Genomic DNA, 71,920 nt, shown 5'->3' with positions numbered 1-71,920 from the left:
AATTTTTTTTGAAAAAATTTTGAGATAAATTTGAGAAAATTGAATATAATCCTTTTTTGTTAAATTTAACTTCAGTTCATTGCTTTAATGAACATTGTATCATTCGTAACCTTTAATGTTTTCAGAGCTTGGTGATTGCCAATGACTGCCTACCGGAATGGCTGGTCGACTCAACACTTATTCTGATTTTTTGTGAATCATTGGTTGGTGAGTGTTTCAATTATTTTTTAGTTAGCTAAAGTAGTAAAATACACAAATAATCAACGAGATCTGAAAGTCCCAATGCTGGTCATTCACATTTAAGGCAAACTTCAGTCTAAAAGACAAATAACGTATTAGCTAATAATCATAATTTTTAAAATCTTGAAAAATAAATATGTATTGTCAAAAAAAATTGGGACATTATTTTCTCGCGACAAAATGCAGACTCAGTGAAAAATTACTACTGTGTCTGCATTCTGACTTGAAAAAAAATGTAAATAGCTTCAATAGCTTCAAAATTCCTTTTTATCTTGAAAATATTCCCCTTGTTTCGAAACATTTCATTGTCATTTACATTTCGAATAACCTCAACACCCCCTTTCCTTCCCTTTATCCTTAATTTTCTGTTTTTTTTAGAAAATGAACGCCGATTCTCACTTCATAGATCTCTCCGAACTCACTTCTGGATCCAACCAGATCTCAAGTCGTCCGGGTCAAGTACCCCCTCCTTATTTAAAAAAGAACATACGTGATGACAAAGTGAAAAAAGCGTGAGTTTTTATTTGATTACATTTTATATTACAAGAATTTAATTCAGAGTGTTTGATACGTTAAGAACGGTGCATTGGCAAGAGGAAAACGTATTTAAAATGATTGGGTACCATCCGGATACCGAAAGAAACCTTATTGATTTCCGGATGGAAGAAAAAAATGAAAACATGTGAATTTACTCTAGACGAATCATGCCGACGCTTCGTAGAAGAGAATGAGCTTGGAGCCGATCCAAAGTTTCTGGAGGCTTTGTGAGTATTTGTAAATTATCATTCTGAATTGAAAAAACCTTTTGAGGTTCATTCACATCCTGACAAACGACCCAGACGCGATCATATGGTTTACGGAATATGGATTGGACAATGTGGCCTTTTTCTACATGGCTCTCGGTCTACCATGTTCTTACCAATTCTTGAAGAGGTAAGATTCAAACCATTCACAGGGTCATGAAAAGTCCACATGAATCATCCGGTGAAATTAGCGCGAAATTCAAAAAATGTATCTGAAATTTTTTGAGTGCTGAAAGTTTAATTGAAAACAGCCAGAATAACGAAACTCCCCCTCGTTATGAAATGCGATTTGGCTGAGCGGCGATTCCAATTGGCACGCTCCCGAGTGGTGTTCAAACGCGCTGTATTAGACTTCCGGTTTCGCGGGAAAATAATTTGAATTCATATGGACCAAAGATGATCCTGTGGCTATTTACACGCCAAAAAAACTTTTTTTCAGATGCGATGAGCAACGCATATTGTATGCGCTTCAAGATAGCCTCCTGGTCTGTTATCATTCCGAGCAAAGAAATCTTATTGGAGAATGTCGGGTAGATGCTCATATAAAGTAAGTCGTTTTTCACACTTTTTGGAAATGACACACCTCTAGACACCGAGAAAGTGACTCAAAAGAAAACTTTTTCCAGTAGTCGGACCAATTCTGCTGGAAGTTCTGGATCAGCTGCCGTGAATGGAGCACCAACAGCAAGTCCAAGAGTTCCTAGTACTACAAACAACCGACAGAATGGATCTGCTCAAAATCGAGTAGTGTCAAATGGTGCAGAGGCACGGTCCGGACCATCAAGAGAAAAGTAAGTCATTTCTATTCCGTTTCGGAAATTGAAAACAAAAATTTGGATTTTTGAGAAAGCCCGACAAAAAATATACCCAAAAATGAAAACGAGAAACCAATTTTTTTTGAAAAATGGTAGCGCAATTTTTCAGGGGCGCTAGGAGCTTAGATGGACCTTCTGGACCAGTTGTCGCAACACATCAACGATCATCAGTTTCCGTAAATGAGACGCCTCCGATTCCAGTTGCAACAAACAGTCCAAGACCGGTCAGAAGCCAGCAAAAAGGTACTTCCTCCTCGAATGTAGTCGGACCATCAACTTCAGCCGCAGTTCCAGACGTCCCACAATCTTCCAGAGCACCAGAAGTCAGGTAATTTTTTTTCGGAGATTTCGAAAACCAGTTTGAAGTCCAAAAATAACTCATGGACTGGAAATTTTTGGTTGAAAATTTAGCCAAACCAGAAAAACGAGACAAAAATTGTTTTCAGTTGTTTTCAATTGTTTTCATGTTCTCGACTCGCTCTATCAGACTTTCGGTTTCGCGGGTGAACAATCTGAATTCATATCTACCAAATATCATCCTGCGGCCATTTACACGCCAAAAAACTTTTTTCAGATGCGATGAGAAAACAAATTGTATGCACTTCAAGATAACCTCCTGGTCTGTTATTACCCCGAGCAAAGAAATCGTATTGGGGAATGTCGGGTGGATGCCCATAACCATATCAAAAAAACTACACAGGAACCTCAAGATATAACTTCAGATCCTCGTGATTTTTTTCATAATTTCTATTTATATTCGCTTTTCTAAAATGTATGGTTTCGTTTCGGAAATAAAAAATCTTTCTGTGAGGCAAGATATGTATGAGTCCTGAACAAGCATTCTTCTTATGAAATCCTTATTCATCAAAGATTCCTGAAAAGAGCTTCAACAAGGATCAAACACTGTCATCGAATTTGGTGTGTGGTGTCTTCCCTTGGTAAACGTGAAATAATAAATTGTAATGTTACGACAATAATTTTTTAATTCAAAGTTTATATGTAAACCAATGCACTCACAATCAGTGCACTTTGGATATACTAAAAAAACGCACAACGAAATCGAAAAACAAAAAAGATAATTGAAAAGTAAGAAATACTTTCCCAAGAAATGCATCTTATTTTAATTGTTCGAATTTACATGTACTACTTGCCATAATTTCAAAATGTTTATTTGTTATTGACTGCCCATAGTGCTCATTTACGTCTAACTTTTTCTAAAAAAGAAAATCAAACCTGATCAGTATATTTTCTAGCCTCGCTAAACCAAGAAAAAAGATAAATAACTATATATTATTGTTAATGGCAGTAAGAAGCAAGATTACTTGCTTGAACAGTGCTTTTAATTCAATAACTGACATGGGAATGACCCAGGGTGTAACGCTGGGATTTCTTAGATATTTTGGGAAATGATAGCTCTTACCCCAACTAAAACAAAACAAAAATATTACGTGCCCCTTTTAAGTTTCCAAAGAATGGCAGGCACAATTCCATTTTTTTTCAACTTTTTGAGTTGAACCACTTCGAGACATCGTAACTCGGTCAATTCAAGAGCAATCTTCTCAAACTAAAGTGTAATCGCAAGATATAGACCACGGCTTCATAAAAGATAATAGACTCATGTTTCCAGCTGTGACTCCCGAATTACTATAAATGAAAATGTGAAAATTTGCACTTCTCATGAAATCAGAAAGTGGTCATTTTCGAAAAAACGTATTTGGGAGACTATGTCTATCCGATTGCCAGTGACAAATAAGGTATATATACGTATTCAAATATTTGGCTCACCTTTCACTCCAGAGACTTATTTTCATTTTTTCAGTTTTTCAGTTCAACTTCATGTACATGAAGGAGTCAGTTGGCTAACCTTAAAACTAACAAGTTACAATGAGCTTTGTTCCCAATATCCTGCAATAACCTATTTAGATTCACCCCATATGACCTAAAAACCTCGCACTAGTTTCCTTACCCAAACTCACTTTTTTTTCAATAATTGCAGAGTTTAGCCCCCACATAATGACCTATATTGATATAAAGTGTACTCTAGCGACAGGATGTTTAAACCAGATGCCCTCAAAAGCAAAACCCTACAACTTACTCATTCCAATAGCGTTTTCCATCGTCCGTGAATCCTCCAATCTAACCGAACAGCATTCAAAATAAACAAATAAGAATATTAGAATTTAAAGAAAATATTGTAGCCGGGCGACCTCTTCACATAGTGATCTGAATTGAAATAAAGTTTATCTCTCACGACGGGGTTTATATACATTTTTCATAAAAGGGCGGAGTCTTCTATACTCTCCATGCTCAAATTCCATCCGCCCACTCACTTTCGTATTTCATAAGATTGTCGTAAATTCGTCAATCACGCCTTCTAAATTCTAATTATATCCTTTCATGTTTGGCGCAACAATTAAATATCACCCTTTCACTGGATAACGCCCACTTTTATATCTCATAAGATCACCGGAAAAATATTGTGGAGGAAAAAGGAGACGCAGAGCACAAACTCCTCATAATAGTAATTGGAGGGAGGAGGTATAATAAAGCCAGCATAAGGGGGAAATGAAAGAGAAAGGATTAAATATTTGGAAGGAAAATTAACATAAGAGTTAATGTAATTGGAAATAGAAATATCAGAAAAGCCAAAGCCTTTAAGAAATTTTCAATAAACATTCGAAGGAAATTTTTGATTTTTGGAAATCTATTTGGAAATCTAGAAAATTATGATTTATGGCCATAAAAGAAGGGGGACAACTCTTTTTCTCGAGTTTTTCACTTTTCTCTTGATATCTCGAGTTGTAGTGAACCGAGAGCTTTGAAATTTGGTACAGTTATGTAACTTGGCATGAAAAAGATAAGATAGCTAAAAAAACAAATTTCAAAATGAAGTTGATGCATTTGAGTTATACTCAAAAAACAGTCAAAAAATGAGCAAATTCGATCCCTCCCTCTTTTCCTGCCCAAAACTTTCACCGGCTGTAACTCGCTCAGTTTTGAGAAATTTCAGGATCCAAAGAAAAAGAAATGTGTAGAAAAAAAATTTCTATCAAACCGTGTAAAATTCAATATACATTCCACTACTTTCTCAAAGTTTCATGAACTTTGAGTAATAATCTGGAATCTTACGAGAGATCAATCTTTTTGAGTCCAAAAAATGGAAGAGGTGTCTGTAACACACTGAAACATGGCCAGACGAGTCTGAAAATTTGTGTGAGTACTACTCTATGTCTAAATAACTAAAATCAAAAGTATTTTTGATTTTCATCACCCAGCCTTTTTTTACCATGGAGGGGGGGGGGGGGGGTACGACTCATTTTTACCATGGAGGGGGGGGGGTACGACTTTTTTGATCATAACTCGGCTAGACACCCAAATCTGGGGAAAGTCTTCACATTTTCAGATAGCCAACACAAATATGTATCCTATCATTATAAATTTACTTTGGACCGCAGTACTTGGCAAATCATCTTCACAATATCGATGTGGAGAATGGTTGGTTTTTGAAATTAATTTGTATCAAAAACATTAATCTGTAATTTTTCAGATCCACCACCATCACCAGAGGGCTCTATCGGCGATCTACAAGTAGAAGATCACGATCAAAACGGTTGGCTTGACTTTTTCTTTTGGAAAGACTTGAAATTTTGTATTTGCAGGATTCGGAGGACACCCGACTAAATGAAGTAGACACTTTCCCTGGAATGTGCTCATCATCTTGTTCGGTTTTTCCTCGGATATCAAGCCTATTTTTTTCTAAATTTTTATTTCATTCGTTTTGATTTCCGCTCCCTGTTTCCCATTCTTCCTCCACATCTTCCCTTCAACTTATTCAAAAGAAGTCACGTATTAATAAATTATATATTTTATTATACAAAAAAGACGTAGATAAAAAGTTAAATAAAGCAGTCAAGGGAAAACGATCGAGGGCAAATTATTTTGGGGACTGTTTGAGAAAAATTCAATTGATGGTTGGAGAAAAAAATTATTTTAAGAAAAAAATTCAAACATCATTCAATCACATCTCGAACAGTGCCCAAATCTCAAACCCTCTACTGAGACTTGCCACGTTTTGCCGATGGTCAGGCCATTGCTTCGGGTGGGGCAGTTGGTGGAGCTGGTGCGGCAGCGGTCGATGAAGATGGTCTAGCGGAAATACAGAATATTAATTTTTAGATCAACAAATATTAGAATGCTTTTGAAACACCCTAATACTAAATTTCTAGAATTGTTGCATCCCTAACGCGAATAGTCTTTTCATAGGTACCGTTAAATCTGTAATAGAGGCGCACCCGCCAGCAAGAGTTTGGAGCATTCTACCTTGGATGTCTTCAAAGATATGAAAACATTTTCAAAAAAAAACACAAAAAAAATACTCTACGAATGTTAAGCTATATTTTGTCAGTTTACAGCTTTTTGATGTTTCCTTTGAGAACCGAGATATACCGCTGCAAACCGGCACACAGGGGCTCTTCTACATATTACAGGATTCACGGTTCTCGAAAATTCGTATTTTTCAGATGGTTTGGGGGCCTTAAGGATACTAAGACTTTATCTAAATCAACTTATTTCTAGAGACCCGTCCTGAATCTATTTTTCCATAATTGCTACTATTTAGTGGGAAGGCTCGCTACTTCCTTATGATTGCGAACCAAAGTCACGATTTCACTACGAAAGATCATAACGAAGTAATTCTTGAAAATGAGCAATCCCCCAAAAATCCAAAAATAACAACGTTCCCCCTCGATGAATTCAATAAAATGCTAACGATTTATTTAACGACCTTTAACGAGACCCCAGTAGTCGACGCGCCATCAACGGCCCCCATTAATGATGAGAATGAATTAGAGGTGAGCAACTGATAACTGAGGAAAAGATCTTGAGAGATAAGGAATTGATAGATTATAACACAAAGTACATTCTGGAAGACTTTCGGAATTTTTTACCAGAGCCCCCAAAATGTGGACGAGAAATGATACTAACGATGCTTTCTCCTCAAGCCACTTCCCAGCATGATCCGATCCATCGGTACCGTATCCCTCAACCGCCTCTCCTGAGAGTCTCCTCCCACCTCCCCTTTCTACAACACTTGGCATCACGCCAACCGCCGAGCGCTATTCTCTAGACTCTCCGCTATTTCGACACTCTCTAGTTTTTGTCGCCGTGGTGTGTTGAGTGTCTCGCCGGGCGACGGAGGCAAATAGTTTGAGAGAGAGAGGAAAGAGAAGCTATCGATGGATGGAAATGGGGAGTAACGGAGAGAAAAAAAGAGATTTAGACAGGAAGATTCGCGAAACGTCTGCGGGGAGGTATGTACCAACACGAATGTTGGAGCAGATGTCGTTCCAGAAGAACTGCGACTGATTCAGGGGAATGACGATGAATGGCATCATCGACGGCGACATAGAGAAAGGACAAGAAAGGTACTGAAATGGCCGATGAACCAAGAAATTACAAAACATAAAAACGGGGGTGTGGCATGGAATTTCATATAGTACTTATAGATATAAAAAGAAAGAAAACATTGACGGAGCCAAAAAAACGAAAAAAAAAGAATGAGGGGGGGGGATATTTGACAGATTAAAAAAAAAGTAGAATATTCATAAGAAAAAGTTATATAGGAAGGCGAAGATGAAGAAGATGAACTGCTGACGACGTTCTTTCTGAAAACAAGTTATTTTGAAAAGATACGATTCACGTTTTTGACAAGTTTGAGCTTGTTTTCACTAGACTTGTCACGGGTCGGGACGGATTGAAATCAAACGGTGAACATGTCTGGTAATTTAGGCATTTTTACTGTAAATTTTCAAAAATGTTCAGAAAACTTTGTTAAAAAATGAGTACCCACTTTTGAATCCGGGCCGATCGGGTAGAGCCGGGTCGAGAGAAAGTTCGGCCCGGCCCGATTTTTGACAAGTTTGGGTTTTACTGTTTCTTATTCAAAAAATCTTACTTTCTTTACATTTCATCGTTCTCCTGGACCTCCTGGACCTCTGGATCTCTTTGATTGAGGTTCGACATCCTCCTCCTCGTCCTCTTGAACCTCGACGGAGCGCTTGATGGTTCCTGAAACTTAAAATTCTTAAAGAGTTTGAACTAGAAAATGTGAATTCTTACCGTTCTTCTTCTCCCCGGAGAAGAATGTCGAGATCTTGGTCTGGAGCCAAGACTTCTGGGTCTTCTCGACTTTCTCCATCGTGACCGGCGCCATCGGCTTCGGCTCCGTTGGCTCCATCGTCGGTCGACGGACGAACACGTCGACGTCGAAGCTGACGGCCCCATCCTCCTCCTCCTCCTCTTCATTTTTGAGTTCTTCGAGAATCGTCTTCTCGAGCTCCTCATTCTCCTTCTGGAGCTTCTTGATAAATTCCTCAGCTCTCTTCAACTTCTTCTCCAACTCCTTGCTCTTCTCCCTTTCTTCCTCCAGCACATTCATAATTCTCCTCTTCTCCACTTCGAACTTCTCCCTCTCTTCTTCAAATTTCTGTTGTGTCCAAATCATATTTTCAACAATCTGAAATCAGAAATTACGTATAGTTTGACAAAAAAAGTATGATTTCATATAGACGTACAGACATATATAGACATACAGGTCATACAGACTAAAACGGGAAGAACTAACTGATAGAGAAATAAAAACGGTCAAGTGTCTTGGGAGGTAGGAAAACAAGGAAAAGTAGAATTGTAGAGAAGAATACCGAGCCAATTATAAAAAATTATAGAAAACAAATGTGAACGGAGTCTTTCCACAAGCGTTCGAAAAACCAACTTGCTTACAGTGAGCCAACCCAAATGTCAAAATGAACTAACCTCATGCCAAGACTCCTTGATCTCTCATGAAATGCTTTCTTGTCTTCCTCGTCTCTTTCAACTAGGAGAATGTTTTTCACCAGAAGATGTAGATCGTCTCTGCAGAGATTGGATGAGTGTAGACATCGGTTGGTTCTCTGGAATAATCAGTGAAAAATATTTCATAAAATATTTTTGTGGAAATCGTATATGAAATCAAAAATTGTGAAAGTGGAAAACTAATTTTCCGTCACATTTCACGACAAAATGTGCTTTTGAAAATAGGAATTCTGAAAAAATGGCTTACCTCCAAAACTTCTAAATAACTAAAGTATAAAAAGTATTCGATAATAATCAAGAAGCAATTTGTCGGCCGTCATACAGTAGTCAGCCTTAAGGTAGTAACTGACTACATTCCTATTCGTTATGTATTTTCTCTACAATGGGCGGATCGTTCCGCCCATCTAGTCTATTGACGCAATCCGTCTGCCTTACATTAAGGTAGTAACTGACTACATTCATATTCGATATATATCCTCTCTACAATGCGTTCCGCCCACCTGCCCCGCCGACGCAATCAGTTTCACGCAACACGATGCAACCAAAGTCTTCTGTTCAAAAAATTGCGCCATCCCGGATTATGGCGCAAGTTGGACAATAGATCTGACCACCTGCCTTTTGTCTTCCATTTCCCTCCTTGCTGTGTAATTACTCATGGCAGAGAGTCTGTTTGAGGGGAAGAAGAAGCGCTTCACAGTGAGCATTGTTATTTTCAATGCAAATTTTGCATAGTTGTCAAGGTCCGGGCTTTGCCAGCGAAATCAAGGCCGGTCAAATTGGCGCGAAAGTCAAATTTTCAGATTTTTTCAAATTTTTCAAATTTTTTCGCAAAAAAGTCAAATTTTAGACTATCAGTCAGAATTAGAAGAAGTTCTGAAAAATAGTCAAAAATGGTCACATTTTGGATTAAAAATTGAAAAGATTTCGAAAAAAAAATTGAAAAAAGGGGTCATTTTTGAAGCCGGGCTTACGGGCTTTGACATTTTGGGTAAAAACTAAGAATTCAACACAACAGTTTTTAGTAGAAACAAATTTCAAAGTTTTCATATAACTCGTCATTTATTCATGTTGACATAAACTCGTCATTTATTCATGTTTATAGTGTGTGTGTGTCTTCGAAGTAATATTTGACGGTCATATCGAAAATCGTTCGATTCCAAAATTTTTCAAAAGCACACAGTGATTCGGATTAAACATAAAACAGAACAAAGTGTGAAAAACAAAATAAAAATGAGATGTATTCTAGATTCCCATCACAACCGTTTCCCAAATAACTGAAATATGAACGTCATCCTGATCTTCTGGAACAAAATAGTGTTATTCTACAATCACCAACATGCTTTTTCTAGTAAAACTTGTTCCCATAATTATTTACACAGCAAAGGAAATGAAGGGAAAAGTCCACACATGTTTTCCAATTTGCATCATAATCCGAGATGTCGCAATTTTTTGAACAGTAGACTTTGGTCGCATCGTGTTGCGTGAAACTGATTGCGTCGGAAGAGAAGAACAGGTAGGCGGAACGATCCGCCCATTACGTGATTGTTGCGTCGTGTTGCGTGATGAGAGGAATTGTAAATGAGAGGAACAGAAAAAAAGGATTGCGTAAATAGACTAGATGGGCGGAACGATCCGCCCATTGTAGAGAGGATACATATCGAATATGAATGTAGTCAGTTACTACCGTAAGGCTGACTACTGTATGACGGCCAACAAATTGCTTTCTGATTCTTATTGAATACGTGTTATACCTCAGTTATTTAGAAGTTTTGGAGGTAAGCCAATATTTCAGAGTCCCTACTCTCAAAAATACTTTATTGTAACTGATATCAATTTATGCAGAAGGAAAAACGCAGATTTCTTCGGAATGTTTTATTTTGAAACTTGTAATTTTGCGGTTAGGAAAAAACCCGCATCTATTTTTTTTGAGTAATCCAGCCGTAAAGTTTTCGATTTGCTTCTCCCCATACAAACCTCGCAAAAATTAAAAAATCTGAATTCTCGCCTACTCGGCATAACCCCGCATCAGGAACGCATCATTCAAATGCGCTTCGTTTTCTGAAACGTGCCGGCAGCACGTGTGCAGCAACTAGGATGCGGCAGCATATCCGCAACACTGCAGCAACAGACCCGCTGCTCTCCAGCAGCACCTAGGCAACATTCAGCAAGTGCGCTCCATCTTTTCCAGTTACGAATACTTATAGTTTTATTCACTTTTTTCCTATTTTCCTGTTTTTCATACAAATGTTTTCTCTGGATTTATTTTATGAAAATAATTCTCCCCGTTTATTGGAATAAAAATACGTGTGTCTATAGAAACAAAACAGCTTTCAACTGCTAAAAAGACAACATCACCGCCAGTCGAGCCTAATAGGATTTCAGGAAAAATGAAAAGGTGAGATTTTTTCAATACTCTAAATAAGTTTTACGTCTTTTTTTCAGAAATTTGAACGATAGGAAACGACGAGGATTTCAAAGCAAGCTGAATGCAACATCATCGAAAATTAATTCATAAATTGTACTATTTTTTCCCATCTGTATACATTTTCGTGAATTGTACTATGTTCAGATTTATGTACATCTATTATAGGTTGTAGTTGTATTTAAGTTTTGTAAATAAATGTGATTAAATAAATAGTAAACTGTCTTCGGTGCAAGAAACTATAGCAAAGGAGGCAGCGGCCTAATTTTAGCAGCGCCAGAACAGCACAGCAGCAACCTTTCCGCAACACGTACGCTACAGTACCGCAGCACAACCGCATCAGGCACGCACTCTACGCTTGCCTGCTGCTGGACTGCTGCTCGCCTGATGCGGGTTTCTGCCGAGTAAATTCAAGCATGTGACTTCCCGCCAAATTCCAAAATTTTTAAATATCCGTCAAAGTCAAAAAGTTTATAAGATAGGAATTATGCTAGTTCTATAATTTCGGGAATTTTCAGGAGTATATGGAGGTTTGGTGAATGAGTAACGACGGTTAACTACTGGAAAACTGGCAAAAATTGACGAAATCGGAAAAGTTGAAATCCAAAAATAATTGGTTGAAAGAGAAAGACGAGGAAGACATGAGAGCATTACATAAGAGAGCAAGGAGTCTTGGCATGAGGTTAGTTCATTTCGACATTTGGGTTTCCTCACTGTAACCAAGTTGGTTATTTGGTCTGTCGTGAATAGGCTCCGTTTACTTTTTTGAACTCGCACGAGCGACGTGACATTTTGAAACTGACGATTTTCCACCTATACCGTTTGGCAACTATTAAACTCTTGGTTAATGTCAGAAAACATATTTCTCAATTGAATCGGTTTCAAAAGCTTTCAGCTCTTTTCTAAACTTTGACTAGCGACAGTGGTTTTCATTCAAACTATAGAATCGATTCGTTTGAATGTTTTTTTAATGAAAAAAAAAGGTTCCATTACAAGTTTAAATCTGTGTCAGGAACTCAAAATTATGCAGTGAATGACGTTCGCAGAACAGGAAACGAAATAAATCCCTTATGAGAAAAACCAGAAAGGTGGATATGTCGTTTTGTCCTCTTTTTTTGAGGGTTTTTTGAGTGCAACTCGAATTCTTCAGACCCATTTACAAAACAAATTTCTTAGGCATCTTTTTAATACCAAGTTACAAAACTGTGCCAAATTTCAAAGTTCTCGGTTTAACACAACTCGAGATATTGAGAAGAAAGACAACACTTTTAGAAAATAATTGATTTCAAACTTTTATGGCTGTAATACTGCTCCAGACTTCCATAATTTTCAACTGTCTCGATAGTCCGTTTTTTAGGAATCCTAAATCTATAAAAATTCAGAAAACCGTTCAAAAATGGCGCCGTACGAAGTAGGAAACGGCGAAAGTCGTGAATTTATCAAGTCATTCACGCATTTTAGTTGTTAGCCAGGGCTCGGCAAATTGTTTGAGTTAATGTTTTAAAGTTCTGATAATTGGAATAAAAACAAAATAGTTGAGATAAAAAAAAACACCGAAACACGATTTTGTCTTATGATTTCTTCGATTACACAATTATAGTTAAGCCATGTTTTGAATATCGCAAGTTCAATGTAGCTACTCAAAAAATTTGCCCAGCACTGTTGTTAACTTCGTTTTAGATAGCGTTGAATGGACGGAAATATAAGCGTTTGAAGTAAAGTTTATCCTATGGGAGTGGACATTTATCTCAATTTACAAACTTGTTTTTCAATTTTTCAGATCCCTTCCAAGAATCACAATCGGAAAGAAGAAGAAGAACCAACTTCAACCAATCCAACCAATCGACATACCAACCCACAAGGGATGACTCCGGGATAGACTCATCCAAGATCTGGATACAGAGGAGGATAAGGAGAACGCAAAGGCAACCCGATACTCGAAGTACATGACACATCAATTCCAAATCCACGGCAAGGACACATTCTGGATCGATTTGGCTCCGCCGACATCAGACCCAATGGAGCAGGAGGAGGTCAGGAGATATAGTCATGAGACACTCGGAGACAAGCACTCGTTTTTGGAAAAGTGTGAGGAGAGGAACTGGGAGTTCTCCATTTTCCAGAGATCCCAGTTTGCGATAATGGGGATAATAGAAGAGATCAATAGGTTCATAGTTATTCATCATTAGTTGTTCTAAATGATACTTCTCTGTACTTAATCCCTCTTATAAATAATAAAACACATATTTGCAAGATTTGTTTATTTTACTGCCTTTTTGGAAAATATTTCGAGATCATTCATGTGTATTGATGCATGATCTTTTGATTTTTTGGAAATTCTATCTTAGATTACTCCAAGACTTTATCAACTATACGAATGCACAAATCTCAATCCCCCATTTCCCTCATATTTCCCGCTTTTCTAATTACACCTTCTTCCTAATCCTAATACGAGTTCATGTTCTGCGTCTACCCCTCCCGCGCAATGCTTCTCCAATAATCTGATATCCATGAATGCACACCCAGAAATTCCAATTGTAATAAATCAGAATATCAGAATGTTCGAGAAACGCAGGTGGGCGACTCGGAGAGGTTTGATGAAGAAGTAAAGAAAACTCCGCCCTTCTAGAGAAAAGTATATAAACTCCGTTGTCAGAGCCATATTTCCAATTTCGATCACTATGTGTAAGAGGTCGGGTATTAATATTTTTAATGAATTCTAATATTTTATTCTATCATTCCAAAAGATCTTGAGTTGGATGTAATTTTTCAGCTAGTGGAAAAAGTGAGTTTGGGTGGGGAAATTGTACCTCTTACTTTTGCGTATATTTGGTTGGAAAATTAAATTATCTTTAGAAGACTATGTGGGTTTTCCTGTGTATGTTCGGTGTTGGCCAGATCGTACTCTTCTCCGCTTTCAATTCAATTCCTGCCGAGACTGAGCCTCATTCCGTTCTGGATTTGGACACATCTGTCATAAGGATCCAGTTCTCCAAAGAATGAACCCCAAAGCGGTAGGCTTTTTAACTAACTCTAGGTACTAACTCATAACTAATTCAGGATCCCCCCGCCACCATGATGATTTTCAAAGTTCTCCTCATCGTATACCCAATATGGTTGTTCCATCAACAGAAAAACTCCAAAAAGACGGGGATGGTTCAAAAAAATCTTGGCCATGGTAGGGAAGTGGTTTGGAGTGCAGACCATAAAAACATTTTTTTCAGTTAGGGTTCCAACGTTAACTAAATAAACTTCTACAACGCGGAATTTATGATATATTTTAAAATGCTGCCCTTCGCTTTCCTCATCATCTACCCAATCTGGTTGTTCTGTCAATAGAATATTCAAAGTGAGTAATGCATTTCAGTTTCCAAATATCTTAGTTCCCAAGCGTCTGGTTTTGAAACGTCATGTAGCCGCTTAAATCAAAGTTTTTGAAATGACGGATAGGGGAAGGCGAATGGAAAAAAACGACGACGAAGTTCTCCTTAACGGTTTAAATAAATGAATTGTGTATTTACAGAAAACCCGTTGGCCAACTTTCATAATTATCGCTAGAATCGTGTTACTCCTCACTCACATCATCATCCCATGGTATTGGGTCTACGACCATTCGAAAAAACGTAAGTGATTTTGATCATGTCATTTAACATAATTAGCATAATTAAGCAATTAACGCATTTTTTCCAGACAGCAGCCTCAATCACCGCTATCCACTCTACAAATCCAGATCGCCGACAACATGGTATTGATCGAAATATTTTTATTGTGATTAAATTGATTTCATTTTTTTGAATAAACATTGTTAATACAAAAAGTGTGTTCTGTTTGGTTTTTCAGATTTTGAGGGGATTTAAAAAAATCATTTTTGCAGGGTTTAAAATTTTAAAGACAATTTTCAAGAGACTTTGAAGTTTACGGGGGGAGTTCAGGGTTAGGGGAATTTCACGCAGCTAAAGCGTCTACTTCTAAGCCGATTTATGCCAATTTCCAGAATTTTTTGTCAGTTTCTCGGCTGTTGCGGGTTTTTTCAAATCGATTCTACTAAAGTATGATTAAAATTTTCACATCGCAATTCTGGGAGTGCACTCGGGGGTATAAGATTAGTTAGAAGCATTGCGTAAAAGAGAGGAAACGCATGCACGCCTCGTATTAGGACTAGAAAGAAGGTGTAATTAGAAAAGCGGGAAATGTGAGGGAAAAGGGGATTTGAAGTTGAGTGTTGGGATTTGTGCATTCGTATAGTTGATAAAGACTTGGGGTAATCTATAGAATATCCGAAAGATCAAAAGATCATTTTTCAAAACATTTTAATGATCATAGGCGAATCATAGTACTGGCCAGAAATATATCATATTTTGTTTTTTTCAGTTATAAATTCCCAACTTTGACAGTTTGTCATAGTAAAACTAATTGTCCCACGAGATAACTTTTTATGGGATCAAACAGACGAAAAGTAGAACTTTATTTTTGTAGTTGGCCCTTTTGGGTACGGACACTCCCTAGCAATTTACATATCGATAAAATAATGTCCATCTCAAATCGACGCATTTTAGTACAAAATAATTCGATTTTTGAATTTGCACTCAAAATAATTATCGCTCTCTAGGAAGTGCGCGTACAAAAGAGTTGATGGTTACAAAAACAGAGCTCTACTGTTGATCAGTTTGATCCATAAAAAATTTACATTGTAGGAAAAATTGGTTTACAATGAGACACTCTCAAGTTGGACATTTTCAACTGAAAAAGAATTTTTTTTAAAATTGTTTTGTCCAATGCACAACTAAATATTTATTCATTTCAGTGATCAAATAAAAAGTATTTTATAAAAATTAAAATATTTTCCCTAATTCTCGGATGTCTCTCGTCTCTCGTCCTCGTCCTATCCACTCCCAGTAAACGACTCCTTTCTCTTTTTCGATTTCTTCCCATTCTTTGTCTGAAAAAAAGTTTTTCAAAGAATTATCGACAGTACCTAAAAAGCACTCACCACATGTTTTCTTGTCCAATACAACTACTATTTGTCTTCTCTAGAACCAGTATAGAGTTTTTGCATTCATCATCATCATTACCACTTTTTTTAGGAATCAAATTGGTGGTCAATGGATTAAAGAGGTTTGCCAGGTTACCTGAAACTTTTGGATATCAATGTGCTTTGAAAAAATTTAAATTAACTTACAGAAGAACGGATCGAGATAAGTTACGCAAGTTCTAATGTGTTCCTTTGCTTCTTCGAATCTTTTATGGAACTGTAATAAATAATCAGCAAATCGGAAAGCCACAACAAAACCAACCTTGTTCCGCACACTGAATTGCTTGCACCAAGTCATTTATTGCTGATGCAATAGCCGAAGAGTCCTCATTCACTGCTCGACCATTTGGAAACATTGCATACAAGGGACGATTGTCTGGAGGCTGGCAGACGAATACGAAAAGATTCTCATCTGTAAGAGACATAAATTTATAAGTACATAAGCTTGAAAACTCACCTTGGCCTTCGGAAGATTCCACTTCTTCAGGTGGATGTACTGCAAGAAGTTGGTGTAGTTCTCCTGAAAATCGTTTTTGAATGTCAAAATTTCAAGATTTAACTTCAGTTAACTTACTTTGATTGTGGTTGATCAAAGCTTGACGAGGAGTTTGGTAGAGTGGAAAGAGAGTGATGGAATTCGGTTGACGATCCTAGATGGTCTTTAATGAAATTTTAAGTTTAATGGAATTTATCGTGAGGTTGAGAGAATAATTGGCACACGGAAATGTGAATCGTTAGTAACTAAAAACCAAGTAAACCAGCAATGAAGGATCAGTCGGCTAACCCTAAAACTAACAAGTTACAATGAGCTTTGTTCCCAATATACAACAATAACCTATTTAGATTCACCCCATATGACCTAACAACAGGAAATTAAATTGTTTCCCTCAAATACGAGTAAAACAAAAATCCCGCACTAATTTCCTCACCCAATCTCACTTTTTCAACAGGTGCAACATCTATGGTCTGTGTTTTCACAGTGTAAACCAGAGTAGCATGGAAGTTGAAACTTCTCTTTCGGAAGTGGAAAGTCGGAAATTCATGCAACTCTGTTAAATACAGATAATGAACTATGTATTATATAATATCTAAGATTTTTTGAAATAATCAAATGAAATACTAGAATTCAAAGAAAATAAAGCAACCGAATCTTTTCCCTACAATATGGCCTAAATTGATATAAAGTGTGTTCTAGCGACAGGGTGTTTTCACTAGATGCCGCTTAAAGCAAAACCCTACGTATATCTTTCAGCCACAACTTACTCATTCCAATAGCTTCTCCCATCGTCTGTCAAATCTCCAATCTAACCAAACAGCATTTAAAATCAACAAATAAGAATATTAGAATTTAAAGAAAATATTGTAACCGGGCGACCTCTTCACATAGTGATCTGAATTGAAATGAAATTTATCTCTCACGACGGGGTTTATATACATTTTCCATAAATAGGCGGAGTCTGCTATCCTCCGTGCTCAAATTCCACCCGCCCACTCACTTTCGTATTTCATAAGATTGTCGTAAATTCGTCACTCACGCCTTCTAAATTATAATTATATCCTTTCATGTTTGGCACAACAATTAAATATCACCCTCCCACTGGATAACGCCCACTTTTATATCTCATAAGATTACCGGAAAAATATTGTGGAGGAAAAAGGAGACGTAGAGCACTAACTCCTTATAATAGTAATTGGAGGGGGTATAATAAAGCCAGCGTAAGGGGAAAATGAACGAGAAAGGATTAAACATTTGGAGGGAAAGTTTATATGATAGTTAATGTAATTAAAAATTGAAATATCAGAAAAGTCAAAGCCTTTAAGGAATTTTCATCACATTCGAAGGAAATTTTGGTAGGCTGATTTTGAAAGCAACTGAAATAATATTCAAAGTAGGGATAGAGAACAATTATTTTTAGGGGTTTTTTTCTTGAAATTTGTTTTTTGTTTGCGTGTTTCCCATTCCTTTCCGTTTCTTTTCACTTTTTATCTGTGTAGGTCCACGCGTTTCAGAAAATATCATTCTTATATATAAAACGCATGTGGGGTTTGTCCATCTGTCCCAATGTCCGCAAATTTTGAGAAATGAGAAAGAAAGACAGCCGGGCCCAAAATCGAACTTGCGCTCTTTGCGCAGAGACCGCCGCCTTGGACCACTCGGCCACGCGGACACATTTCTGAGAAGGTGAACACGTAAATAAGAAGAGGCCAGCCGGATGAAGCGCCGAAGGCGCGGCAGCTAGGCTGGTACTATAATATTTTTGGTATATTAATCTTCCAAAGTTTTTATCTCCCATTTCTTCTAAAGTTTATCAACTATACGAATATATAAGACCCCACTCTAAATTTCAAATCGCTATCTCACACGCTTACGCTATCTTAATTATACGTTCTTTGCGCTTCTAAAGTGAGGGGTTAGTTCCCCCCCCCCCCAGAATATTTCTCCGGCAATTCGATAGGCAGTGGTGTACTTTAAGAAGTCTCTTATCTTTGATATCAAAAGTTTAGAAATTTCAAGGTGGCCTGATTTGAGAGAGAGAAAAAAGTCGTCCTTTTGCGGAGAAGGTATATAAGTCTTGTCCTTAGAGGTGTTACTTTAACTTAGGTTTGATTGGATTGAGTATTCAATGGTGCGTGTCACAAATTTATGCTACATAATGAGATAAAGTGGGAGATAGAGGTAGGGCTTCACTTGAAATTAGAAAGGTTCCTTAAAGGCGTATTGTGGTCTGTTGTGATGTTTTCATATTTTAATAAGTGAGTTTTGGCGAGTTCATTTCCATAGTTCAAGAATTTTTTAATTTGGTCCACGACCCGCTGAGAGCGAGCGCCGGAAAGTTTGGTCATTGAAAGGGTCGCAGAAAATTGGGGGCCGTGGCCTAGAAATTCGACTTCGAAAAAATTGATTTTTTGAATTTTGACGGTATTTTCGATTAGTTTTGTTGTATTTCTTCAATAATTTCGATAGAAAACGGCAAATATTGATAGAAAAACACTAAAAACTCGAAAAATAACGCCAGAAATAGCAGAATACTGAAAAAACAACTTTACCGAAGTGAAATTTCTAGAAAATTCTCGCTGGCCAAACTTCCCGTTGGTTTTTTCAGTATTCTGCTATTTCTGGCGTTATTTTCGATAGTTTTTAGTGTTGTTCTATCAATATTTGCCGTTTTCTATCGAAATTATTGAAGAAATACAACAAAAATAATCGAAAATACCGTCAAAATTCAAAAAATCAACTTTTTCGAAGTCGAATTTCTAGGCCACGGCCCCCAATTTTCTGCGACCCTTTCAATGACCAAACTTTCCGGCGCTCGCTCTCAGCGGGTCGTGGACCGAATTAAAAAATTCTTGAACTATGGAAATGAACTCGCCGAAACTCATACATTAAAATATGAAAACATCACAACAGACCACAATACGCCTTTAAGTCAAAATCCCTGAAGTAGTCGTGAAATTATTGAAGTGTCCAAAATACTGCAGCTGTTATGCACCTGGTTGCAGGGTTGGAAAATTCGGGGCTGATAAAAACATTCGCAGGTCCGGATTCAAGAAATGTGCCCAATTTTTCACAATTTTCTTCGAAATTCAGGCTGCAATAAAACAATAATAAAAATTCAAAACTTTCAAATTTCTACAGAAGCCAGGGGATTAATCCAGTTCTCACCGTTTATTAAAATCTTTAAAATGCAAAATTTATTCATTTCGAATGGTTTGGTTCAATGTGATTCGGATTGTTGATCGAATGGTGAAGATTTGTTCAAACTTATGACACATTTTATTCAAAAAGTGATTCATTTCAACAGTTTTTGAGAAACATTGCAGAACCTGCCGAAAGTTCTATCTCCAATTACTCCTAAACTTTATCAACTATACAAATATATAAGATCGCACTCTTAACTTTAAAACTTTTCTCACACTCTTCCTAGCTATTGTATTAGGATGACAATAATAATAATTAACCTTTTTCCAACCTGGAAGTCTACACTCCTGAAATTTCTGAAAATGAATGGGAAAACAGGAAAAAATAAACATATGTATTGAAAGATAAACTGGATAACACGATAGTATTTTTATAATAAAAAAGTTAAGGGGGTAGGCAGTACATATTATATTTTAAAACCAGATTTTTGAAACTCGTGGGGACCAGCAGTGTAAAGATAATTAGAACTTTCTGGTTTTGAGATAAGTGATGATGTCGATTAATTATACCAGTACCAATATTGAGCGACAATGTAAACGGTCTAAAAAAGCTCTTCCCGGCGACAGTGGTATTACAGTTGCAGACGAAGGGAACACTGAAATTAAAAAAATCGGACTTTGGACACTGATAAACTTTTTTGTTGATTTTTCGCAATTTTTTTTGGCTAATAAATGCGCCACAGGTGCGCCCGACCGTTGTTGAGTAGTTTTAAAGATAAATTTGAGGATTGGATCTACAAAATTGATTGCAAAAGCAGCATTTTCGCTCACAAAAACTATCTAGTATGAAATCTTCGAAAAATAACAGGTTTTTGAGTTTTTAAAGACAAAAACTGTCTTGACTACTTTGCAATTAATTAACGTTTTGCAAACTTCTTTGGTCTATATCGTGAGCACAAAATCTCGGTTGTTAAATGTCCCAAATAGTCCCAAACCTATTGTTTTACAAAAGATTTTCAAAAAGAAAACAACACGGAGGTCACGGTGGAACAATTTCTCTTTAATGCCAGAGAGTTCAGAAAATCCTACAAATACAAAAAGACGCTGGACGATGAATATTGTCACTTACACCTTTGACGATCACAAAGCGATTCTTTCCATACCAAAAAGTTGCCTTCTGGGAACTTTGACTGCAACATTTTTGATCTTTTCACGACAAGTACACTCAAAACTTACATAAAATGCTGACTCTTTCCCGATTAACACTTCGGCGTCGATTGTGTCTAAAAATTCAATTTTCCTTCGTTTAAATATAATAGTTATCAGTTGAAACTCACCGTAACATATATTTTGTCTCCTACTCTGCGATTTTTCACATTCCAAAACAAGAATCGATTGTTTTCCATAAGATTTTCAAAAAGGAATTTGAGTGGACCGCTGAAGTACTTAAAAACTTAAGAATTCAGTTGCGTAGTCTTACTGGGAACCGATCCCGGGTTGAGATGGAGTTACATGTCGGAGGAGACGCAGATCAAATGTAAATAATGTGAATAAAAATGGCAACGTTTTCCTCTACTCCCTCTTTTCCTGGAATCCGTTTGAGATCTATACAAGGCAGGGCTCGTTCTTAAATGTTCCTTGAATTGTGACTTCGTTGATTGTGGTGATACGGTAGGTGCCGGCCAAAATCTTTGCCATCTCGGTTAGGCCTACTCGGTTATTGTTCCTGTATGACACCATACAAGCATCCGTTTTTTGAAGAAAGGTCACTAAATAATCCCCGATGAAGCGTTCGTCTGAAAAAAGGTTTTCATGGAGAGTGGGATACTAGCTTGGACAAAAACGGAGCTGAAACTTGTCCGGTTACGGTAATCTTTTGCACCGCGCTAGTTTTCTTCCGAGTTATTCCCTTCACTTACAACTCTTTATTCTTGTAAGCAATCGCCTCCTTTACAATTTTGATTTTCCACTTGAAGCGCAGATTTTTTGAAATAACTAGATGGATGACTTGGTTTTGAATAGTCCGGTTCAGTGTCAGGTAGACTACTGGCATCATTGCGGAACTCTGCTGCCACGAGACTTCGCCGACGATAAACGTGCAATCCTTCTCATCGAGACAATTTAGTGTGTACTTCTTCCCTGCAAATATCACTCTCTTTAGCTTTTTTTCTCCCGTAATGATGTTCAACGAGACAACCGGTATCTCCTTGTATACTGGCACGTTGTGTGGTATATAGATTCTTTCGAGATTGGAAGTGAAGAAATTTTAGAAATTCTAAGTTATAAGTTGACCAACAAGTCAAACGACAACTTTAGAAGAAGTAGATCTGCTGGAGCCTATGGTGGGGAATATAACGTTTTGAAACTAGGAAACTTTTCCCAAACAGATTGGGCGTTTAGCAGTCAGGAAGTTCTAGAACTAAGACGTTTTAAAACTATTTAGTAAATTTCATTACCGGCTGTTTTAGAACTGGTACGTTTTCGAACCTATAACTCAAAGAAAACAAGGTAACCGGACCCTCTCCTTAGATATTATTCTAAATTAATATGAAGTGTACTCGGGCGACATGGTGTTTCAATCAGATGTCCTCAAAAGTAAAATCCTTCTCCCCACTTACTCATTCCAACAGCTTCCGTCGCCGACTGTGAAAACGTCTGATCTAACCGAACATCATTGCAAATAAACAAATAAGAATATTAGAATTTTAAGAAAATATTGTAGCCGATGACCTCAACTCATGTAGTGGTCGAAATTAGAAGTTTAGATTTCACGACGGGGTTTATATACATTTTCCATAAAGGGCGGAGTCTCCTCTACTCCATGCTCGAATTTCACCCACCTGCCCTCCTTCGTATTTCAAAAGATTACGGGAAGAATGTTATGCAGGAACGAGGAGACGCAGAACTCTAACTCCTCACATTTGAAATTGGAGGAAGGTATAATAAAGACAGCTTAAAGGGGGAAGAGAAGGGAAAGGATTAAAATCTGAATGGAAATTTGTTAAACTGGGAGGGTTGGATAGGGCTTAACTTGAAATTTGAGAAGTTCGTTTAGTCAAAATTCCTGAAATAATGCTCAACGTATTGTAGCGTTAAAATCCCTGCAGATGTCATGCACCTGGCTGTAATTCTTGCTAATTCTATCCAGTTTTCTCCAATTTATTAAAATTCTACTAGAATGAAAACTGTGTCAAACTTCTTCTTGTTGAACATAATAGCATCTGGAAATGAAGTTTATTGCGCTAGTTACATATTTGCGGGCTGATTTTTATTACCTCTTCATGTTTTTGCATGTATCTTCTACTCTTTCACCATATGAATTGTACTCATTTGAAAATGTACCTATTGGATTTGATGTGTGCTGTTGACAGTCTCCTGGTCCCCGAATCAGGGTCCTGTCCCACTCCAAACTAAAATGTAATAATTGTTTTCTAAATTATTCTAATTTAGTTTACATTTACTTCATATTTTACTTTCTGTTATTTTCTCCCCTTTTCCCTGTTTCTTTAACTTTATTGGAAGCGGAAACAATTCCCTTTCAATTCAAATCACCGCCAAAATCGTTGTCTGCGTCTCCACTATCAAAGGCGCACGCTATTAACAACATCACTGGTCTCGCCGCGCCGACACACAGGAAACGAGTGTAACCGTAGCTGACCGACAACAACGACTTGGCTTAATTATAATTTATTCAGTCTTTTTTTTAGTTTTGTTCTTCTAACAATTCTCTCTTTTGTTGTTTGTTTAAGAAGTTGTTCGTGAGCCTCGCCGGCGTCTCTCTGGACACCCCTAAGCTTTAATAAGCTAGGAATCCCCTGAGCGACTCCTCGAATACCTCGCTTACTCTTTTTATGTTAATTTCCTAAAGGAAATAATCGATCAGGTTTTTTAATGCAGGCCCTCGCGGGTCATGCTTTTTACCCTGAATAAATCGGTTATTTAATACACGTGTTAACTGTACAGCGGGACACTTCCTTTTACCTCTGAACCACCTAAAACGGAAGTATATTTTGGGCCCATGTTCCCACCCCACTCGGCACATTACCGGCGGCCTTCTGGAGACAGAAGGAGTGGCCACATGTGCTGATAAAACGTAGATGTTTGTCATCACTACAATCTTTAATAATTGGCAAAGCATTAAAAGTATATGTCAACAGTCATCAGATTCGTATCAGAACAGAATTATTAGACAGTGGTAAACTAAAAAAATGTCTTTTGCAGATCATTTTTGTAATTGACCACATTTTTATAACTCCACCCCCATTTGAGATATGCGCCTTTAAAGATTGGAGGGTGAGACGGTGTGACTTTTCTCTCCCTCTCGCTTCCTCTAAACTACCATTTCTAAAGGAGCATATCTCAAAAATGGATTGAGTTATTAAATTGTTGGAAGCCGCAAGATCAGAGTGGATTTAGGACGTCCCGCTGAGCGAAGATTATTAGAGAGTACCTCTAATTTCGGGAATTCTTTTAGAACTTGACAGAGAATACTGTAATCCTGTATTGTGTGATGTTCTCGTTAAACATTAAGATAATACATATACATAACAAGTGAGGTCAATTGTGTCACAAACATGGGAAGATTTTTCCAACTCCAGGGAATAAAGATGAACCATCTGTCCAGAAATTTCACTTTGGTTGTCATCATCTATGTACTTCACAATGGGGTCATGGGAAACCTTGTTGGCCATGTCGTAAAATGCACTTACAAGGGAACTCCTTTTAGAAAATGTTTGAGAATGTGCTGAAAATTGGTTCATAGGTAGTTGCGACCATTCTGAATACGATGGTCACAAAATCTTTTGCCCCTTCCTGCTCTGGAGCTTAAAAAACAAGCTCGAAACTTGCTCCGCTCGCACTCTTGTCACTCCCTTCTGGACAATATTTTACTTTGGCTTCGGTGGATCAGTGATAGTGGGGGACATTTCAAATCTTTTCTGCTAGTCTCTCTAGAAACTAATGTAGGGTAAGTGCTAAGTGCATCTTACGGCAGATGGTCTACGAGTTTTCCCATGTGAAGTACATAGATGATGACAACCAAATTGACATTTCTGGGCAGATGGGTCACTAATATTCCCAGGAGTTGGAAATATTTGGTACAATTGTATTCAGATTTTTCGCGACAAGAACGGCAAATAGACCACGAGCGAGAGAATGTAGAAAAAGAAGAGATATTAAAGAGATAAAATAAACTTGCCCAGCCTCCTTTGCTCCGCCCCCTACCCTGTATACAATGTTTCTCTCATTCACCTTCATTCCACAAAAAGGCCTCATAATAATCGGAGAACGTCTTCTCAGATTATTATGGGGTCTTTTGGAGGCTTTACTGCATGAGCTTCGACAACCAACCGTTGATTCTAATTCAATTCTAACTATTTTTTTTACTGATTCTATGGATTTAGGCTACGAATGGATTTTTAAGGTAAATTTTGTTTATTGTGAAGCTGAACGGGGACAGTACAGTTCAGTTCTGTGTTTTAGATTGTGGCTTTTGTTCTTGATGGGATCACTTGATAGTCGTAATGCTGAAATGTGATTAAGTGACATTTTTGAATTGGCCTCGGCAGGTTCAGAATTTGATAAAACTTGGCATACTTTCGACTACTTCTTATGCAAAGGCATATTGTGGTCAGTTATGATATTTTCATATCATAATGTATGCGTTTCGGCGAGTTGATTTTCATACTTCGAGAATTATTTGTTAGGTGCAGAAGCCGCTAAGTGAAATTATTACTTCGAAGTCAAGGTTCTATGTCACGGCCCTCAATTTTCTTCGGACGTTAGTTAAAAATCTGACATTTTCAGAAAAAACACTGAAAATCTCAAAAATTGCAACATTTTGTTTAGAATTTATTTCAAAAATGTTTCGAAACCGGATGTTTTGAAACTGACACCTTGGTATATACGAAAAACCTACAATAAAGAAAATATGTAGAACATCATAAACTTCTAAACATTTTCAAAACAAAGAATGAAACCTGGATAATGGGCTTCGAAAACTGCATCCATAATTCACCGTATTTTTTAAGTTGTTCAATTTTCAATATACACTCTGTAATATAGAGTTTCTTAAGCGTTTAGTGTGAGCCATATCACTTTTATTCAACTTTGGAGAATGATCATTTTGTCTATTAGGCATACATATATAATAGAAAACCGACCAAGAGTGGTTGGAGCATTACATGGAATGTATTTTGACTGCTACCCCTAAAGTACTGTTTTTTTTGCTCATTCGATGAGTTTTCTTGAGACAAAATGACTCATAAAGGGTTTTCCTGTGACGTGACCTTGTTTTTGTAAAATTGAGATTTTTCGAAAATGCTATTTTTTCGAAAAAATTTTTTCATTAATTTTTTTCATTATTTTACCGGATTGCTCAGAAAATATGCTTTGCACATAATTGTAGCAAATTTCATGTAGTTTTTGACAAAAATATGAAACTCATGAAAAAATAATTTTTTGATCCTGAAAAAAGTAAAAATGTGACACCCTCCAAAAAAAAATTTTTTTTTTCGAGGTCGGCAGAGGTGACATACATATGGTAAGAAAGTACAACTTATGTGGATTATTTTTTCATATAGCACTATAGTCGCTTCCAGTTGAAAATTAAGGAAAAAATTGATCTGAAAATTTTCATTTTTCGAAAAAATGTGACATGCTGGAAATGAGTTCGAATTTCTAATATTGTCCACGCTCCTAATCAAATTTAATAAAAAGAACTATTTTCAGATTATGTTTTACTAATTTCAAAAAAGAAAATACATCCCTGTTCACTTCTCTTGTCATAACACTCACTCAAAAATTGCAAGTTTTCTCATGTGGATGAAATTCAATTGCTCATAACTCCTCTAAAACTTAAGCAAACTTGCTCAAAAGCTCAGAACAATCCAAAAATGACGATTGCTTTTCAAAAATTATAATTGGGCTGTTTTTCGAAAAATTATTTTTTTTCGATTTTTGATAAGGGGGGACCACATGAAATTTTTCCAGAAAACGAAATTTTTTTTTTTTGAAAACAACCAGAATTTACCGTTTTTAGCATCTATTCTTGTTTATAAACTAGTTTTCAGTTGTTTTCGAAAAAAAAAAATTTTCAAGTTTCTGGAAAAATTTCATGTGGTCCCCCCTTATCAAAAATCGAAAAAAATTATTTTTCGAAAAACAGCCCAATTATAATTTTTGAAAAGCAATCGTCATTTTTGGATTGTTCTGAGCTTTTGAGCAAGTTTGATTAAGTTTTAGAGGAGTTATGAGCAATTGAATTTCATCCACATGAGAAAACTTGCAATTTTTGAGTGAGTGTTATGACAAGAGAAGTGAACAGGGATGTACTTTCTTTTTTGAAAATAGTAAAACGTAATCTGAAAATAGTTATTTTTGTTAAATTTGATTAGGAGCGTGGACAATATTAGAAATTCGAACTCATTTCCAGCATGTCACATTTTTTCGAAAAATGAAAATTTTCAGAGCAATTTTTTCCTTAATTTTCAACTGGAAGCGACTATAGTGCTATATGAAAAAATAATCCACATAAGTTGTACTTTCTTACCATATGTATGTCACCTCTGCCGACCTCGAAAAAAAAAATTTTTTTTTGGAGGGTGTCACATTTTTACTTTTTTCAGGATCAAAAAATTATTTTTTCATGAGTTTCATCTTTCTGTCAAAAACTACATGAAATTTGCTACAATTATGTGCAAAGCCCATTTTCTGAGCAATCCGGTAAAATAATGAAAAAAATTAATGAAAAAAATTTTTCGAAAAAATAGCATTTTCGAAAAATCTCAATTTTACAAAAACAAGGTCACGTCACAGGAAAACCCTTTATGAGTCATTTTGTCTCAAGAAAACTCATCGAATGAGCAAAAAAAATCAGTACTTTAGGGGTAGCAGTCAAAATACATTCCATGTTAGTTGCATGAAGGATTAAAGGATTTTATCAATTAGTATCAGGAGCGGGAAAATATTGAAAACAGATTTTTGCCATTAGTCCTAGATAGAAAAAATTGAAAACTAGCATGAAATTGTGTTAGTCTAACGTTTTTCAGGCAGTACTCATCAACCTCGGACGGCTCGTTTTGTGACTCTACCAGTCCACCAAGCACCAGCACTTCCAATGTTTGGTGCTCCAACTTATGCTCACATGGTTATGTTTGTTTTCAGATGTACATAACATTAGTTCGTACATATTTTCGTGTTTTCAGACAACTCAATTCCACAATTCAATGCGTTCTCCAGCTTTTATGGCTCACCATCCAATTTTTTGCGTTCCCAGGACAACCACCAAACCAACCGGTGCCTTTCGAAACACCGTTTTTTGGACATCCAGGTAAGAGTTAGCTTTGTAAAATCAACTTCATAATAGAACGTTCAGGAATTGTTTACCAAATCCCGTTTTGTCAATTTTTCAGGAATCCAAGCCGACATGAGGAAAGCTGAATTCTTCCGACCAATCATGAACGAAGTGTTCCAAATTCTTCGGTCTCCTGCAATTCTTGGAAATGGAGAGAAGTTCAGAACACGATTTTGAATTTATTCATGTACGTTTCTTATATTTTTCGAAAGTATTCAATTCTAGTTGTTTCAGCTGTTCAACACACTGTCCATTGGAGCGCAGACACTGCTCGTATGAATTTGTCCACTCAATTGTGTTCCACATTGATTGCTATGACGATTCAAAGGTAATTGGCATAATATTAACTCATTTACATAAATATCAAAATTCTTTTTATCGCATTATGTTATTTTCGTTAAGAATCTCTAAATTTTTGAAAAATATCTTTTTTCCTCAATAAAACTGTGTTTTTATATGAATAGCACTATTGATTGTTTTTACAGTAGGTGACCTCTCGTTAATCTGCTACATCAAGAAAAAAGGAAGACAGATATTACCGTCCGCCGTTGCATGCGGGCGGGAGGGTGATGGGCGGCAAGAAGGCAAATCTTTTTTCTCTGATATTTTCAGACTACGAATGCACAAATCCCAAATCCGTTTTTCCCTCAGATTTTCCGTTATTCCAATTACACCTTTTTCCTGAGCCTAATACGAGGTGTTTATGTTCTGCGACTCTTTCCGGCTTGTTATACCTTTAATACACTTATCTAACTTTGTCTTATTCTTGTCAGTTTCTTTCTGTCGAAAATATTTTTTTTTTTTACTTCCGTCTTTACTTCTAATGAGATCTGTCTGGAATTTGCCAGGTAATATGATGTGAGGTACCGTGCTGTAAGGCTGTTAGGATTACTTTCGTGAGCCGAAAATTTAGACTAGTCGAGTTTATTTAATACAATGCAGAAACTTCAAGCAACTGCAATGACAAAACATTTGCACTTAAATATTTCATGGAAATTTTGGCTTTTAAAATGATATTTTAATACGATCTACCAGTTTTTGTTCGTGTTTTGTTCCCACAACTTTTCCATATCTTTTCCAATGTGAAACGAGTGACAATGTCGTTTGATTTTAATGCTTCAAATTTTACGTCGCGGAATCGTTTAGGAGTTTCCATGAGAACATGAACGTACGTAAACACAATATGCTAATCTCCTCTTGACCGACTAAGACCAAGCAGCAAATAGAAATATCAAGGAGGTGGAAATTCGTTTGTATTGATTTAAAATGAATTATTATTATTATCAATCGTAACTTTCAGCGTGTGTCCTTTTTTTCCATTTAAAAAAGTTCTGGACTGATTCACTAGATTAAAAAAAACTTCATTAAAATTATTGCAAAAATCAACAGTATTAACAAAAATATATAGTTGACACAGGCGGAACAACGCATTACAATAGATCCGTTGATAATGGGATAATACTTGCATAGCCGACTTGGAGATGTCAGTGATGGCTGGAAAAATGTTGAGTTTTACTTTTTCCATAAAAACACTGCCCAGCACAATTAGAGAGCCTTTTTTTTATCTAAGCATCTTACATACATTCCAACCGTCTTACACTTCTCGAATCGACATCCTCTACATTTCAGCATTTTGGCTCGCCAACTTTAAAGCGCTATATTTCAAAAAAAGCGGAAATGGCAAAAAAATTGTCAATTACAAAAATGTAGCCATGTAAATTTCCTACATTTTACCAGTTTTCACTTTTTCCATATCTCTTCACCCCACCGAGATACGCCATTTCAAAGATAAGGAGGTAGAGAGTAGGAGGGTGCAGAGAAGCGAGACGCTCTAACTGTCTGCATCTCTCCACAATTGCTTGAATAGCTGTAACTCGGCGGGGTGAAGAGATATCAAAAAGTTGTCAAATACGAAAATAGAGTAATTTTAAAGCGCTATTACTTTGTTGTTGACAACTTTTTGATAGCTTGACACCCCAAGGAGTTAAAGCGTTCAAAAAGTTTACTATTTTTGTAGTTGACGACTTTTTTCAAAAAATGGGGATTTTAAACGAAATTTATGTACACTCACCTGGATTACAACAAAATACTAAAATCAGCAGGAGATACTCTTCATGCGAAATCTTCATCCTTGCAATATGACCAACTAATTCCAAATCTTTAGTCCACCCATCATTGCAGTACATCTTCTTTTTCGAAAATCTCAGTTTTTTTTTAAAGCACCATGACTCCAATGAAATATCCCAATTTCCGCCTGTTGTATTGTAATATTTGCGTTTTATCCTCTGCACCAAGGATTTGAATAATATTGCAATTTAAAAAATATAACATGGTGGGGAATTGGCTTGAAAATTCATCTGGATTGATTGCCGTTTTCTGGAATAAAATTGTTCATCTTTTTCAAAAATCAGAAACCTTTTCTCTCACCAAATTATCTAATTTCTTCAAATTTTCCAATAATTCAGACATGTCGTTTTTTTCCGCTGACATCTCTTTCGTCCTTGTTTCCACACCAATATCCATATTCATCCCCAGTCTCTTACACTTCTCGAATCGACATCCTCTACATTTCTTTTTCTCGCAAATTTCTTCGTTGGGTCGGTTGCATTTGTAGTTTTGTTTTTTCTACTGCTATACGACGGAAGGACATGCGCTTGCAATGATGGAGATAACCTGAAACGAATTAGATGAGAGACGCAGAAATTTAGAGTGTCTGATTGTTTGCGTGCTCATTTTTTTGTCTCAAAGCTCCAGTTATCTGGTCCAATTTTGTTTTGTGTGTTTTTAGGCCACGGAAAATTCTTCCTCATCCGTTTCACTATAATTCATAAAAAATGGTAATATTTTTTAGTGTTGTCAGGCTATTGATAAAACGATACATTTTAAGAGAAAACTATGAAAAACGTAAGGAGAAGAATTTCTGGTGGCCTAGAAACCTAAATACAAAATTTCGGCCAGAGCACGAATCCAAATGTTTGAATTCGATTGGGGTTTTTTTTGAGAATTATCGATAATTTCCTAAACATTCTGAAACAAATTCCCAAAGTCACGAAATTGCGCTTTAAACATTGATTTTTTGACCAGTCGCGGGTAATTTTATCAATTAGAAAAAATCTCAATAAAAACTCACGCCGTAACGATACCGGTAAGCAGTTCTATCACAAATTAAGCAGATTTTAGCGTTGTTCCAGTTGTCAGACATTTCAAAAATCAACGATATATCTGAAAGTAGAAAAAGGATTGTGAAAGAAAATCTCGATTTTTTTTCATAAGATGTACATCTTCTCCTTGATGCATATGATTTCACGCAAGAAAAGAGGGAGATAAGAAAGGTGTCCTTTTCCAAATTTTTTTCGAATTTTTTTCAAGTTTTCATAAAAAAAGTGATCATTTGTGACTATTTTTCAAACTTTCTTCTAATTCTAGATGATAGTCGAAAATTTGACTTTTTCGCGAAAAAATTTATTAATTTGAAAATTTGACTTTCGCATTTTGCCGGGCCTTGACAACTATGTATCATATGGTATGTTGCCACCCGTTCTTCATCCACTTCTAATTTTCAGATGAAATCTAGAAAACAGGGAAGTTCAGTTGTTTTTTTCAATTAATTACACGCAAAAGTAAAACAATCGCATCGATTTGCTCAAGAAAACTCACTTTTTCTAAACGTACGCAATGAAATATTACAGCCATTTCAAAATCTGTCGGAATAATCAAATTAAAATACTAGAATTCAATAAAAATAGGAATACCCGACCTCATCTCAAATAGTGGTCTGAATTAGAAGTGCGCATGTGACGATGGAGTTTATATACTTTTTCCATAGAAGGGCGGAGTCATGTATACTTGATAAGCAGACCTCAACAAGCCACCCACCTGCTAATCTCGAACATTCTGATATTAAACTTGTAGAATTTCTTGGAGTGCACTCATGAGGATTAGATTAGTGGAAAAGCATTGCACAGGAGGAAGGAGACGCAGAACAGAAAACCTTGTATTAGGATTAGGAAGAAGGTGTAATTAGAAAAGAGGGAAATGTGAGGGAAACGGGGATTTGGGATTTGTGCATTTGTATAGTTGATTAAGTCTTGGAGTAACCTAAGATAGAGTTTCCAAAAGATCAAAAGATCATGCTTCAAAACACTTGAATGATCATTGGCAAATTAGATATAGTACACAGCGTGGTCACGCGACGCTTTTTCCTATTTTATTATGACGCGTTCTGTCTTTCTATTTCGTTTATTACTACTCTTTCTTGATCAGTTTTTTTGATGCACAGCGAAATAATTATTCATTTCAATAATCAAACAAAACAGGGAAGCTAAAAAAATATTTTTGCATATCTCAATGATGTGTCTTGAGAGAATGACATCAATGTCCAAATATTTTCAGCCTTTCTCTCACTGCCTCCAAACAACCATTTTTAAAGGCGCATATTTCGAAAAGTGGTGAACCATAAAAATAATCTGCAACAAATTTTGCACATATCTGTAGTTGACAACGTTTTTATCGCTCGACCCACTTTTGAGATATTCACCTTTAAAATTGGTAGTTTAGAGGGAGCGAAAGGGAGAGAAGAGGAGAGAGACTCAGAGAAACGAGATATTCTTTAATATTTTGAAGCGCGTATCTCAAAAATGGGTAAAGCTATCAGAAAGTAGTCAACAATAAAAATGTGCAAAATGTTATGAAAATCATTTTTGTAGCTGACAACATTTTCGAAGCTTCCCATACTTTTGAGATATGCGCCTTTAAAGATGAAAGTTTATAGACAACAAGGTGGAGAGAAAATTGGGGAGACGCCGAAAAACGAGAAACTCTTTTAAATTTTGGAGCGCGTATTTCAAAAATGAGCAAAGCTATCAAAAAGTGGTCAACAATAAAAATGTGCAAAATGTTATGATAATTATTTTTGTGGGGGTACTCGATTTTAGAACTCGGAAAGATAGAACTGCGACAAAATAAAACTGCAACAATATAGAACAGACAAAAATAGAACTGAACAAAATGGAACTGCGACGAAATGGAACTGAACGAAATAGAACTGCTACAAAATAGAACTCTAGTTCGAATGGAGCGCGTTTGCATTGGCTACTTTTTAGAAGAATTATAACCAATTTTCGATGAGAAAAGTCGAGTAAAAACACTTATTTTATTAAGATAAAGTCATTGTCTATTTAATAGTCAACAAAAAACTGTATAAAATTATATTAGACAAGCCCAATAAGCATTTTCAAAACCAGTGGTAGAGTTCTATTTTGTAGCAGTTCCATTTCATTCAGTTCTATTCCGTGGAGTTCTATTTTGTGGAATTCTATTTTGTAACTGTTCTATTGTGTTCAGTTCCACTTTGTAGCAGTTCTATTTTAGTCCGTTCTATATTGTTACAGTTTTATTTTGTCGCAGTTCTATCTTTCCGAGTTCTAAAATCGAGTACCCCCATTTTCGTAGCTGACAACATTTTCGAAGCTTCCCATACTTTTGAGGTATGCGCCTTTGAAGATGATAGTTTGGAAGCAGTAAAGAAGGGAGGTGAGGGGGAGAAGAGGGGGAGACGAGGGAGAAACGAAGATAAACAAGACACCCTTCTTTTTAAAAATGTTATTATCGTCAAATTTTCTGCTGTAGTCAAGAATTGCAACCAACAGTACAGTAAACAACGGGACAGTAGTCAAGACAAAAGTAGACTAGACCAGCTAACCTCCATTTTTCAACAAATTATCACCGCCACAACTATCGTCCATGTTGACGTAAATGTTGTGAATTTGATTCTTATCCTTTACTTAAATCGAATACTTAAGAACACGGTCGTCGATTACATAAATGTTTATTGATGGAAACTGAAGAATTAGAAAAGTAAAGTGAAATTTAAAGAGGAGTACTAATACTAAAAAGGGCTTAATGGGAATAAACGAAGTAACAATCGGAGGGAACGGGAATTGAAAATGGGGATTGGGTGTGATGGGATTGGGATTGTACTGGGATTGTGAATGGGATTGGGATGGGTGTGATAACGAAAAATACCAGATAAGTCAAAAATTTCAAAAAAAAACATGAAGAAAGATCATTAACGGAAAATGAAGAGACATTCAGCCGAAGATTTGGAAGAGACCAATCGAAATAAGTAGCATGAAGAAATCGTGGAATATTCAAATTGATCAAGTTCAATTTTTCAAAACTTACCAAAAAACTTGAAACAGTGAAGAATATTGTTGTGGAGGCCAGGACGTTTAGGAACTTTGACATTTGGACACTAAATGTAAGAAAGTATGGAAAATAAGAAATTTTTTGCAAATTATTTAAAATCGGACAGTAAATGCATCATTTTTTGCAAATGTTTAGTTCTGAAACGTTCTGTTTGCAAGGTGTCATGGTTTCTGGCTTGAGTCTTGATATCTTATTGGAAGAAAGCATGTGACAAATTGAAGAAAACTATCAAAACGGCTCCGGAACGTTTGGAAATCAACATTTTTGAAAAATTTGCATTTTTTGAGCAATGTTAGCCAATATCAAACAATTTTGACCAATCTCACCCAATTTTAGCAAGAATTAGCCTATCTTGGACAGTATTAGCCGATCTCAAACGGAATCTGAAAATCTGAAATCTGAAAACTTGAAAAAAAAAACACATTTCTTGAATTCGCATAGGTTCATTCTCTTCTAATTTAATAAAATAGTTAAAATACAATATTTAAACAACAGTGAAAGTTGCAGTTGCTCTTGTATCCAAATAATTCTCGTAGTCGTTCATCGTTCTGAAAGTATAATAAGTATAGTGATAATTATTTTATAGAATATTCTATTAGCTGGACACATCACATACAACTGCGCTCCACCGAAATGCTCTTGAAAAATGTCTACGAAATTTTCTTTGGTTTCGGTAGAACGCGGTTGTACCGTGCTTCTGATCTTTAGGAACTTTGTGCTCCTCGAGGATCGCAATGAACTCATTGAGATCCATTGTCTGATGGATGTATTTGTGACTTTTACTGCCTCCACGGTATTTGTTCAAGCGCTCTGAAAAAACATAATGGGTGGATAAATAGAAAAGAGACTAAGATCGGCTAAGATCGCCTAAGATCGTCTTAGATCGGCTAAGATCGCCTAAGATCGTCTTAAATCGGCTAAGATCGCTAAGATCGCCTAAAATCGGCTAAAATGGTAAAATTATTCTTTTCTGTGTGTTTTAAATTATTTTATGCCATCTTTTGCGGTTTACTCTTGGTTAACTAGCTTCAATTAAAATTTATCAATTTCTTTCTCATTATTGACTTCTGTACCGACTTTCAGAGTTTTTGGTTGAAAATGACTCAATATAGATTTTCAGATTTTAAAATAACTTTACAATTTAACCTACCGTTATGATTGAAAATGATTGTTCATTGTTTTTGCAAAATATTTACAGTTTTAAAAAGAAGGGTAACTTTTCAATTGATTTTTAAGCTTAGTTTGGCTTTTTTGCAAAATTCTGCAAAATTTACAAGCTTAACTTTATATCGGTATCGTTTCAAAACGGTACAATTGCATAAGATCAGCTAAAACCGCCTAATAATGCCTAAAATTGCCTATGGCCGTCTAAGATCGGCTGAGACAATCCAACACTCACCCTCCAACTTTCGTTTTCCTTCGTCTGGTTTCTGCTTGGTCAAGATAATCAGAATTATCTCTTGAGCTTCCTCCTTGAAAACCCGACGAGCTGTCTCACCAGCGGCCGGCGCCATTGTACGAAGGTAGATCACTTTTTGGCAGTTTTTCTGGAATAGCTACAGTACACCCCATACACCTTTTAGACCTACCGAAAAATCCGTTAAATTTCGCATGTATATCAGCATGGCATCGTTTTTCTCCCTTTCCCCGGGACACGCTCCTAATATGTTTTTCTGGATCCGGAGGACATCTCGTCTGTCTAGCAGGTAAAACTTGATATCTATTACCCGAACGATTTCCGACAGCTCTCGAATGATATAGGTGAGAGTGTTGGTTTCTGTTTCGGCATACCAGGTGAGCTAGAAAATAGAAATTTATATGAAATTTAAAAATTCAGAGGAAAAGGCCATAGCTCAAAGACACTAGAGTAGAGCAGGGCGGTACGGATCCCAGATTCATGAATTTTGAGTGAATCTTTCAAGGTAAAATATGCGTAGATGGTATAGGAGATAGCGCTGACCCGGAATCATTTTGAAGGCTAATTTCACTAAAATTCACTAATTTAATCACCTTAATCACCATAACCAGAATGTACCAGGTGTTCAAGTGCTTGTGGTTCGCTATCACATTGACATGTTCTAAAAAACTGGGACGTTTTTGAACTGGAATCTTCATCGATACAGTGTGAATAAGCCTGAAAGTTGAAATTCCAGGCAAATGTGCTAAATACAGGTGATGAACTACATATCATATCTAATTACAGCCTATCTCAAAAGATTACGGGGAAAACATTGTCTTGAATTCGTCACTCCCGACCTCTAAATGCTAATTATACCCTTTCATGGTTTGCATAACAATATGATTTCACCCTTACACCACCTTACTGAATTAGAGCCGTTTTTCGTGAATACGAGAATAAAATGCAGGTCGGAGGAGACGCAGAACACTAATTCCTCATATTTGAGATTAGAGGAAAATTTAATGAAAATATCACGGAAGGAAGGGGAGGGAAAGTTGAGACAAGAAAAATTAGAAAAATTGAAAGAGTCCAATACTTTGAGAAACGTTCAAAAAATTTGAAAAAAGTCATAAAAAAAGACACTGTCTCTGAAATCTTTCTAAAAATGTGCATACAAGCATTTCTTTGTTTTAAGGAATCCTCTTGAAAGGAGGTCTCAGTGTTTTTTGGGACCTTCAAGATTACAAAGGTGATTTAAGCTGGAATTGAGCCCAAAGATCTTCTAGAAAAATCAAAAAAAGTACTAAACTCGAAAAAATTAAAGTAACCGGGTGTTCCAACCGGATCCACTCTAAAGTGAAACCCTACACACATATCGCAACTTACTCATTCCAATAGCTTCCGCCACCGATTGTGGAACATCCAATCTAACCAAACATCATTTAAAATATATAAATAAGAATACTAGAATTTGAAGAAAATATTGTAGCGGGTCGACCTCATCTCATGTAGTGGTCGAAATTAGAAGTTTAGCTTTCACGGCGCGGTTTATATACGTTTTCCATAGAAGGGCGGAGTCTCCAATACTCCATGCTCAAATTTCACCCACCCGCCCACCTTCGTGTCTCAAAAGATTACGAGTGAAATATTGTGAAGAGGGAAAGAGACCCAGGACACTAAATTCTCATATTTGAAATTGAAGGAAAGTAGAATAAACACAGCGTAAAGGGAAATGCAAGAGAAAGGATTAAATTTAGAAGGAAAAGTTACAAAAAAGGTAGAGCATAACTTGAAATTCGAAAGGTTCCGGGAGTCAAAATCCCTAGAGTAGTGCTAATATTCTGCAGCTGCCGTTGTAATTCTTGCCAAGGGGCTAATCCAGCTTTCTCCATTCAGTAAAGTCCTACAACTTCAAAGTGCAAACTTTACTAATTGCGAGTGTTTGGATCAATGTGAATGTGATGTTCGATTGAATACTCCATGATGCTCAAATTTTACCCACCCGTCCACTTTCGTATTTCAAAAGATTACTGGAAAAATATTGTTATGAATTCGTCACTCTGAGTTCTAATAATACCCTTTCATAGTTTGCATAATAATCTGATATCACCCTTCCCCCATCAGGGCGGAAGAGACGCAGATCACTAATTCCTCATATTTGAAATTGGCGAAAGATGTGATAAAGACAGCGGAAAAGGGAATGGAACAAAAGGAGGCGAAGTTGATACGAGAATTGATGGAATCGGTAGTAGAAAAAATCGAAAGAGACAATGACTTTAAGGAACGTTCGAAACATTTGAAGAAAATCATGAAAATCTTATTTTCAAATTAAACATTTAAATGAAGGTAACTTATGGGTTCTCCTTCTTGGAGTCCGCTCATTGCACTGTGTGGCAAGTCGATGGTTTTTTCGAAATTTATTTTCTTCTGTTTTAGTGTTATACGCCTTGTTCCCTTCAATTCCTTTTTTGTCTGTATGAGTTGTATAGAAGTACATTTTTGCCTTGGTTTATTGATCTTCCTAATTTTCAATCTCCCATTACTCCTAAACTTTATCAACTATACGAATACGTAAATTTGCATTCTAAGTTTATGAACTCCTCTCTCAAATACTGAGCGCTATCTTAATTATACGTTCTTTGGGCTTCAATTATGAGAATCTGCATTTCGTTTTCTCCTCGAAATTGTACTTTGGCATCTTGATTCGCAGTAGTGTACTGGTGAGTCAAAGTGGAAAATGAGAATACGGCTTAACATGAAATCTGAGAAGTTCCGAAGTGAATCAAAATCCCCAGAGTGTTGCTAAAAATATTGAAGTGTCGAAAGTCCTGCAGCTGTCATGCACCTGGCTGTAATTCTTGTTAGGGAATTAAAGGTGTACACATACGATCAAAGTCAAATTTCTATTCCACACCGCCAATTTTCTTTGGGCAGAAAAAATTTTAATGAATTCAAATGACACACATGCAAAATTCTACAAAAACAATCAGATTTGACCTTAATAATTTAATAGATCAATTATTGGTAAATGTAATCTTAATCAGCGATATTGTAGGTGAAGGTAGCTCCCATCCTGTTTATGTATTTCTTTGTTTCATATGTAGTGTGATACCAAATCTTCGAGTGTATTTGATCAATTCTCTTTAGTGTGCCGCGTGCACCTAAACATTGATATATTGAAGACGAAAAATTCACAGCAATTAATGGATATGATTAGACATCCGATTGACAAATTCTGTTTTTCACTCCCACATATGTCATATGTCGAATGAGAATTATGATAAACATTTGAAGAAAAATCTTCTGACTTGCTTTATTCATCAAATCCCCGAAGGGGGTGTCTATACGAATGTGTATTTTTGGCTCAAGCCCAAGCCCAGACAATGACAATTATCAAAATTATTTCTGATTTCAGAATGTACATACATACGTTTTGGATAAGTTACGTATACGAAGAAGGGAGTGAAACAGGAAGAAACGCAGAAAAACACCATCCTCTTTTAGTTTAAATGACTAAAAAAAACTGTTTTGCCAGGTTACAGATTTGTAATGAAAAGAAAGAACAAAAATGAAACATGAAATCTTCAAACTTGAATGAACGCTGAGAGTCAAACTTCTCTTTGTTGAACATTTTGAGCACCTGGAAAGAGAACTCATTGTGCTGGATTCTTCATTTTTGACTGTCTCTTCATATAGTTTTTAAAATATGAACAACTAAAACTAGTCGATACTCGTTCATATGAGAACATTATTCAATTTTCTTTCGGTCAGTCGAGTTTATATTTCCCTTTTATCCTATACTTTAAGTAATATGCGAATGTATAAGTTCGCATTCTAAATTGTTAAACCCCTTACTCAAAAACTTTGCACATCTTAATAATACCTCCTTTGTGCTTCAAATATGGAGGCGTTTTGTTTTTTCCGCTTAAAGAGCAGTTGGTCTCAATTGAATTTTATTCACGGCGTCTCTAAATCGAAGGGGCGCCTCAATATCAAATCATACGGTATTCATCAACTGATTGTTCATTTTGAACTATTGAATACACTTTTCTAGTATTTGAATATAAACTTGAAGCTCAAACCTGTATTAACGATGATAAGCGTAATCAGATGTATCGAAAAACCAGATACACAACTCTTCACAACATTGGACCTGCACAAATATTTCTGTGAATGACTTGAAACCTTGAACGGGCGGATTAGAGGATCAAACTTCACAACTGACCGATTTTCTTAGTTTTATTTTAATTACCCTCATAGTCTTACAATACTAAAGTTTTCCCTGACCCCTATTAACATTATTTCAACTATAATAGCTAGAGTCAATAGCAGATGTCTTTATTCAACGTAAACATGTCAATTAATTCACACATTGTCTCTCTCGGTGTATTGTTTTTTTCACATATGACCATCTGCCTCCTTATCTCCTTGGGAAATCGGTCCTAACGCATCTCTTTGTGGGGAACTTGGAACCTTGACTGGACGTATTTGAGGACACACCTGTCCTTCCCCAGATGGCTGTCGTCTCACGTCACCCGATAAGACTTTCGTTTGAATTTTTTCCCAAGACAACATAAAATAGATGGACATTTGCTTATTGTCTCATTAGTGTTAACACAACCCACCTGCACACTTATCTCCACGAGAAATCTCTTTTTATGACCTATTCTATTAGACCACCAGACGGCTGCTGTCTACTTGACTCCGCCCAAAGGCTTCCGGCCGCCTCACATTATCTTCTTGGGTCAGTCATACACCATCTCTTCGTACTGGATGGTGACTCTTCTATCTTCTCTTTTTTGGCGATCTTTGATATATCCCTTTGAATTTTTCTCGTACTTACATGAATTTATCTCGTACTTATACATTCTTTTTGCTCAATAAGTTCACAATTTATTGTTTTTTTTTCAGTACTACACCAAAGCTGAGAGACAGGAAACCAACCGTCTTGATGGATGAGGGATGTTCCAATGCAAAACAAGGTTGACAGGCAAGCAATGGAACGAGCAGATTCAAACGACAATCACAGTGATAGACGTGAGTTATAACCCCTAGAGTCAAGATATTTCATCTTTCCTCACTTTGACTTCCCCAACCATTCTTATCTGTGTCGGTACCGGATAGACTGATCGAGCCTGGCGCTGTAATAGTCTGTACTTAACCGGGCTGAGGTTTACTTCAGTAGACGCAGGTTTGAATCCTCCCGATCTAGTTATCAATAAAATTTTAATCAAAATCTCAAAAACAAAATACTTTTCATTATCAAAATTTATATTAAAGAATTTTCAATCGTATAGCCCAAAAACGATATATTTTTTTTGTTACTGACTTCCCCAACCATTCTTATCTGTGTCGGTACCGGATAGACTGATCGAGCCTGGCGCTGTAATAGTCTGTACTTAACCGGGCTGAAGGATACTTCAGTAGACGCGGATTTGAAACCTCCCGATCTAGTTATCAATAAAATTTCAATCAAATTCTCAAAAACGGAATACTTTTCATTATCAAAATTTATATTAAAGAATTTTCAATCGTATATCCCAAAAACGGTATATTTTTTTGTTACTGACTTCCCCAATCATTCTTGTCTGTGGGGCTACTTTTTATCATCTCAAAAGATTACGGGGTGAATATTGAGCAGCGCGGTGGAGACGCAGAACTCATTTGAAAACGGAGGAAGGAATAAGGAAGATAGCGTAAGAGGGAAGGGAACAGGAAGGATTAAAGTTTTGATGGAAAATTGTTAATGTGAGATTGTGGTAGAGCTGAACTTAAAATTAGAAAGGTTTCTTCAGTCGGAACCTCTGAAGTAAATTAGGAGTGTGAGTTGTGCCAACACGTTTCTGAATATAGTATATCTTACTTTTTTTCTCAATTGATTCTCCGAATTCTCAATCTTCCATTTCTCCTAAACTTTATTTACTATATGAAAACATACGTTTGCATTCCAAATTTTCACACCCCTTTCTTACACACGGGTTAATTCAATTCCACGTTTTTTAAGCTTCAAATATGGAGAATTTGTGCTCTGCGAAATATTGCGTCAGAGGGTAGAAAAAAGGAGGAAAAGTTATTACGAGAATTGATGCAATCGTTAATAAAAGAAATCCGAAAAGACTTCCCCAACCAGGAACGTTCAAAATATTTAAAGAAAACAATGTAAATATGATTTTTGAAGGCAATTGGGATAGTTTTCAAAGTAAGGATGAAAAAATTGAACTACTGGATTTATACTTTTGAGCCCGCTCTATTGCACTGTGTGGTAAGTAGGTAGTTTTTTCGGAATTTGTTGTCTGTTTGAGTGTTTTATGTCTTGTTCAATTATATTCCACGTTTATGCAAGTTTTATAGGTTCACACGTTTCAGAAAATAATATTTTGAATGTTTTTATCTTGATCTTTGGTCTCTCAAATTTTCTGTTTGTCATTACTCCTCCACTTTATCAACTATACAAGGTAAACTTGCACTCTAAATTTTCAAACCATGTCGTGATTTCGTCACTCTCACCTACTTAATTCTAATTAAATCCTTTCATGTTTCGTATAACAAGCTTATATCATCTTTCCACATGATAAGCTTAGCCGTCCCTCGTGAATACGAGAATAAGAATTTCCTGACTCTCGCCTTCCACACTTTTTAGGCCTTTTCTAGCTTCAATTGTTTCTCCCCTTCTGCGTCCTAAACTGTCTTTAAAGACTCGAATAAATAAATAAATACCAATGAAACCACTACAATGCATCATACACTGAGCGCTATCCTAATTATACGTTGTTTGTGCTTCAATTATGAGAATTTGTGCTTTGTGTTTCGTTTCCTCCTCGAAATATTTTTTCGGCAACTTGATTTGCAGTAGTGTATGGACTAGTGAGTTGAAAAAAAATACAATAATATCTGATTTCAGAGTGTACACGCGTTGTGCTAGGGACACAAGGTTTCTTCTTTGAATGACGAACAATCGAGCACAGAGCTCTATCCGATGGTTTGTAGGGGGCGAAAGGGAGCGAAAGGGAGAGAAGAAGAGAGATTCAAAGAAACGAGACTTTCTTCAATATTTAAAGGCGCATATCTTAAAAGCGGGCGGAGCTATCAAAAAGTAGTCAACTACAAAAATGTGCAAAATTTTTTGACGAGAATTTTTGTAGTTGACAACATTTTTATAGCTCTTCCCACTTTTGAGAAGTGCGCCTTCAAAAATGGTAATTGGGAGGCAGGAAAAGGGAAAAAAGGGGGAGAGACGCAGAAAAAACAAATAAACTAGAGTACAAATCGATTACAGTCTCCTGGATGTAAAATATCATTTTGATATAACTAGAAAAAAAACTATTCTGTCAGGTTTTAGATCGATAGTGAAAAAAAGGAACAAAAACGAAACATGGAATACTAAAACTAGAATGAACGCTGAGAGTCAATTTTTTTTGTTGAACACTTATAGCAGCTGGAAATGGAAATCATTCTGCTGGATACTTCATTTTCGGCGTTTTGATTCTTCCGCTAATATCTAACACACAATTTCCTATTTCGAGACCCGCCGTCTTGTTTTATAAAAAATAGACAAAAACTTCGGCCGTTATATCGAATATTTACGTTGATACGCGTTGCGAATATCCTCATCTCTGCTGGAAGAAGCGAATAAATGGTACAAGGAAAATTGAATACACGTTTGCACATTTATTTCAAATTTTAAAATACTTTTAAACTAACTGTGACAACCAAAATTTAAATACTAACAAAACGTCTTTCAAATTCAGTAAATTGCGAGTGAATCATGTTGGCGCATTGGTGTTGAAATTCCTTTTTTTCCAGATATTTTCTCCACTCCCGTGATTTTTTCTTGTAACATAGAACTTCATGTCAAAGGAAGGATTGTCCACCCGCTATTTGTTACGGAGCGTCTGAAAAACGTCATGTCCTTGGGAAAACGGAAGAATTCAAGAGCTCACTTCAATAATATTACTGATTTCAGTTTCTTCAACAAGAATATAAGATTTGATGACATCTGGTTCCAATAAACGTTCCACATTGCCAGGGAAAAATGAATCCACTTGAATCTCTTCAAGGTTCTGCCACTGCTTCATTCCCACAGGTTTGTTGGTCTCTTCTTTCACAAATTCATACATTTCTAAAACAAGATAATATTGAGGATTGAACATGTTGAAGAGCAACAAGAAACTCACAAGGCTGGATTCACATTTCCAGTAGAGCTGCTTAACTCTTGTTGGTATTTGGCCTGACTCGTATCGTTTGGTAACTTCTTTTTGAATCCATTCGAACAAAACATAGGAGTATGCGCGTTCTATCAAGATCTTTATTATATATTTTGGTTTGACCATCAGCTAAAATATTTCTTGGGATTTTTTTGAAGAGAAATCAAACACTTTGACACACGAGGTCATTTCTGCCAATTCAATGAGAAGTACGATTTTCAGTTCCTCAGTTTCAATAAATTCTTTGTGCTTCCAAGTTATAGTTATGCGATTGATGGTATCGTAGTCATCCGGACTGAAAATTAGGTTATGAGTAAATCAAAAACAGTTTGACAGTCTAGAGGTCTGGGATAATTTAACTTGAAACTCAAAACTCACTCTGGTATTTCTTTGATTTGTTTCATTTGTTTCGCCTTCTGAAGAATGACATTTAAAAACACATTCTCCATTTGACGGATGCTGAAAACGTGAACACATAGATTTATGCTTTATAATCGAAAAACAGTGTCACTTACGCAGATTTTGTTTCTGGGGAAACCTTCCAGTTCCGAGCTTCAGGACAACGTTCGCGTACTTTCTTTGTTACTGGACTAAAAACAATTAATTATCTCATGGGAAAGATGAAAGTTATCAGCAGTTTAAGCTCTGATCATCAGTAATTCAACTTACATCCAATTATAATAAAGTTTTCCTCTGAATTTGATGTGGGAGCTGAAAGAAAATCGATTTGCAAGTTTTAATACTTACACTCACAATCTTACAATGCATGCTTTTTAACGATAGGATTGATATCATCCAGATCCGAGTGTTTGTTGGAATTAGAACAGGAGTTGCTTGTTTGCTCTAACAAATAAATACAATCCTGAAGTTGGAACAAATGAATGCTTTGGCTTTTTGCTTAGCTTACTATTTGAAGAGTTCATCTGGCATCTTAATCACTTCCTCGAGTGAGTAACTGAAAATGGAAAAAATGACATTTGTTATTTGATTATTTTTTGACAATAAGGGGCTCCTATGTCGGTTGCTTCTGCAATAATTTTCTTGTTAAAATTAAACCGGTTACTTCACACTAACACTTGGACGGAATTTTTTGTAATTTGCTTATTTTGAAGTTACAGTACTGTGCAAAAAGATACGAACTTCGGTCGTTTTTAATTTGTTATGGTAATTCTGATTGTCACACTTAGTACGTTTTAGATGGAACGTAGAGCTTCATTTTTGGAGTTGACAACTTTTTTGTACGGGCATTACCTAGCAGAGTACGTATCGACAAAGTAATTTTTCCTTCAAATTGACCTATTTTAGTGCAAAATAAGGCGATTTTAAAACTGAAGGCTTAAAATGACCATAACTCTTTAGGTAGTGCCCGTACAAAAATGTCGTCAACTACAAAAATAGAGCTTTACTTTTAATTTGCATATATCATTGATAACCTACTAGGTGTGATAATCCAAATTACCATGAAACACTCTCAACGTTGGTCAATTTTAACAGAAAACGGTCAAAGTTCTTGTTTTTTGCCCAGTGTTGTACGTATAAGATCATGTGGCGTTCTGTCACCCGTGTTTCATCCCGTGTAATTTTCAGATGAAATAGTGCAAAGTACCATAAGTTTTTTCAATCTAATACAAGCAATAGTAAAATCCCCGCATGAATTTCCTTAACCAAACTCACCTTCTCCAATAGCACATGACGATAAAAATCTAGAATTTAATAAAAATAATAATACCTGACCTCTTACACATTGTGGTCGAAATTTGAAATCCCTGCCTCTGACGACGGAGTTTATATACATTTCCATAGAAGGGCGGAGTCATATATTCTTGATGATCAAACCTCACCAAGCCGCCTACCTCCGTACCTCCAACATTCTCATATTATGATATTTTACACTTGGAATTTCTGAGAGTGCACTCATGGGGATTAGATTAGTGAAGAAATATTACGCAGGAGGAAGGAGACGCAGGAAATTCACGCCCCGTATTGGGATTAGGATTAGAAAAGCGGAAATTAGAAAAGCGGAAATGGAAGAGTAAAGGGTATTTGAAGTTGAGTGTAGAGATTTGTGCATTCGTATTGGTCGTATTGGGATTCGGAAGAAGGTGTAATAAGAAAAGCGGAAAATTTGAGGAAAAGGAGGATTTGTGCATTTGTATAGTTGATAAAGTTTTGGAGTAATCTAAGATGAAACGTCCAAATGATCAAAAGATCATGTTTCAAAACACTTGAATGACCATTGGTGGATTAGTTATTGTATTTTCATCAATAATCAAAGATAAAGGATTCGTAATGAACCTCAAAGTATTTTTCCCTAATTCTCGATAAGGTGTCTTGAGTGAATGATATCAATGTCGACATATTCTCAAGCGACATCTAAAAAATGCTGATCTCATTGCATTTTATGTGTAGTATTATAATCTTTTTTAATTTTGTTCCAACTTCATATTAAAAACCTCTATTTTTTGAGAAGCATCATGAATTTTCAGTTGCTTCAAGCATAATTGAATGCATAGGAAGACGCATTTTGATGCTGTTGAAGCGGAATCAAATCTTGAGCATAAGTTATTCAGCAAAAAAATTTTGTTCGAAGTATATCTCTCAGAATGGGAGAGGATCGTGAGCACATGATGTTCTATGAAGAGTTGTAGTCGGAGAGATTTACCAAGAGACGTCGAGGGACAAGACGGGACAAAAGCCATCAGGAGAACCTCAATCAAGTCCGACATCTGGTCTAATTCAACATAATGTTTTTTTTATTCAAGTGTATTCCAGCATTAAAAAAAACAGAATCACTTCAAGAGAAAAATATTTTTTTAAGTTTGCAAATCAAGATCAGGGAAAAATGATTCGGTCCGAAATTTCAGTTCTGAAAAAAAACTCAAAATTGGTTTTCGAACATTTTCCGATTTTTTCGAAAAAAAATTGTTCAAGGGGGCACAACTATTCCGAAGTTTAGGATTTTTGATATGAATTAATTTAGGAAGCCAGGAAGAATTAAATTAATCTTGGTTTCATGTACGAAAAAATATCCCTGATTTAAAAAAATTGTATCTGTTGAATTGTAATTCTTTTTCTTTTTCAAGTTTAACTCACAACGTATATGAAATCAAAACTAATAAAGTCCTGATGGAACACTTTTTCACAAAATATACATTTAAAAATAGTCAAAAAATGTACACTCGAATCTAGTTCGGAATCGGAAAAAAACATTTTTGCAAAAAATTCAAAAAATTTTCAAGTTTTTGTTCTAAAACCCGTGCCAGGTGGAGGCAAGGCCCGACTGGTAAAAATTTTTTAATTTGTCCCGCCCCGGCCCGTTGCAAGTATAGTGAACGTGGATCATCTGAAGTCTTGACTACCGAATTCAGCTCTTATGCACAACCTGTGACTCAAATTCTTCAATCCTTCCTTATCTTACAATTTCCCACGTGTGTTGTTTGATCTGCACCCAAATTACATAGTTTTCGTTTTACGTGAATAAAGTTGATTCTACTCGTCCATACACCAACACTAAATTCTCATATATCTTGTTTCCATTCTCTTTTCTCCAAAGATTTTTCAAAATCCTCTTCTTTTTTTGAACTAAAAACTTTGCGCGTACTGGTTCATTTTTGGATGCAGCCTGAACGGATGGTTTATATTTTTCAATCCCAGTCGAGATATGGCTTCCTTTCCTCTACCTCGATCTTTTCATTATTCAATTATATGTATGTCCCTATTGCATTATGCTGGCTCACTACTACATTACTGGTTTTTTCCAAATTGGATCTTAACATGGAATTAATGAGAAAGAGGTATCGAGTAAGGTTGCGTTGTGCTCCATGAGTTGTCAATTGAACATGAATAGAAGAGCAACAGGAGAAACCGTTTGATGAGTCGCTTTCTTCATCGGTCGGGTGCACGGATCGTATTTCCATTGAATGGTTCTGGTCGACCTTGCACACAAAGAGAGACAGCTATCAATCTACTGACCCACCCCCCTTTCTCTATCTGCCTGTCTGCGTCTGCTTTGATTTCTCTCGAGTAGTTGACCCACACTAACTTCAGTATACACCAAGATGACTTGTGCTGTTGTCGACCCCTTTTTTTACTTATTATTTTTGAATTCTAATTATTCCTTTATATTTTATTTTATTTACTGCTTCTTATGGATTTTGTGAATCCATCAATTGGAATGCTGTCAGTGGAAGTAAGCCATATTAAAATCGATTTTAGCACATTTTTAGTTTTCATTTGGCAACGGAAATGAAATTCGCAACGGTTAAATATATATTCCATAGTTTTGGTTGATTTCGGACTCAAAAATCACAAACATGTTTTATTACCAAAGTATTCGAACCTTTTTCACATACGTAAACTGCAGTCACTTTTTCCCTTCCGTTATTTATTTTTCTCTTTCCAAATCATAAAGTGACCTTTCCTCCCTTTTTACTTCGCACAAAAGTTGAAATAAGAACGGGAAATCTGCAAAAAAACAAGGTAGTGAGCGAAAAATTGTAAAAAATCGATTAGACCAGGGTGGAGTCGGAGCGCCGTCTTTCGGTAGCACAACTTTAGTGGCTCAATATGTACTCGATGGTTCGAATCCACTGTGATGTAATCGATTTCTGACAATCTATTGCTTTGTTGCGACGGTTATTGGGCAGGAGAACCCCGAACCGACCGCAATGAGTGAGAGATAGTGAACTTAGAAAGATATCCAACACAGAATTATACAAACGGTTTATAACGCACTCTCGATGGGAGAGTAGCCTAAGTTAGAGAAATCTCTTTATGCATTGACGAAGATGGGTGGTCCTTTGTATCCTTGGCGTTGGCGATAGCAGATGACTTTTCGCTGTGAGCAGTTGAGAAAAGGATCCAGTAGGCAATGTGTAGACGATTGACTTCCGATTACTGATTGGTAGCGATTCAATAGCTTATGTTGACATTGAAACGTGACAAATGTCATCTTGATAAGAGTATTGAGTCCGTTCACGTTGTTAGTAAGCAAAGTAATTCACCTTTGAGAGGAAGTTCAGTACTGAAAAACAACTTTATTTTCAAAAATTTCCCTATTTTTTCGAAATTTCAATTATTTTTGATTGATATACTTGAGGAAAATGAAAAATTATCAGAAAACAAATTTTTGTAGAAAATTGTAGTGATCAAAGTTCAAAAATTCAAATCCGGGCCTACCCGTAATTTTACAAGTTTGATTTATGCCCTGGGTTTTCAGCACTTTCAAGCACACGAATGCATCCAAACTACAACCAACGTGGAAATCAATACACTGGAAACTATCAGCGTAAGTTTAAGCTTGAATTTTAACTTATAAATAAAAGTTTGCAGAAAGACCAGGATTCAGACGCGCGTACCATGATCATCATGGAGGACGGAATGGCGGCATGATGAGTTCATTCAACCATCAAAATGGAATGGACGGTGCTTATCAGCGTCCTTCTTCGGATTATCGTGGTAAGATTTTTGATTATATTTTTCAATTCATGTCCCATTTTTCAAGACGTCATCCGAATCCATTCAACATCCGGTCCAAGAGAGGATACCATCAAGGTGCCGAGAATCGAAACGGCAATTAGGACTTCCACGGTAACTTTAATATTCTATATGTATGTACCTCAACAATGTTTCTGTTTTTAGCGTCTCACTATCATCCCTATGGTCGTGATCACGGAAATCAAGGACATCGCAATCAAAATTTTTCTGGTAAGTTATTGATTACGGAAATGCCAATTAACTCTAGATATTCCAGATCGCCAAAATTAATTCAAACATCAAAATGGATACCAAGCTCAAGGACGCCAAGAAGATACATTCAGCCGTGGTGAGATTTGAAGCTTTTGGGTTCATTAATACTTTAGTTCGAAATCGCAGTAAAATTAGTATTTTCAGAGCAATTTGCTGAAAGCTCATCGATCACCACGGAGGAGCAAAAAATATCTGAAAATATTGGGAAGAGCAGATCAGAAGTTGGTGGGACAGAAAATAATAAAATAAAATAAACTATAAATTATATAAAAACTATACTTTGTTTTTCTATATTTTTACCAATAATAAAGTTGTATTTGATATTCAAAACTTGTTCTTGTTTTCCACCGAGACGTTTACTACCTGTGATTCTATAGCGGCACGTGTGCACCGATTGATTCATATACATCTCAGAGAGATTATGATGACAGATGTATACTTTTTAGATGATCTGAAGTACCATTGAACATTGATTATACACAAAAGAAATACGCTCCTTAAAAGATTGAAGGGTGTTTTGTTTTATTGGATTTCAAATGGGCCTATGAGGGATAACTATGTTTTCCTTGTTAAAACATCTTCCCGGTGTTTCATATAAAACATTACCCAATTGAATCTTTCCTAATATCTTACCTTCAATTCCCCTTTTTTGATACTTTGTCCACTTTAGAGATACGCGCCTTTAAAGATTGAATGGTGCCTTGTTTCTCTGCGTCTCATCTCTTTTCTCTCCCTCTTGTTGCCTTCAAACTATCATCTTTGAAGGCGGATATCTCAAAAGTGTGGGAAGCTATAAATATGATGTCTACTACAGAAATGATCTTTAAAATATTTTGCACAGTTTTGTAGTTGACTACTTTTCGATAGTTCGGTCCACTTTAGAGATACGCTTCTTTAAAGATTAGAGGGTGTCTCGTTTTTCTGCGTCATTCCCCTCTTCACTTCCTTTTGCTGCCTCAAAACTAGCATATTTAATGACGCATATTTCAGAGGTGGATGGAGTTATAAAATCTTATAAATAATGCTAATTTTTGTAGTTGAGCATCTTTTCATAATATAGAAACGAGACACCCACCAATCTTCAAAGGAGCATGTCTCTAAAGTGGGATTAGCTATCAAAAAGTGGTCATCTGTGTACAAAAATGCGCAAAATGTTTTGCTGAACATTTTTGTAGGTGACCACATTTAACTTCCCTCACTTGTGGCAACATCTACGTTTTATTATCAGTCATCACATCAAATAGGTATTTTTTTAAATGAGTTATGCAAAACGAAACAAAAAAGCTACCTACTTATTAGAATTCATGAACAAACTAATAAAATGAAAAATCAGTATTCTTCCATGCACGGTTATCTGTATTTCAGTTAGTCCTTCTCTTTTCAATTCTTCTGTCATTCCTTTGTTATCCAAATTCTTAACAAACAACGTGAACAAATGGATATTTCTTTATATGTTGGACCTCGTAAATAGAAGAGTAAAAGAGCAACAAGAGAAACCGTTTGATGAGTCTCTTTCTTTTCATCGTTCGGGTGTTAGGATCGTATTTCCATTGAACGATGTTGTTTCTGGGCGACCTTGCACATAATGAGAGGCAGCTATCAACTGACCCATGTATCTTTTCCACTCTCTCAGACTGTCTGCGTCTACTTTGATTTCTCTCGATTACTTGTCCTTCCCCAATTTCATTATGCACCAAGATGACTATGTGAGCGGTCGTCGAAACCCTTTTTCTGATTATGTTAAAATTCTTATTATTGCTCTATTTTTTTTTGTTTTTTATGGATTCTGCGAATCTCACGATTGGAATGGGATCAGAGGAGGTAAGCCACCTAAAAATCTATTTTTGCACATTTTTGACTTGTATTTGGTAACTGGAATAAAACTCGTGACGGTCTAGATACATATACGTTATTTTTCCAAAGTTTGGTATTTTGTACAAAAAAGGTTACATTCCCTAATTTCACAACACCCTTTCAAATCTCCTATCTCTTCTCTTGACCACTTACACTTCCAATAGTACATTACCCCTCAAAAAGAATAAAAATGAAGATAAATGACTCCCGGTCTCACTTTTATTCCAATCTGTTCTAATGTGGGAGCACAGAGACAGCCACAGATTTAATGCTCTACCCCTTCTCTTTCTCTCTCACAAAGAAGAACATAACTTTGTCCTTCAAGGATACAATGTAGAGATAACGTAGAAGAAATTTTGAAAAACAATAGGAGTAATTACAGAATCGAGCTCCATACCAGCCTGGTACTTCATCAGGATTTGATTCAGTTGAAGTCGGATGCCGATTTAGTGGAAATCAGGCCACATCGAGAACCGTGTCAACCCGTCGCCAAAGTCCAACCCGATCAAGGAACGATCGAAGATCTTACTCGCAGTCAGATTGGGGCATTGAGAGATGTTCCAGGACCATCCACACCTTCTCAACACCCTTCAAACGTTCAGAGAGACAACGCACCGAACGCCACACAAGAACAGAAGGACACACTGACTACACTGGGGAAAAGTACGATTATGGTCGGAATCGGTGAGTTTTTTGAAACATATTGGCTGCGGGATCTATACAACGGTCCCTTGAATAATAATTGGAAATTCACTGTCATTTCTCAAGTTTTATTTTCAGCTGACATAAACAAAATCAACCAGAAATCGAGCTGTCTGGTTTAAAGAAAAAGATCGACGGGTTAAAGGAAAAAACGCATATCTCGCGAAGGCGTATTCACTGGATAAAGCTTTATTCTATAGTAAGAATTATGCCTCATCAGAAGGTCGACAATCAGGCAAAAAAGGAAGAATACGAGAAGATTGATGAGGAGATCAGAAGAATCAGTAAAGAAACCGACGCGATGAAAAATCGAATTAATTACTTCATGTTGCCTTTCATATAAACATTTATAAAATTTTCATATATCATTCTTATATATAAAAGACAATTGGGCGTTGTCTGTTTGTCTGAGGCGCTGTCCGCAGCGGTTTTGGAAAGAGAAGAGAAACTGAGCCAGCGGGCAAAACCGAACTAGAGTGCTTTGGACACGACCGCCGCCTTAGACCACTCGGCTAAGCGGGCACAGACAGGGCTGGTAAATATATAAAAATTCAATATAGTTTTCAATAAATTTTTGATAATTTTTTTCCAAAACTTTCAAAAAAGTTCAAAAAATAAACATTCATAATTACATTTCAAGTACAAACGAGAAGAGTTTTCATGGAACTGTACTGAAAAACCGGCCGAGAACCGATTTTCTATATTTTGAAGTATGATAACTCGTTTCAGAGTCATTTTACAGATATACTTGAGAAAAAAAATTGGAAAATTTTCAGAAGACAGTTATTGAAAAAAATTCTCTACATTTCTAAGTGAGAAATGACGTATTCTTTCGATGTTCGTCATCTTTCAACCCACCCAGTGGACCTCTTTTTTTCTTTTGGATGCCAATTGGAGAAAGTTTGAAAAGGATTTCAAAAAAAGATAGTGCGAACAATGATCGCTTTTTTCTCTACCCCTTTCCAACTATTGAAGAAAAGTAGAGAGGGCAGCCGGCTGGATTGAGGGAGGGAGAGAATCGAAAGAACAGCGGCTAATCTTTTTTTCTCTCTCTCCCCCTATCCGTTTCACAAAGAGAAACACAACTTAACGTAGGAGGAGGAGACGGAGTAAAAATTTAAAAGAAATAAAAAAATAGGATTGATTACACTTTGGTTATGAAAAAGTTTATGGCTGGCAAGGGATTGGTCGGAGGCATTCTTTGAGCGAATGTGACTTCCAGAATTATCTTTGTAGAATGAAAAACTAGAGTTCTAAAATGGCACAGTTTTTCCATTATTATTAACAAAAAAATTTTTTTAATTTTCTCAAAAGTATACATACAGTACCGCTCAAAAGTATGATAAGTTTTGCCTTTTTTAGTTGAAAACGCCAACTTAGAGAGTGTGTCATAGTAAAACTAACTGTCCTACAAAATAACTTTTTATGGATTCGAATAGAACAAGAATAGAACTCCATTTTTGTAGTTGACAACTTTCTTGTACGGACGCTCCCTAGTAAGTTACATATCTACAGCAATTTCTCTCCTAAATCGACCAATTTCAGTGCAAAATAGTGCGATTTTTGAGCTGTTCTCTAAAAATGACCATAACTCTCTAAGGAGTATCCGTATCAAAAAGTTGTCAACTACAAAAATGGAGCTCTATTTTTGATCAGTATAATTCATTAAAACTTTATCTGATTAGTCAATCATTATTAGAATGACACTCTCAAACTTGGACCTTATTAACTGAAAAAACCAAAACTTAATATACTTTTGAGCGGTACTGTATTTTGTTAGACTTGCAAAGGACCGGGTCGGGCTGGGCGGATTTAAAAAAATTTTACCGGCTCGGTCCGGTCGGCTCGGATATCAACACAAAAATTTGAAAATGTTCGATTTTTTATAGCAAAGCCGAATTTTCGACATATCGATAAAACTCAAGCGTACTTTGGATTTCGGCTATTTTTCATGAAAATTTCAGAGAAGTTTGAAAATTTTTGTTTAAAAAATTGTGCACATTTTTTGAGCCCGGGCCGGCAAACTTCTTCACCGGACCAATATTTTGCAAATCTGCCTTTTGCCAAAGATAGACTCGCCCCCTTCTCCCTTTCTTCTTAAAAATCGTAAACTACGGAAAGAGAAATTGGGTTTTTCGAGGACGCAAATGATATGAAAATTGTGAGTGAATTGAGTTTTTTTGTTATTCTTTCCGTTGTTATCTGTATCAGAAACAAACTGTTATTATCTTTTCTCTCTTTTTTGCATTTCCACTCGATGTCGAATGCAATGGGGAGAAGAGGGGGAAAGGGAGAAAAAAGTTCGTTGTGCGTGTGTGTGTGTTCAATGGAAAAAGGGAGAAAGGCGAGTGATGTATCTGTGTCGAATGGAGAGAAGGGGGACATGATCGTTTTCTTTTTGTGATGAAAAAGAAGAGTATAGAAGTTTTTTGGAAGAGGAAGAGGGGCACTGCTCTCTCTCCATGAGCGCTATCTTGTCTCTTTTGCTGTCTGCGTTTACTTTCTCTTTCTCAAATAGTTGTTCTTTACTAACTTCAGTATGTGTGCCACGACGACTATGTGAGCGGTCGTCAAAACCATTTTTCCTGATTATTTTGAAATTCTGATTATTCCGTTATATTATACTTTATTCTCTGCTTCTGCTTGTTATGGATTCTGTGAATCCCCCAATTGGAATGTGACCAGAGGAAGTAAGTCATTTAAAATAAATTTTTGCACATTTCTGGCTCGTATTTGGTAACGGGAGTAAAACTCGTGATGATCTAAACACAGATGCGTTATTTTTCCCATGGTTTTGATTTATTTTGGACGAAAAAGTTAAAAGTTCTACGAGATTGCCGTCAAAAAAATTCTTGCTTTACAGAAGGCTAGCGGCGAGTTCTTCTATGACCGTCAAGCATCGCTCTACTCCAGGACAAAGTTGACCGCTAAGGTAACATGCACGCTGACTTCCAATTCTATGTTTGTTTTTTTAGGACAACATCAAACTGGAATTCCGTGCTGTGTTCGAGTTGAAGGATGTCGCTGAAAGCTATCAAGCCGCTTCAAATGGAATTCGAAGCACTGTTCACCAGGCTCCGGCTCTCGCTGACAAAACTCTCATAGAGGCTATCAGCATTTTCCTCAGTGGACCAGCATATTCCAAGTACGTTCATAACAAACTGCATTAACCCTATACTTTGTTTTTCAGCAAGAATGTGATCACCGTTGGAAGCTGTGTCCACTACGTGCTCGATACTTCGGAAATCAAGTAAATTTGCTTTTATCCAGAAGATAATTTAATTTAAACTTTTTCAGTCTGAAGATGATCAAGAATGCCGTTACTCTGCGCTGGGAGCATCAAAAGGTGTCAAAAGTCTCCAAGGAACCAACAAAGATCCAAGTTTGTACATGGTCACCGAAAGTGAGTTGTAGTACATATTAGCATAATTAATCTCATCAATTAATTTCAGTGAAGTCCACACTTTTCCATCCGGATGACATGCCGATTGTGGATTTGATGCAATCGTACCCTGGCTTCACACCCAACTTCAATGTTCATTCTTGTTTTTTTTTCATTTGTTTCAACTTCTCCTTTATTTTTCATGCATTTCAAAACATTACATTTTAATAAATTTACTTTTTCCACTTTCTGTTACAAGTATTCTTCCGATTTTCGTCTTCTTTCAACCAAGCCAATAGACCTCTCTTCTTCTTTATTTATGCATGCCCATAGGAGAAAATTTGAAAAGGATAGAAAAGGGGAAGCGTGAACATCGGCCGCCCGCTCGCTCTCTTTTTCTATTCCTTTTGTGGTTTCTTCTCCAACTTTCACTCCAAAAAAAGAAAAGAAAGGAGGGCAGTTGGTAGGATTGAGGGAGGGTAGGGGTAAAAGAACAGCGGCTACTCTCTCTTTCTTTCCTTCCTATCTGCTAACCAAAGATTAACATAACTTAACGGAGGAGGTGGAGACGTAGAGAAAACTTTTTAAAGAAAAATAATACGAGTGATTGCACTTTGGCGAACAGGGTTAAGAGAAAACCATTGTTTGAAAGGATATGACTTCCAGAACTATTTTTGTAGAATGTAAAACTAGAGTTCTAAAATAACACAGTTGTGAAATAATTTTTCATCATCAACAAAAAAGATAAGAGCGTGCCAAAGTTAGGTTTTGCCACAAAAACTACCGTAACCAAAGACCATGAAATACCAAACTATCTACCTACCCTATATATATATAGACTCACTTTCTTTTATTTTTTCTCTCAAAAAGTATATCGAAAACATAAAGTGTTTATCGAGGAGAAAAATGATAAAAATAACCGAAGGAATTAAGTTTCTTTTCCCCTCTTTCAGTTGTTATCAGTATCAAAAGTAGTACACTCTGTCCATCTTTTCTCTTTTATTGTCATTTTAATTGATGGTCGAATGCAGTGGGGAAAAGAAGAGAAAGTGAGAGAAAAATAGTTTAATGTGTCTGTGTGTGTGGTCAATGGAAAAAAGAGAAAGACAGGTGGTGTTTCTGTTTAAAATTAAGAGAAGGGGATCAAATAATTATTCTTCTGATGAAAAAAAGTATTGAGATTTTTTGAAAAATGAAGAAGGGGTCTAAGGAAGGGAAATGCAGACTTTTGAATAGCAATTATTAGGTACTTTCAAAACGACGCGATTCAGCAGAGTTACACTTGAAAGTACGAAGGGGTGCTCACTTATGCTCGCTACTGTAAATGCTAAATAAAGTTTTAAACACTAACAGTCTAGAACTGGCCCGAAGTATAATTTCCTGACCGCGCTGTTTCGAATCCCGCTCCCTAACTACGCGCTGTTGTGACGGAGCCTCTTAATAAGTTTTTTTCCAGAACTACCATGCCAAGAACCTTTTCTACGCCCCCAACACCTGTCAGCCATAATTTTTTATCATCAGATTCCCCTGTATGAAGAGTGAAACGTTCATTGAACAAGTCTTCAACTTTTTCGACCGGCTGAACATAGCAGGGCACTACGAAATTGAGTGAGTTTTTTCTCGAAATTGTGTAACCCTAAATGGATTTCAGTGACAGCTTCATGTAAACAATGCGTGTGTTCAACTATCCTAGCCCACACTATGAGACGGAAGAAATGTGCAAGCTGTTGTATAATAATGAAGAAAAAATCAACAGGTACTTGTACCCGAAGATTGCTGCGACCGAGTCGTTTATGCATTTCGATTCCGATATTTTGAAGATCTTTTTGGATGTGGATGAGAATTGAAAACTGAAAATTTCAATTCCCAGAGAAATTTCCAAGCCGTCGGCTTTCAAGGCATATAAACAGCTTTTTGTTCGCTTCTCTCGTTTGTCTTTTAAAGTTTTCTGTACAAGGCAGCTCTAATAAGTCTCACTACACTCCATCCCTTTCCTATGAATATTGAAAATGTCAAATTCTCGTTGTCATCCATTTGTTTTTCACTGTTTATCTAGCAACTCATATTTTTTCTCCCACCCTTATTGACTCTATCCTTACCTCTATTCTCTCTTCATGCTTCTTCTATGTGATTATTCTTATTCATATCAGTTTTGCAGTGGAGCGCATTGCATATGCACATATTAACTTTTAAATAAATCTGTCCTTCCTTACAAAATCCGAAAGCAGTTGATATCAAATTAATATTCCTCTTTATTAACAAAAGCACCAGAGTTAGGTAAAAATAAAATAGAATAGCTGGTTTCTTAGAAGAACAAAAAGAAAGAAAATGACGACGCCGAGCACAATGAGACCAAAGTCGCGGAAGTTGTCAGTAGTGTCTACGTCGTCTTCCCAATCGATGGATGATTACATTTCGGGGTCTCCGTGCGCCATCTGGAATGGGTTTTTTGAGTAATATTAAGAGAGAAAAGATAAAAAGAAAAACCTGAAATAGATAGTCCTATATCTTTAGAACTAAAACTGCTAATAAAATAATACTGCAAAATGTAGCCTTGTTAGAAATCAAAACAGTCATTTCAATCTGGGCTGCAGGATCTCGAAGATATGTAGCTAGGTTTCAAAAAAGATGATAAGCAAAAGCACTAAAAAAAATGAGAGGAAAGAAGAGGGAGCACCTGATTTCAATTATATGGAATAGAAAGAGGAATATTACAAGCGCCTTGGGGACGGAATTGGCTGTAAACAAAGCTAAAAAAAATTCGGAATGTAAAGAAATCAGCAATAGGAAAATATGAGACATTTAAAAGTGCAAACTTAGGATTTTCTGGATTTAAGATACATATATCAATAAGTAGAGATGATCGAAATGTCTCATCCTGAAAAGCTGATAACCTTACTATCGAAACAAAAGTCCATCTTAATTCTGACGACTTCAGAAGGAAGAACAAATCTTCTGTCTTTGCGGTCAATTGTACAAATGTCCATTTGATCATGGATTTGATGGCCTAACTTTCCAAACGGGAGAATTCTAGGCCAGTTTATTGTAGGCTACAAACAAAGTATATGAGTATTATACTGGGAATCTAATGGGCTAACTCTCCTAGGCCAAGATAATTTCAAAAGGAAGTTCGAAGAAGAGTGTGTGTCCAAATGTCCAAAGGCTCAGAAGAACTTTATAATGGATTTGATGTTCAATGGGCTGTAATTGTACCTGGCTGTAATTTTTGCAAAGGGACTAACCCAGCTTCTTCCATTCAATAAAACGTGAGTGAAATTTTATTCAAAAAGTGATTCATTTAGAAACTTACTGAATATATGTCATAACGGAATGAGCACGTTAGAAAAATGTTCTTCTTATCTAGCCCACACTGGTGTGCATTTTCAAAAATCCAATGACAGAGAAAAATACGGGCTTTCTAATGGTATGAAAATATCGCCGATCAAATTAAAACCGATAAAGTTATGATGAAAACCATTTTCACAGGACACGTGTACAGTTACACATCAGAATCTTTAAAAGTTTGTAAGATACACAACAAAAAAGGATAACTTACAAAAAACAGGAAATACCAAAGCGTTGTAGAGGTTCAACGTTTGAAACCAAACTGAAAGTAAATTTTTTAGAAACAATTTATCTAGAATTCTTTCAAACATCATACCATAGCTAAAATCGAGGAAAACTCGTTGGGTTTGATTCTGGAGCCCGAGATGGCTGACGACTACCTTAATCGGCGGTCCACGGAGCAACCAGCACTCGGTTGTAGTCCTGCTCACGTGCTCTGACGAGCTCAGCGAGGTCCGGCAAGTTCAGTGGGTGTTCTGCTGGAGCTGGAGCCAGAGCTGCTGGAGCCGGAGCCTGTGCCATCCGTTGGCGTCTTGGACGCCCTCTCACCAACATTGGTGTTCTTGGTAGCGGCACATTTGTGTTCTACAATAATAAAATGTTCTACAATAATAAAACCATGTTCTACAATAATAAAACCATAGTTGTCCCAGCCCAAGGCCCGGGCAAATTGGCGCGAAAGTCAAATTTTCAAATTTTTCAAATTTTTTTGAATTTTTTCGCGAAAAAGTCAAATTTTTGACTATCAGTTAGAATTAGAAGAAATTCTGGAAAATCACAAAACTTTTCTCGTTTTTGAAAACAAACTGAAAATTGTAAAATCATTCTTAGATAAAATTGGTTCCTTTTTTGAAGCCGGGCGTTTGGGTCTTCCCGGGCTTGGCCGAGCTTTAACAATTATATAAATATTTAACATTTTTCTATCCAGTTAAAATTAGAAAAAAAAGTGGAAAAAAGGGTCATTTTTTGAAGGCGGGCCTTGACAACTATGAATAAAACTCTTTTTTAATGCAAAAATGAATAATATCCTAAATTGATATGAAGTGTACTTGGGTGACATGATGTTTTAGCCAGATTCACTCAAAATAAAAACCAAACACTCCCAGCCACCACTTACTCATTTCAATTGCTCACGCCTGTGAAACGTCCAGCATGTTGACTATACAGATAAGGTTATTAGAATTTTAAGAAAATATTGTAGGCGGCGACCTCATCTCATGTAGTGGTCGAAATTAGAAGCCTTGCTCTCACGGCAGGGTTTATATACGTTTTCCACAGAAGGGCGGAGTCTTCTATACTCCATGCTCAAGTCTAACTCACCTGCCCACTTTCGTATCTCAAAAGATTACGAGGAAAATATTGTACAGGAACGAGGAGACGCAGAAAATTGAAATTAGAGGAAGGTAAAGACAGCGCAAGGGGAAAGGGAAGAAGAAGGATTAAAATTTGAATGAAAAATTGCTAAACTGGGAGGTGGGGGTAGGGCTTAACTTGAAATTTGATAGGCTCGTTGAGTCAAAATCCCAGTCAAAAGTTCTGCAGCTGCCTACAAAGGTACTAATCCAGCTATTCCATTCAGTGAAATCTCACAATTTTAAACTGAAAAGGGAATGTTATCATTAATTGAACACTTATTTTTGAAATTTTCTTTAAAAAAAGATTTGTTTCAAAGTTTATTGAAAAAATATGTCAAAACGGGATGAGAAAGTTAGAAAAAATTTGGTTCTGTATGACTATAGCGGGTAGAAGTCAAAATACCTGGCCCAAATCAAAGCAGCAGGTTCAAAATTAATGCGCTCATTTGTATCTGAATTGGAGATTTGAAGTTATCGTATTCATGTTTTTCCACCTCCGAGCTCCATTTTCTACTACACCGAGGACAAAAACAGCTGGATTCAGAAAACCACTGCCTCTCCTATGAAGACTCCACCTACGAAAAAATCTAAAACCACAAAGACAAAGTTTTTTGAAATATATTATTTAATTAATCGGATGATTTTTCCTAATACCCCAGCTGTTCTATTTTTTCCTTCACTGCTTTCTTTCGGCCCGTTTTTTGACTTCGGCCAGATATTTTTACTTTCCGCCCGCTATCTTCAATTTGGGCTCGCTATTTTAAATTTGGGCATGCGGTTTTGACTTTGGGGGCTTTAATCACATAGGATCCAAAATGTGCTTCTTCTCTAGCGCCAACAAAACCAAATAAATTTGTTTTAGAGCATTGTTTCACTCACTAAGATACGTAGGTTTTTCGGTCTGTCAAATTTTCTATCTCCTATTAGCCTTACACTTTATTTATTATACAAATAGATAAAAATTTGCTTTCTAAGTTTTAAAACCGCTCTCTCACACACTTTGCGCTATTTCAATTACACCTTCTCTGTGATTTAAATATGGTAATCTGTGCACCTGTATTCAAAGCGCCTAAAAAATTGGTAAAAGAAGTGAAATGTCGAATGTTCTTGAAATGTCGAATGAACTTGGTAGATCAAATTCAAATCTGGAGTTATGCTACCTGACTAGCTAAGTCGCTCTACGGTACTAGTCCTGGATACTTTGGCTCAGTACCCGAAAGACAAAAAAGCAAGAAAAAACAATAAAACAGACTTTATTATTATTGCGTGTAGAAGACAAATGATGAATTGAATTGGGTTGGGACAAATGTCGCGATGATGTTTAATTAGACACAAAAAAGTGGGGTTTCAAATATAAAATGGGTGAGAAAAGAATAAGAGAGAGGGGGGAGGGAAGTTCTAGAAGACGTTTTTGTGGATTTTCTAATTTCCGGGGAGGGTTCTGGGGAAAGGAAATTATGGTTAGGGAAAAGAGGAGACCGGACATTTATAATTTTCAGATGCTTTTTGTTGGAAGGAGATAGTGGGAAAAAGATTGGGTGTGTACATATGAATATCTGTGGATAAAATGGTCCGACTAATAACTATCTTCAAAGTATAAATAGTGATTTGAAAAGTTAATCAGATTTCGGCAATAGACGCAGACATTAACAATTCGAAAGGATCTTACAAAAGCATTACTTGTGCCAACCACATTTTAAAATTATCTTCATCCTCCTGATCTCCGTGCTCATAGTTTCCGTTTTTCGTGATTCTTTGGCAGCATGAACTTCAATACTTAAGTCAACAAGCAGGGGTTGCAATCTGGAATAGTTTTTAGATTTATGGGATGGTGTTACGCTGTCTTTGCTAATTGACGGAACACGTAAGTTAATTAACAGAACACGCGTTCAGATTTTGGTATAAAATTTTTTTCGCAAAATGTCAAACTTTTGGCTAACATTCAGAATTAGAAGAAATTCTTAAAAATCACAAAACTTTTCTCGTTTTTGAAAACAAACTGAAAAATTGTAAAATCTTTTTTTGATAAAATTGGTTCCTTTTTTGAAGCCGGGCGTTTGGGTCTTCCCGGGCTTGGCCAAGCATTAACAATTATATAAATATTTAACATTTTTCTATCCGGTTAAAATTAGATTACGGATTTATATTAATTTTCATCATTGCCCGAAACTTACCTTCTTAAAATAATCGTTTGTCTGACAGGAAACAAATATAAGACAATTTTAGAATTTCAGAAAAATAGGATAAGGGAGACCGAAAACTCACATATCGGTCTAAATATGACCTGTATATTCCCACCACCCGGGTGGGCTTATATACTGCTTGCGGAAAAAAAGGGTAGCGGGCGGTTAGATTAAAGTCGGTGGGGGTGAAAATAAGAGGGGGAGATAATGGGAGCATCCTTCCCGTTCATTTATCCCTTAATTGTCCCGCGCGCAAAAGATTAAATTCACAGCTGGCCTTTATCGTTCATCCCGATTGTCATCGAATGACTTTTACCGCCGTTTTATTTGCGTATGCAACTGTGCTGAAAAGGGAATCTTAACACCATGCAAGTGTTTTTTTGGCTGAAAATTTCAGGTTTATTTCAGGTTAAGAATGATCTGAAAATAAACATTGAAAATTTTAGATTTCGCTCGACACTTTCAGCCGAGTTATGAGCTGTCAAAGTTTTGCTCTGCTTTAACCCAGGAAACTTCTTTATTTTTTTGCTCGGAAACAGTTCTCGTACTATTTCTGTCCGTTAGAATTGATATCCATCACTCAAGACAGACAATCAAGAATTGAGGAAAATATTTTAAACTTCATTATGAATCCTTTTTGTTTGATCATTGAGATGAATAAATATTTTGTTGCAGATCGGAAAGAGTAACTAAACGAAAAAAATAGTAGGAAACGAAATAGGAAGAAAAAAAGTGTGGTATTTATTAATATCATTCTAAAACGCCACCAGGCTATATAACTAATTCGACAACTATCACATTTTTTGCAGCACAATCTTCTGATCGTTTGGATATTCCATCTTAGATTACTCCAAGACTTTATCAACTATACAAACGCACAAATCTCAACACTCAACATCAAATCCCCTTTCCCGCTTTTCTAATTACACCTTCTATTTAATCCTAATACTAGGTGTTTATGTTCTGCGTCTCCTTACCCCCGCATAATTCTTCTCCACTAATCTAATACCCATGCATGCACTCCAAGAAATTTCAAATAGAAAATATCATTATTTCAAAATGTTAGCGATACGCGGGTGGGTGGCTCGGTGAGGTTTGATCATCAAGTAAAGATGACTCCGCCCATCTATGGAGAAGGTTTATAAACCCTGTCGTCAGAGGCAAACTTCAAATTTAGACCACTATGTGAAGAGGTCCGGCAATATTATTTTTATTGAATTCTAGTATTTTTATTATTTTTATTCGATTATTCCAAAAGATCTAGAGTTGGATGTAATATTTCATCGTGTACTATTGGAAAAAGTGAGTTTGGGTGGGTAAATTGATCCGCGTGTTTTACTTTTAGGTGCATTTTGAAGAACGGGTGGCAGCAAAAAAATAAGATCTTGTATAGTGATAGGCAAAAAATGCGAACATTTACCTTTTCAATTGAGTTTGTCCAGCTTTGAGAGAGTGTCATAGTAACTCTGATTGTCACACCCAGTAGGTTTTCAATGAATCATGCAGATTAAAAGTAGAACTCAATTTTGTAGTTGACGACTGTTTTGTATGAGCACTCCCTAAAAAGTTATGGCTATTTCAAGCCGACAGGTAGAAAATTGCAATACTTTGCACTGAAATTGATCGATTAGTGGGAAAATTCCGTTGCCGATATGTAACTTGCTAGGGAGTGCTTGTACAAAAAGTTGTCATCTACAAAAATCAAGCTCTATCTTTGTTCTGTATGGTTTATAAATAATTTATTTTGTGGGACAATCAGTGATACCGTAACACCTTCTCAAAGCTGGTATAACTTTTTTTTTACCAAAGTTCGTATTTTTTACCCAGTACTGTACGTATCATCCAAATTAACAAATTACAACAAACTATTTATGCTAAATCACCACCACCACCACTTTTCTTTCAAATAACTTTCCTATATCGGAACATTATTCAAACCTTCTTTTCTTCTTGAGACACGGCAACATGGTCGATCAACCGTTCATCTTTTTAAATCTTAGGTTCCTCGTTTCATTTCAACAGCAACATTCTCATTTTTTACAGTAGGAAACACGGCGCTCCACTCAATTCAAAAATTGCAACGTGCCAGGAAGCACAAAACCGTGAATTAAGAGTCTGGTAGTGCCTTTGACGCGTTTTAATAGTAATAATCTAAAAACGTTGCGAGCTTTTTCGGTTTGTTTTTCATTTTTGTAACAAATCTTTCCCTTCCTGATTTTTGCAAAAAAGGAGATTTTAATCTCTCTCGCGTCTATTGACAGTATTTTTCTTTATACAAGTAAATTGTCATCGAAATAATTAGGTTCTACATTTGGTTTTTTTATTTTTTCGAAAAGTTTAACTTTTGACAAAGTTTACAAAAATTTGGACGGTTTTGAGTTGTGCTTGAACCCTTGAACCTAACCAGATATACCAAAAACTGAAAGTGCGTATTTTATTCACTATCAACCCTCTAGTTTTTTAGCGTTTCAGACAATTGTATATGTAAGAGGTACATTTTAAGTGAAAAGGTTCTTTTCAAGCTGTTTTAGTAATTCGTGTTTTTTCGAATGCATTTTCTGCAAAAGTTTAAGTTTATTTTCATTTAATTTTCGAATTTAAAGTTATCAAAGTATTACTATGTTTGCTTTGTCGATTGTCCGCCAAACCATCACCCAACTTATAATTTTGCAGTCACCTGGAACATCATCTACCTCGTTCCACCCATACGAGAGGACCCAGTACCTCAACTCCTGACAATAATGGATAATGAAGAATACAGAGGAACTGAAGAACAAAAGTAGGAGCTGGAGGAAAGATGAAAAAAAAAGAATGCATTGGATGAATGGTTCTCTCACGAACTTCTTGAGGAATCGGAAAAAAAGAAAAAAATGGATCACTGCCGAAGAGGTAAAAAGTGTGATTAAGACGGACATTTGAATTCTATGTTCCGTGTTCCGGATTTCGATTAATGCGTACAAGGAATTTAGTTTTTACTTAAAAAAAATCGAGTTCGATTTTTTCATTATCCTAGAATTTAGACGATGGATATACTGGAATAACCTATTTTCGAATTTTCAGGCCAACAATCTGTTCCACAAAGACCTTGACGAGCTCTACGAAATTGAAACCGAACAAGAAACTGGAGATGGAAGGAAACTAAAGAAGACTGTCATACCACCAGTAAACACTGAATGCAAAGGAAAACACAAACAGAGGAGCACATTGCCAAAGTTAATTATAATCTGTCAAGATGGAATATCATATTTTTCATATTTTTAAATAAATCTTGAAAAAAATCAATTTTTAATAAACTTTTCATAAGTTTGACCAAATTTACTAATCAGTGTTCAATCAACAATCTCATTCACCTCGATCCAAACATTCGGAATGAATAAATTTTGAAATCTAAAATTGTAGGACTTTAATGAATGGAGAGAGCTGGATTTATCCCTTGGGAAGAATTACAACCAGGGGCATGGCAGCTGCAGGACTTTCGCCATTTCAGTACTTTTAGCAATACTTGGATTTTGACACCCCGGAATTAGTCTATACGATACTGCATAAAAAATTGCCAGAGAAATATTTTGAACAGAAACGCAGAACACAAATTCCCGATATTCAAAGCACAAAGGTATAATTAAGATAGCGCTCAGTTTGTGAGGTAGAGGTTTGAAAATTTAAAGTGCGAACTTATGTATTCGTATAGTGGATAAACTTTAGGAGTAATGACATAATTCCATTAGTGCACAAAGTTTCAAGACATCACCAACAATCATCACCTTCTCGAAATAGCGTTGCAATAACTCGGAATTATTGTCAAAGTTGTAGGAATGGCCATGGACCTCGTCTACCGTACCAATGATCCGCAGATGACAGAAACTTTGAGAATAAGAGTGAGTTTTATCTGCATTTGGTTCAGGGAAAAGTGTGTTCAATGCAATTTATGCTCAGAAAGCTTACACGTCTTTTTTCCAGTCAAGCACATACAGATCACAAGTAGATCTTCATTTTTGTAGTTGACAACTTTTTTGTACGACCACACCCTTAGAAGTTATCAATCGTTAAAAGTAAACAGCACAAAAATCTCTCTTTTTAGCACTGAAAATGGCAACAATTGCGAGAAATTTCTTTAATGATATATAACTTCTTAGGATGTGCCCGTACAAAAAAGTTGTCAACTACAAAAATGAAGCTCTACTTGTGATCTGCATAGTCTATGAAGAATCAATATTGTGAGACTCTCAGGGAGACCGTGTCACACTCACAAAGTTGACCATTTTTAACAAAAATTTTCATGTGTCGCATTCTTTATGGCCAGTACTGTATCTGTGTTTCAGCTCCCCAATTATCGGAAGTTTGATAAATTCAACATGGAATTCACAGAGCCAACGAAATTTTTGTCCACAATCGACACACTGTTGACAATGCCTGTAGGTCCAGTCGAAGACCAGGACACAGTCATAACCCAGGGAGACCCCCTGTATGCGCCGTATGAGACCCGGTTCCGCGAACCTTCGGATAAGCTATGCAGATGACAAAACAGTACACAATTTCTCAATGACCCGTTTATTAGGATAAAGATTTGGGACAAGAGAAGGGGTAAAATCCAGCGACAGGAATAGCGGAGCAAAATGTGTAGGAGTAAAACCCCGCTCCCTGGTGGGATGCGAGGAAACCTTTCGGTTCTCCTTCCTGTCAGGTAAAACCTGTTACGTAGAGTTTTGTAGAGTTTAGTAGAGGTTTTGTAGAGGTTTTGTAGAGGTTTTGTAGATGGTTTAGAGGGGAAAAACGAGGGGAAGGAGAACAGATAAAAGGGGATAAAATAAGGGAAAAAATGGGGGAAAAATCCGTCACCAACGGACCGCAACGTGGCGTAAAAAGTAGTAGAAGTGCGGTGGCGAGGAGACCCGGCAGGCAACGCGCGTTGGCCTAAAAAGGCTGAGGGTTGCCTGCACATCTAAGTCTCGCGACGAACGGGATACTGTAGACAAATGCGCGCGCCGTTTAAATAATGAGGCGCGGCAATAATTTAGTAGAAATTGGTAGAATTGACCGATTTCGATGGAATAAATCGGGAAAAGGCAAATCATAAATAAAGAGGAATAACTGTGTGAGAGTTCGGGTCATAATTTCGGGGGATTTTGCGGGGAAAATCAATGTGACCCGGAATTATCGAGCCGTAAAGTTGGCAGTTTTATCCAGAGGCGTTAAACTGACAACACTCCCCGGGGGAGGAGCAAGAGAACGTATCATGACTGTGATAAAGACTTGTAGAACTAGTAAATACATCCGTGTTGTGACGAAGTATTACTGCCTCTTGACGTAGTTGACGGTAGAATCATAGTCAGTTTATGTCATTGTGGGATACTGTACTCTTTGGCTCTCTCAGAGTAGGTCTTTATAACTCTTTTATTTATTTGATCATTCATTAGGGATAATATAAGTCCAATTTGGATCTTGCTTAAAGCATATGATAGAGAGATAGTAGAGAATATTAGGAGTAGAAAAATTGAACAGATTACAGAAGCTTATGATTTCAGGACAGAACGTTGATATTGGATTGTTAGTAGAAACAATTTCTGGTGGCAAGGCAGAGGGTGGCACGCGGAACAGTTACTTAGCTCCCGTGCCTGCCTTCGAAAGGCGGCTATTGAGAGTAGTTGCGGAACACGTTGATGTGCGCTTTGTTCGTGGGGTGCGATTGTTGAGCATCCATTGCGTGGATGGCGGCTGGGATTTCGTTTTGAACTCGCTGCCGAGTCGATATCTCGAAGAAATACTCTTCAGTTTGTAGTTCTGAGATTGCTCTCTGTACTGAGTCATGAACCATATCGAAAGTCAGCCTGTCTTTACATTCATTGATCATTGAGACTATTTGCTTTCTGATATCTCTGGGAAGTTTCACACAGAAATGCTTGATGATCATTTCATCGTTTACATTCATTCCTCGGCCTTTCATTTGGCTGAGGATTTTTCTGTGTTCTCGCAAGTCGTCTTCCATTCGTTGATGGTCGGTGGGATGGAATGGGAGGTTCGCAAGTTTGTTGTGCAAATCCATTCTGTCACTCTTCTTCCCATATTTGGTTTCGAGTTCTTTGAATGTGAGGCGGACTGCTTCTTCCGGGTTATCTAAGCTGTAGAGAAACTTCGCAGCCTTTCCTTTCAATTGACCCTTTAATAGGACCCATTTGTGGTCTTTGGAGATGTTGGGGTTCTGAGTGACGTAATCGTTGAAAGTGTTGCGAAAGATTTGGAAATCGTCTGAGCCATCAAAAGTGACCAAATTTGACTTGACACTGTCGAATGTGACGTTTTTCAGATGAGCTAGTGCCTTTTTAGGTGTAGAATGTGGGATGCGGTGGTTCTTATCACGTGATTTGTCATCGCGTGGGTTGCACCCTTCCATGTATTTCCTGGCGTAGTCATCCTCGTCTTCTGATGATGTGATATCATCATCAGAGTGCAGGCGAGTGTTCTTAGCTCTGTTATTGTCTTTCTTCAAAGTATTGAAGATTTTTTCAAAGTTGGCGCTCACTGAGTTCATGAATTTGCTTTGATTTGACTTTTCTTTTTCGACGTGTTGCTCAAGTCGTGAGATATGTTGTAGTAGTTGTGATTGAATCGGCTCGGAGAGAAACGATTCTTGGGAAGGAGTTGCTATGACTCTCATGTTGTTGACTTGAGATTGCTCTGACGAGTGCTGTGTCTCGTGCATTGTGGGATGCTGGTGATCGTTTTTGGGAAGAGTTTGCCCTGTCGATTTGTTCTCTTCGATGGAGATAGTAGGCGAAGGTGTTGCGACGCCCCTGTTCGCAATCGTAGCCTTCTTCGTAGCTAACTCATCTCGGAGCCTTTTCCCTTCGGCAATTTTTCCTTGGCGCTCTAACATGGCATTATCCATTTCGGTTTCCAAATCTTCCAATCTATCATTCATGTTAGAGTCTGCCGAGTGGGATGCCGCCTCTTCCACTGATAAATGCTGTTGCTCAATCTCGGTTTTTGCGAGTGGCGTCGGATCTTTAGCATCACCATCATTATTTTCACTAGCATCTTTCAATGACTCAGCGAGTAGATTCGTCTCTTCTAGCTCCTCATTGAGCTGGTCAATGATGTCTTCAATGGGATCCCCCTCCTCTTCGATCAGGTCTCCCGTTTGTGGGTCGATAACGAGCAAACCCAATTGTTCGACTGCCGTGTTGGCGTCGTGGATACTTTCGTCAAATGGGCTGGCTGGTTGACCATGTGTGGACAACTCGGCCTCGATCTGTTTGATCAGTTCGGTGCATATGGAGATGGCTGTCAAGTACTGGGTCTTGGCAAGGTAGTTGTCCATTTCCTCCAAATATTTGTCTTTATTGACCGATTCGAGGACGAGTGGGTGCACCTTACTCGAATTGACCTGATCTGGGAGGGCTCTCAAGTTCGTGATCTGCTTACGGGTCTCCGTAAGCGTCTCGTCGAGTTTCTTGAGCTGTCCCGTATTGGGAGCTGTTGTAGAGTTTTCGATATTGGTAAGGAGTCTTTTGGTCGAGCTTGCATGTCTGCTAGCAGAGTAGATGGTGTTGTCGATGATTCGTTTCAACGGGCCAGTAACCGTTCTGCCGACGGATTTACCGGTGTTGGACGACTGTGGGATGCCAGCAGTTTTCTCGGCCATGGTTGAAGTTGTTGTTCGTTCGAACGTTGAAAATCAGTACCCTGGAAATAGATGTATTATGGATATGTTATAGGGGGTACAGTGATAATTATATGGGATTGGTATAATGGTGTGGATGTTGCCCAATCGAACTGGAGAAACAGTAGAATCGAGACTACTCTCTGGTATTATGTGTTGTTGTTAGTTGACGTAGAGGGGTTTGTAAAAAGACTGTTGTCAGTGGGTAGCCCTCTTGCTATACCACCAATTCCTGTAAAATCCCGGCGTGAACAGACCTTTAGTGGGTAGCTGTTGCCAGTGGATAGTTATATTACTATACCACTAGTTTCCGTTAGATTCCAGTGTGAACAGACTTTTGTGGGTTGCTGTTGTCAGTGGATAGTTCTCTTGCTATTCCACCAATTCCTGTAAAATCCCGGCGTGAACAGACCCGTTGTGGGTAGCTGTTGCTAGTGGATAGTTGTCTTACTATACCACTAGTTTCCGTGAGATTCCAGTGTGAACAGACTTTTGCATGTATAGGATCGAATACTTTTAGGTCCATTGTCCTCTCACATCTATCACACGTGCTGCATTTTGCGCTATGTCAGAACCTTGTGATCCTTATAGGACTGCCGCTTCGCCTAATAACATGTTGACTTTCCCGGATACCTTTAGATCCTTAGACCTGTTATGCGACGCCCAACAGTGACCAGGATGAATTTATTCATTAGGTAGCAAGCCCTCTGGTGGGACTGAAGGGGCCTTATAGGTCTGTGTCGCTCCGAGTTGTCAGTGTAGAAATTAGTGGATGGACATTATAACCACTAGCTCTTTGAGACTGTGGGATGCGAGTTGATGGTTTTAGTCGATGAGCATCAGTTGAATTTGCTAGTTCCTCTGAACCTTTCTTCGACGTCATGAAGAGAGGTTTGCTCCTACCGTAGAGAACTCGCTTTTCTGGTCCGAATAGTCGTCCGGCTCTTTTAGTCCGGTTCTCAGACTCCAACATCTTTCTACACCAAGATGTGGATGAATCAAATATCTCATGGACAATGCCACGTAATTGGATATATTGAGTCACAGAAAGAAGGACTAGTGATCGTGCTAAAAACGCTCACATCTTCATTTTCTCGCAGAGGAGTGTCGAAAACTAATTCGTTCGGAGAGACTCTGAAGAGAAATTTGTAACGATGTGTAAGAGTACAGAGGACATATACAGTCATGTCGCTTATTATGTAGGCTTGTTCATTTCAACGTGGTTCAACATAAATCAGTTTTATCTTTGTGGGATGCCATCCAAATACTACTGTATTGAGGCTACTGTGTCATTTTTGATACATCTGGGTTAGAATGCCGAAAATGAGATTTATTTCAACACTTTTTTCTTTTTTTGAAATGAATTGTAGTTGTAGACGTTGTTTACACATCGAAACGTCTCTCAACGATCAAATTGTCAAACTAAATAAACGTAGAAACTTTTCAGTATTATTATTTCCGATTGTAGATAGTACTTCCTTCAGCTCTTTACTTCGCGGGTTGCACTATTTTTTGTAGTACGATTGAATCAACTAAAGTCTAGAATTTTCAGTGATTCAGGTGTATTTAGGTGTCATAATAGTGCCAAGGAATTACACGTGTAGATGGTTGTGGGCTGCCTGACATACTGCCACTATAATAGGTCAGCCTGGTGTACTCCTCTTTCAGTATCTGTAACTGGCCGGAAACAGATACCCTCCGGTCCTTAGCAAGATGCTGGAAGTCGTAGGA

At 36.9% G+C, this 71,920-nt stretch overlaps 9 protein-coding genes across 9 annotated transcripts; 5 read left to right on the top strand and 4 right to left on the bottom strand.

Moving 5' to 3' along the window:
• Positions 1 to 912: 912 nt before the first annotated feature.
• Positions 913 to 5,478, top strand: GCK72_022435 (uncharacterized protein; the record flags this gene model as incomplete). Its single annotated transcript, XM_053734823.1, has 6 exons — positions 913 to 1,004; positions 1,051 to 1,173; positions 1,483 to 1,590; positions 1,670 to 1,834; positions 1,968 to 2,186; positions 5,406 to 5,478. 6 exons carry the CDS (start codon positions 913 to 915, stop codon positions 5,476 to 5,478), a joined length of 780 nt encoding a protein of 259 aa, XP_053578389.1.
• A 2,345-nt stretch (positions 5,479 to 7,823) lies between these two features.
• On the bottom strand, positions 7,824 to 8,360 carry GCK72_022434 (uncharacterized protein; the record flags this gene model as incomplete). The annotated part of the gene is made up of 2 exons (XM_003096661.2): positions 7,824 to 7,924; positions 7,976 to 8,360. 2 exons carry the CDS (start codon positions 8,358 to 8,360, stop codon positions 7,824 to 7,826), a joined length of 486 nt encoding a protein of 161 aa, XP_003096709.2.
• Positions 8,361 to 13,075: 4,715 nt separating this feature from the next.
• On the top strand, positions 13,076 to 14,881 carry GCK72_022433 (uncharacterized protein; the record flags this gene model as incomplete). The annotated part of the gene is made up of 3 exons (XM_053734822.1): positions 13,076 to 13,303; positions 14,653 to 14,752; positions 14,820 to 14,881. The coding sequence occupies 3 exons, from the start codon at positions 13,076 to 13,078 to the stop codon at positions 14,879 to 14,881; spliced, it is 390 nt and encodes a 129-aa protein (XP_053578388.1).
• A 1,234-nt stretch (positions 14,882 to 16,115) lies between these two features.
• Positions 16,116 to 17,446, bottom strand: GCK72_022432 (uncharacterized protein; the record flags this gene model as incomplete). The annotated part of the gene is made up of 6 exons (XM_053734821.1): positions 16,116 to 16,258; positions 16,424 to 16,573; positions 16,619 to 16,681; positions 16,736 to 16,811; positions 17,101 to 17,210; positions 17,425 to 17,446. 6 exons carry the CDS (start codon positions 17,444 to 17,446, stop codon positions 16,116 to 16,118), a joined length of 564 nt encoding a protein of 187 aa, XP_053578387.1.
• A 10,470-nt stretch (positions 17,447 to 27,916) lies between these two features.
• On the top strand, positions 27,917 to 28,330 carry GCK72_022431 (uncharacterized protein; the record flags this gene model as incomplete). The annotated part of the gene is made up of 3 exons (XM_003096673.2): positions 27,917 to 27,951; positions 28,005 to 28,129; positions 28,212 to 28,330. 3 exons carry the CDS (start codon positions 27,917 to 27,919, stop codon positions 28,328 to 28,330), a joined length of 279 nt encoding a protein of 92 aa, XP_003096721.2.
• Positions 28,331 to 34,844: 6,514 nt separating this feature from the next.
• Positions 34,845 to 36,475, bottom strand: GCK72_022430 (uncharacterized protein; the record flags this gene model as incomplete). The annotated part of the gene is made up of 5 exons (XM_053734820.1): positions 34,845 to 34,908; positions 34,990 to 35,170; positions 35,760 to 35,907; positions 35,950 to 36,159; positions 36,371 to 36,475. The coding sequence occupies 5 exons, from the start codon at positions 36,473 to 36,475 to the stop codon at positions 34,845 to 34,847; spliced, it is 708 nt and encodes a 235-aa protein (XP_053578386.1).
• A 7,212-nt stretch (positions 36,476 to 43,687) lies between these two features.
• GCK72_022429 (uncharacterized protein) lies at positions 43,688 to 44,893 on the bottom strand (the record flags this gene model as incomplete). The annotated part of the gene is made up of 5 exons (XM_053734819.1): positions 43,688 to 44,092; positions 44,135 to 44,258; positions 44,342 to 44,422; positions 44,479 to 44,553; positions 44,871 to 44,893. 5 exons carry the CDS (start codon positions 44,891 to 44,893, stop codon positions 43,688 to 43,690), a joined length of 708 nt encoding a protein of 235 aa, XP_053578385.1.
• Positions 44,894 to 49,198: 4,305 nt separating this feature from the next.
• GCK72_022428 (uncharacterized protein) lies at positions 49,199 to 52,610 on the top strand (the record flags this gene model as incomplete). The annotated part of the gene is made up of 8 exons (XM_053734818.1): positions 49,199 to 49,250; positions 49,295 to 49,420; positions 49,467 to 49,552; positions 49,604 to 49,669; positions 49,716 to 49,787; positions 49,856 to 49,932; positions 51,948 to 52,249; positions 52,468 to 52,610. 8 exons carry the CDS (start codon positions 49,199 to 49,201, stop codon positions 52,608 to 52,610), a joined length of 924 nt encoding a protein of 307 aa, XP_053578384.1.
• Positions 52,611 to 54,419: 1,809 nt separating this feature from the next.
• On the top strand, positions 54,420 to 55,722 carry GCK72_022427 (uncharacterized protein; the record flags this gene model as incomplete). Its single annotated transcript, XM_053734817.1, has 6 exons — positions 54,420 to 54,428; positions 55,131 to 55,199; positions 55,243 to 55,412; positions 55,458 to 55,517; positions 55,565 to 55,670; positions 55,720 to 55,722. The coding sequence occupies 6 exons, from the start codon at positions 54,420 to 54,422 to the stop codon at positions 55,720 to 55,722; spliced, it is 417 nt and encodes a 138-aa protein (XP_053578383.1).
• Positions 55,723 to 71,920: the final 16,198 nt, after the last annotated feature.

This window comes from Caenorhabditis remanei, chromosome X, assembly GCF_010183535.1.
Source record: "Caenorhabditis remanei strain PX506 chromosome X, whole genome shotgun sequence".
In the NCBI taxonomy this organism is placed as follows: Eukaryota; Metazoa; Nematoda; class Chromadorea; order Rhabditida; family Rhabditidae; genus Caenorhabditis; species Caenorhabditis remanei.
The sequence above is the reverse complement of the archived record's forward strand: the minus strand, read 5'-3'. Positions and strand labels throughout refer to the sequence as shown.